Genomic DNA, 52,301 nt, shown 5'->3' with positions numbered 1-52,301 from the left:
TAGAGAATGACGGGTTCTATACTCATACGAAATTTCAATTTCATTGCATCAAAATTAAGGAAGTAGTTTGAACGTGACCGGAACTGCTAAAAAAAAACAGCGTGAACACACCTTCTGTATTAACTCCTTTGACCACTAAAAGCACTTCTGATAGAGCTGTGAAAATATAAGCGGGCTATTAACCAGTAAGTCAGGTTCAACCCCTAAATTACATTACCTTTTTGCGTTTCCAATGAACAATCTAAAATGTTCCTTGAAGTCGATGCGCAGCTCGTTATGGTTATCTGCGCCTGACGTATAACTGATGGGTGTCCCTTGAATGTCACTTGAATTCATCCACAAACACACTGTGAACGCCGTCAAATTACGCATTCCCGATATCCTGACAAAGTCGTTGATTCCCTTGTTTGGAAAATGTAAAGTTTTGTCTAAAGGACAAAATGAGAAATGCATCAGTTAAATTGAGTCAGTTTAAAATTTTTTAACTTAACGTGAATATGGATCATAAATAGACAACGTTTATAAAGAACAATATAACACCTGGACACATATCTGCTTGAATAATGGACGCACTGTGATGGGTATCAATCGTATTATCTGACAGGTGAAATGCATCACCACTGTACAATCCAATGCAGTCCTTTCGTATCACCTCGAAATCTAGATCTGTTTTCTTTTCACTCCATATGTTCACATGAGATATTTCTCCCACGAAAGCCTTTGCCTCGATAAATTGTTTTTGGGATTGCTGTCGTTGTCCAAGTACAAGGTATCCGCCGCCCTCCAGTGACGTTTGAGTGTAAGTTAGAGGACCGATAGTAGTTGTCCCTTCACGGATGAACAAATGGCCAGTAGACGACTCCCACGTAACCCAGAGGAAATGCCAGTTTCCGTCGTTTAAATTCAAGTCTCTTTCATCACCCGGTGAAGATCCCTTGAGGATCACCCTCAAGCTGGGATGAGTCTTAATAACCAGCTCGTCTGGCTCACTTGGAGTAGCATAGGAAAGAACTGTTCCTTCACTGTCCTGTTGAGTCTTCATCCAGAAGGAGATTGACATCTCTGTCAGCTCAGGAATAGTAGTCTTTATGGATACATGGGACTTTCTTCTGAGAAACAGCTTGTAGTTGTGGATTTCTAATTACAAGATTCGACACAACAAAAGCTTATTATTTAAGCTTATTGATGCAGTGATAAAACTCGAGCTAACGTCCATTTAATATGGCAGAATCAGCGTACTTGCTTTTGATAATTCTACGCTAAGCAACCTCTTTCATTTTGTAAGAAGACATGTTTCGATCGTTTAACGAACATAATCAGTTGCGTGTGAGTTTGTTTGCAATTGCGATTTGAATTTATAACAGCACAGCAAATTAAAGGTGATACATTTTAAAGGAAACAGAAAACAACAACATGCATACCCTTGTCGAACTGATCATAAACATACAAAGAAGATCAGTATAAATAACAAAATTAATTTCAATATTATAATTAAAATGATTATAGAAAACTATTTGACGTCGGTTTTGCCCGTTTTCGCCGTCAACCAGCTGGTCGTCCACACTGCCCCACCCAGCCGGCGTTTTAAAATTTACCCACTTTGGAGAGCATTTTTGAAACGTACCGTTTTCGGTGACCAAAAACGCCATTTCAGTGTGGACAGGTGGCCTGTCTGGGTAAAAAAAGATGCATTATCAAATCTACCCGGGTCAGTATGGACAGGGCCTTACTGGAACAATTTATGATGTCATCATTTTCCTAATTTGCATACCCGAAAACTTGAATATCTCTTAAGGGGGTCCTGCTTAACTACTTATTTGTTGCTTATAAAGATTTATGACCGTCATCTTTTGGAAACCAAACCTCTTACGGATACGAGTATTAACACTACTTTGTGCTTACTTCAAGAGTTTCAAATCAAGGCCATGTTCGACAAGTCACGTGACCGGGTATAAAAGCCCTAACTGATATGGCGTATAGATCTTAAAATTAAAATCCGCGCCAACAGATAAAGAACATCCACGTGCTTAATGCTTCGTATGTTTTTTTTATGAAACTTGCATTATTATTGAAGTTATGGCGTAATAAACACCCATATTTTCAGGCTTTCTTCAGTAGCGTTCCATTCTTACATGTAAATGGTAATTCCATACGAAGGATTACATAGAAGGCTTTGTTATTTCTTATTCTTTAAAAAAAATTGAAGCACTACCTTCCCCCCAAATCTTAGGGATTTAAAGGTTCTAGCGCGCGGTTTGGGACTGACACTAGTAACGCGCGCGCAATATCTCTTTTTCAATGCAGTTGCACTCCCCACCAAAAATTCCCATTAAGCATCACCAAACACTCCAAAATTGCTTGACACCAAGATCTTTAGCAATTCCTTAGCAACTGCTCTACATCGGTTTAGAAGGACCCCCCTTAAACGAAAGATCTTTCAGAAATGAAAACGCCTTTCTATTTTATTTCTAAAAGCCTTTCAAATAAGCCGCAATTAATTCGTCATCATAGGCACTTAAAGATGGTTTTTCTTTCTTTAAAGCGGGGTTTGAAAGTCTACATTGAGTGTGAAGGGTCCTGTACCACTTGGTCTCCGTTCGCATTTTGCCTGAAAATTTTTTGTGCAAGACGCAATGCTTGTTACTGGCATCTTTCAATGCGGTCGCCTTCGTGAGCCCCTTAACGGGACAGGAAGTCACATATTTTCCGGAAACAGCCAACAACCTGAGATTTGTCGTAGACTTTGTGAAAAGAAGAACCTTTCTGTTGCAAATTTCTGCAACAAATACACTACAGCTAGTTTTAAGCCAAGTCTTTCACCTCCGCTAGGGAAATCCCGCTGCTGTTCTTTACTGTATATTTAGTTTCCACACAAGGTTTGTTGATCGTCTCGCGCATTTACAGTTGAACGTTAACGTTTTTTCATGTATCATGCTTGAAACGGTACGCCATTGCTGAAACCATGAATAATAATAAACAAACTGATGCCGATCATTGTAGGATCGAAACATGTCTTGTTATGGACTGAAAGCGGTTGTTCGTTTTTTTTTTTATTTTTTTTATCAAAAACTTTATTATAACTAATCAATCACTAATTTTTCTAATTAGAATTCCCTTACCGATACTTTCGGAAAGACATTCATTACATTTGCTTACCGCTATTGAGGCATTTAAAAATTGGACAACATTCGTCATTTGCAGGATAAAAAGTGCATCCGGCAGGAAGTTTACTTGGACAGGACTGAATCGTTTCACAAACCGCGTTTCCATCGTCACAAATGCATGAACGACATTTGACAGTAAAACGCTGACCAGAAATGTAGGTTTTGTTCTGGAACAGGCACTTGCCTTAGAAAAAAAGAAATAGTGTTAGTTGTCAGTGGCAATCTTTATTTCAAATTCGCCAACTATTCATAATGGGCTTTTATGTACCTTCTGGGACCGGGGGTGGGCGCGTGGGCGGGGAGGGGCTTCAGAAGACCCCCTTTGTAACTTAAAAATCGTTCATCCAGTATGGTCACCAAACAAGCTACAGAACGATGCAGACAGTTATTTTGGCTACTGTATATGTTTTGGTGTCATAATGACGTAATATAACGTTATTATGACGTCAGATGTAGGATTTCGATGACTTAAATAGTATTTTATTAATATTTCCATTACAGTTAAATGGCACAAACTCTTAACAGGAACATGTCTAATAAGCAATAACAATGACGTCATTATAACGTTTTCAGATTGAAATGGCCGCCATCTTGGATCCACCATTTTGAATTTCTTTAAAATCGATTTATGTCATAAAATATCCTAAAATTCAAAGTCTGCGGACTGTAAAACTTAAAAGAAGGCTTCAAGATGGGGAAAAATATAAGCAATAGTAAAGGGATACGCTTAATTTTATAACTACCCTTTTATCTTTTTTCAAAGTTGATTTATGGCGTCATTTCATTTCACTCAAATCTTCATAATAAAAAAGATAATTATAGTAATAATAATAATAATAATAATAATAATAATAATAATAATAATAATAATAATAATAATTTCTATCACTATCCATTTGCACTTTATAAGTTCTTTACAATCTTTAAACTACATATCTGTATAAAAACGTTACAATATGTATATAATTAACAATTATTCACCAAAGAGAAGGTGAATAGCTGGTGGATCCACCACATTCACCGACACTGAGGTGAGTAATCGTTTTAGTATATACCACACAAGTTGAATAACTAGCGGACCAAAACATCACTTTCGGAAAACAAAGCGACACGCGAAGGCAGTTTTTTTCTTTAGCTGCATGGAGGTGAATAGTACTTTGATCACCTCCAAAAAGCACTATTCTTGTAAGGTATATACTAATAAAAGATAAAGATCAATAAAAGAGTAAAAAGATTATGGACTAAAATGTATAAGAAGACATCGCAATTTTATAACTTATTATTAAACATATATCAAACTTACATTGTCTTTCTTTTTCCACTCCATACTCACAACACCTGGATTCGTCATTTTTGTATATTTCCTTGTCGTTACAGCAACTCCATGATTGTTTCTGACTGAGTGGCAAAACATGTTTCTTTTTACCGCAAGTGTAGCAAAATTCTGTCCTCCAATTGCAGGCTTGATTGTCACAACACTCCAAAGCGTCTTTAAGGTCTAGCTCTGGTGAATAGAATGGCGTAATAGCATCATTACAACAGATTCCATGTGTTGTCAAGTAAGGTTCACTTCCACAACACTGCACTGTAGTATCGTCAGCATCGGTGTCCTGTCCAGGAAGGTCGTGAACCTCTCCTAATAAAGGGAATAAGAAAAGATTAAAAATCATAGCGTAAACAGTATATGTAATGCGCCCAAGATTTCATATATATTCAATTTTTGTTGATTGATCGATTGATTGATTGATTTAATGATTGATTGATTGATTGATTGATTGATTGATGCATTCATTTATTCATTCATTCATTCACTCATTCGTTCGTTCGTTCATTTATTCATTTAGTCACTCATATATCCATTCATTCAGTCATTCATTCATTTGATGTTTGAAAAAAGGAAGAGAGATTCTCAACTCACAAACGTAACGAGCATTTTTTCCAGTCATGTTCATTTATTCAGGCAACTGCGCTATTTATTCTTTATCACGATGAAATGACGATGAAATAAAAAAGCAGAACGACATATATGAAATTACCTTGACAGCAAACCTGCCTGTCAGGAAAAAAAGCCGCTTTACTGCAACATCTGGCTTCCTTGGCACTTCTGTGGGTATTTTTCAAAACGCTGACACTTCCTTCGCAGCATAGAGATGTTTCCACATTATAGGGCTTCTCTTCAGCACAACATTTCCATGTTTCGTATTTAGGGCGAACATAAGGCTCCGAACCACATTTGTCGCATACTTTATAACGGACATCATAATGCTTATTTCCACACTTGGAAGTCATATCTGTAAATTTTAAAAAATTAAGCGTGAGATCTTATAACGTCATACCCATAGATATAACGAAGAAAACTCAAGAAATTCCGGAACAAGTAACTCACCTCATATACATTTTGCAACACAGCGCACGTAATACAAAACAGTCGTTGTGAAAATATGGACCTATAAGAATTGTTGTTTGTTATTGAATTTTACGTACCTTTGTTGATCACCCAGTTTCCAAAATTTTGAAGAAAGGGTGTGTCAATCAGCATGGATGAACCTTCGTCCGTACATCTATTTCCGTCTATAAACGAAGGAGAATCTATTTTCCTAATCAATTTTATCTGGTGTTCGATTCTTACGGGCTGTCCCGACAAGGTAACATTCTGGAGACCTGCATTTCCAGTGACAACAAACTTGTTTACGTTGCACGCATGTTTACCGTGCCACATCCAGTGGTTTAAATGTGGTAGTCCCGGGCAGGTTCCCAGTCCACAGCGCTTCCTTCCGGGTGCACAACCCAACCACAAGCCATCACCTTCGTCATTCACCCTGTAAAACAGGGCCACCTCGTCTCCGTAGCGAATAGGGTCATTTGTAGTCAGCCTTCCCTTGGCGTAGACTTGGAACACTTTTCTTGCGTGGTTGAAAGTGTTCTCTGCTTCCTCGCCTTCCGAGAAATTGCAGTCATTTTGCTTGCAGGCCAACCAAGATGTTGATGTGTTTGTTGCTTCGTGAATGGTGAAAAAGACAGCATCACCGCTAAAAATAAGATCTGGATCTTCCTCTTGTTCTTCAAAATATTAAAGAAAATATACATTATTTAGGAAGTCAGGAACAGGCACTGAATCATTCTGGAGTTCTCTCCAGTAAATGTAGCAACGACAGTAGAGAAAGATATAGCTTACTTTTCTTTTAAGTGCCTGTCAATTAAAAAATCATCTTTATTATTTACTACAAACTTGATGAATTCGACATTGCTGATCCTAGCAGTATGCAGGACGCGCGTCACTTATCAACCTAGTAAAATGGCCCAGCTCACAACGAGTCTCTCGTAGCTCAGTTGGTTAGAGCGCCCAACCGGTATCTGGGAGCCACGGGTTCGATTCCCGTCGGGGACTCAGAATTTTTCTTTGTCCCATGCTCGTGTCATGTTGAATACTAGTACTTCATCTTCAAAATTTATTACCGAGCTTAAAATTTACCATCTTTATTATTTACTACAAACTTGATGAATTCGACATTGCTGATCCTAGCAGTATGCAGGACGCGTGTCACTTATCAACCTAGTAAAATGGCCCAGCTCACAACGAGTCTCTCGTAGCTCAGTTGGTTAGAGCGCCCAACCGGTATCTGAGAGGCCATGGGTTCGATTCCCGTCGGAGACTCAGAAGTTTTCTTTGTCCCATGCTCGTGTCATGTTGAATACTAGTACTTTATCTTCATTATTTATTACCGAGCTTAAAATTTACCATCTTTATTATTTACTACAAACTTGATGAATTCGACATTGCTGATCCTAGCAGTATGCAGGACGCGTGTCACTTATCAACCTAGTAAAATGGCCCAGCTCACAACGAGTCTCTCGTAGCTCAGTTGGTTAGAGCGCCCAACCGATATCTGGGAGGCCATGGGTTCGATTCCCGTCGGGGACTCAGAAGTTTTCTTTGTCCCATGCTCGTGTCATGTTGAATACTAGTACTTCATCTTCATTATTTATTACCGAGCTTAAAATTTACCATCTTTATTATTTACTACAAACTTGATGAATTCGACATTGCTGATCCTAGCAGTATGCAGGACGCGTGTCACTTATCAACCTAGTAAAATGGCCCAGCTCACAACGAGTCTCTCGTAGCTCAGTTGGTTAGAGCGCCCAACCGGTATCTGGGAGGCCATGGGTTCGATTCCCGTCGGGGACTCAGAATTTTTCTTTGTCCCATGCTCGTGTCATGTTGAATACTTCATCTTCATTATTTATTAACGAGCTTAAAATTTACCACCTTTATTATTTACCAAAATAATTGCTGCTTATCTGAAATGTTTCTCAAAACGAATAAGAATGGCGTTCTCCGTTTTGAAAAGTTCTCTTTTGTTTAAGAGATATTAAAAATTTTGCAAATAGGGAATGTGATTACGGCAGAAATTGTTCCATAAAGAGATTAATCAGAAAATCGAGGATAACTATGAAAATATAAGATTGATATTCTTGAAACGCAGAATAAGTAGTGAGCTCCCTCAAACATCCAAGATGGCTCATATTATGGTAAACCATGGCAACCCTCGTGCCTCCAGTCTTTTTCTGTCATAAACCTTATATCTCCATATGTTACCCTTGAATGTGCAACAGTGGGTCCAGATCTGCTTTGAACACATATGAAGCCCAAATTACTTTTTAAGCAAAAAACTGGGAATGCCATACTTACTTATAAAAATAAATCTTTCGGCAAAACAGTTATCATGGAAACAGCACAGCGGGTACCATCTTGTGTCTAAAGTGATCTAGATTTCTTTTGACAAGCTTGCTTTTTCTTTGGGGGGGAGAATAATGACGTCATCACTTTCCTCATTTGCATTATACAAAAGCTAAAATATCTTAAAAACGAAAGAACATAACTTAAAAAGAAAAACGCTACTCTTCTTTATTTTGAAGCAGTTTTTTTTACTTCAAAGGCACTTAAATTTATCGAATTGAAGACGAAACATGATTTCTTTAATTCTGAGGGTAAAGTCAAACGACAATTTATATAATTGTTACCCATGGATTCCACATTTTTACAAAAAAAATAGTAGAATTTCCAAATTATGATATTAAACGCGAAAATTTCTTTTTACTTTTAACCCTGGGACGTACAAGCAAACTCACACCCCCACCATCGTACAAGGGGGGGGGGGGGGTGAATGGAACCCCTCCCCGGAGTTTTTGATATATTAAGGCGTAGCGAAATTATTTTGCACTGAGGAGGAAGCCCTTTGCTTTCTCTACAAGATGACATATTTTTAATTGGCTGTGACGTCGTATGACGTCACATGACGTCATTAGATCCGCCATCTTGGATTTCAACATTTTCATAGAAAGTCAAAAAATAACAGCAATTGATGCAAAATCAAGCCAGAATGCCTATAGAATGTAAAAATAAACAAATCTTGCACTTCTGTTTAAAAAAAAAACTGGAAAAAATCAAGAAAAATGTTAAAAATGATGATTTTTGGCAAGACCGGCTTGTCTTTATGACGTTGCCATGGCAACGTCAAATACCATAGACACATGGTTGACATATCAAAATTTCCGCAAAGGATGAATGAACAGCTACCGAAAGTTTCAGCATTGTAGAGTAAATTCTTTTTTCAAAATTTGGAAAAAACCTTATGGGGGGGGGGGGGTGGCATCCACCCCACCCACCTTGTACGTCCCAGGGTTAATGTAGACTTTCTTGTCTGTTTGTGTTTCCATAAGATTTGAACACGCAGCTTTGACCCGTAATCTCTTAAGAGCGGCCGTCTCAATTTGTCAGGAGCAAAGTAAAGCAGCGGCTACACAACCCCTGCTTTGATAACAAATTATCCCTTTTAAAATACTGTTAAATCTTTAGTTCTTCATTTGCCTAACTATCGTTGAAGTCTTGAACAAGAATATATACTTATCATATTACCTGCATTTGAGCAACACAAGGAATCCATCAAAAGAAGAAGGAGTGCCAGACATCCAAGGGATGTCAAATTCATCTTTGTTGTCGTATCTTCGTTCTGAAACATCAATACATACATACATACATAAACTTTATTTAAGTGTCAATGGTATTTAGCTAAATAGCTAATTGGGGACACTAAAATAAATATACAAATATAAAATATAAAAATACTAATATTATATAAATAGATATAAAATATAAAAACACTAATCTTATATAAATAGATAAATAGATATAAAATATAAAAATACTAATATTATAAAAATAGATATATAGATATATATTTAAATTATATTTAAATTTAAATTTAAATTGTATTTAAACTAACATAACCTTTTTGAGACTCCTCGGGGGTGGAGGCTTTGAGGGAGCTTACAATGGTTTCCTTCAGTTTCCAGCTCTTTTACTTTAAAGGGTCAGTACTACAAATCTTTATCAAATGCTGCTACAATAACATATGTCCGATGATTGCTCAGTTGTCACCATAGCAACAGTAAAAGCTTTAAAAAAACTCACTTAGTTTCGCGTTAAAGTGCCTATGAAGCGAAAAATGTTTTTGTCCAGTTATAATATTTACCCTTTGAAATACACTGGCCATTCCAAAGTTTGAACGGTGAAGTGGTAAAATTAACGATTTTATAAGCTCTCAAAGTTGTGCCCGTTTTTGCCCTAAAAAATGGTCAGGGGAATGGGTCGAGTTTATGCCTGAAATACTAGCCCGTGACGTCAATTTGGTGCCGGACGTTAAATTGCGCAGTCAATCACGCAGTCAGATTCAGTCTTGTAACCAAAGGAGTGTTTTCAAGACAAAAAGATGCCGAGTATTTTAGAAACGACCCCGAGAATGAGGAAACCAAAATATTGAACAGTGTGATATTTTCGCGTAGATCTTAATTTCGCTTACTTGCCTACAACTATTTTCAAAAATCCGTCCTAGAAAGACCATCTGATACACGATATATTTGTATTTGTAGCGAACTTGATCGAACTCGGTTTTTTAGAATTCCCTGTTACTTCAAGCTAAAACCTACATGTATAACCCTTGGATTTGTCCTTCATTTATTTCATGACACTTAGATAACGTACCTTGTATATCAAATGAAAAAGAAATATATCGCTTATTGGAAACATTCCCTTTGTAATTCGCAAAAACTAGAATTTTATAAAACTTTTAAAGACAGTTATACACCTTCACCCTATTTAGATTTGACTAGAAAAAATCCTAATCGAAAAACGCTTGTGAAACTCAGAATAAGTAATCACAAACTCCTGATTGAAACAGGAAGATATAACAATATCCCCAGAGGTGACAGACATTGCACTATTTGTGGGCATAATGTTGAACCCATTTTCTATTTCATTGTCCAAGATATTCATCAATTAGAGACATCTTTTTCAGTAAAATAAATCATATAATTTCAAATCCGAAGCAGTTATCAATTTCAACCTTGATTGTGCAATTAATGAACTCCACTGACTATTATACTAATCTGCAATTAGTGCAGTTTATATCGTCCTGTATTGAAATGAGAGACAAATTATTATCAATGTCTTGATCACTGATTATTTGATTAGTTTTGTTTAAAGACTTTTTATTGCAATTATTACTATTATATATTATCATATGCTTTTGCAATACTGTAATGTTTTATGGTCATGCAAATAAAGCTCAAATGTTGTTGTTATCACTAGGGGTAGTTGACACTAAAAGTGCCCCCGGTCTTTTGATCTTATCTGATTTGTATAAAATGGAAACTTGTTTGTGTTTTTTGAGGGTTGTAGATGTGCGCGAAACTGTAGCGTGCGGTTTAGTGTTAGTGGCTATCGCATCTGGGCACTGGGTGAGGCATAACAAGTAGGGAGGGAGGGCATGATCTCAGGTTAGGTGAGGCATTGATGGGCAGTGAGAAGTTGAAGATAGCTCAATTTTATTGTAAAATATCTATTTCGCTTTCAATTTTAAAATACTAAACTGACGTGGCAGTCACGTAATAGATCACAAAGCTTGCTACTGCGGTGCAAGTTGGTTACGATTGCTGGATTGAAAGACACAAATCACACACAAGAGCGACTGAAAGACTCAGTCGAAAAACCAAGTTTACATAAAGAAAACAAAACACTCGTACTGCGCAGTAGCTCACGGTTTCTGACTTTCTGCTTAGTTTTACTATTCTCAACTTGCTCTACAATAGCAAGCTTTGTAATCTATTTCGATAGCAACAAAATCCAAACAAATATCCTTACCTTGCAAAAGCTCAAAAAAGACTGTAGCCTGTGTACAGCCGTCCCGCTCCCCTCAAAAAAATCGGGGAGCGGGACGGCTGTACACAGGCTAAAAAGACTGCCACGTTACAGCACTGAAAAAACTCGACTGCCTTCGACTGCCTTCAGGGGTGTCTCACTTCAAAACACTGTAGCGCGTCCGGGTTGAATTGTAGATACATAAAACCCTATATCAAATTAAAGCTCATAGAACTGGCTATCTAAATATTTCTCCATTTTGTGATAAAATAAATTGTTGAATTTTTTACGAGGTCTAAAGACGAAAGTCGGAATCGGCTATTGAAAGCTTTAAAATTAGCTAATTTGATTTGTTCGAGGGTTTCCGCTCCCAAAGTGCTAAAAACGTGTCGGCGTTTTGTCGTATTCGATTACAGTAAAAAGTAACAGAGCATTTTCGAAGAAGGGCTAAAAAAAAACATGGATTGATTGTACAAAAAAGCCTCTCAACGCAAAAGTTTTTATAAATAAAACAATCGCCGACATGTTTTTGTTGCTGACATATTGAATTTCAAACTCAATTCAATTTTTTTAACCATGCAAAAAATATAATTCGAGAAAATAGCGTTTAGAAAAATCTATCGCTTCGCAAACAAACACCGCCCACAAACTGCCCGCAAACACGTTCTCAGATGACCGGGCCAAGCAGTGCTTGGTTTGTTTTTTTCCGGTCACCTCCTGGGGGCGTGGATGAATGTTCACGCAATTCAATCTTCGCACAAAGCCTCAAATTTCTACTAGAAGTGTAGCGACCGAATACAAAGCCCTGACTAAAAGATCAAACGTTTTCATCAAGTATCGCTTTGGGTGTTTATTCCCGACCGACAAAAGGTTAACGTTAGATTGTTGTGTGATAATTACATGCGAATCTACCGATGTCACGTAGGCTCTTCGGTGACACATTCTAATTAGCTTCAGAACACTTAAGCATGGTTTTCACCAGCGACGCAAGCACAAGCTCAAACGCAAACACGCGAACAGGAAAAAAATGACCCTTGTACTTGTGCTTGACACAAGTTTAAGCAGAAGCATCAAAATTCAATTGTGTCAAGCAGCTTCCCGGATTACGCGTCTTCAAGTTTTTTAAATAATCTTTTTGGTATATCGGATATTAACTTAAGATCTTTCATCCGGCTTAAAAATTTTGGAAAAAATCACTCCTTAAAGGCATACGGTATACATCTCGCCAAAATATGATCCACCATATGTGCGAGGTGAGAGTTGTGGAGTTGTGAAGACGCGTAATCCGGGAAGCTGCTTGAACGTCACCATTACCCAAAACCCATAGCGGGCAAGTACTATTGTTAGGTCATTATTACCCGAGAACACCTTGCGGGCAAGCGCTATTGCACGTCATCATTTCCCGATACTATTTGCAGGCAAACCCTATTGTTACGTCATCATTACCCGAGACTAGCTTGCGCGCTCACTTCAACCAAGTCGAGATTTTTTCTGGCTTCTGACTGTATGCACTGTATTTCCCCGTGTATTTCCTCTGTATTTTCCTTCTGTAACTACTTATACGTGGGGGCCACTATAATGCCTCCTCGGGCTTTGGCCTCTGGGCCAAAGCCCTGCGGGAGCAATAATCACGCGTCCTTTTTCGACTTTTTTGCTTGTTTACAAGCAAAAGGAAGGAGAATAGTTGGGCAATCTCGAACCACATTCTTGTTAACTCTCAAGGGACTGTTTTAATTTCTCAAGGGATTACTTTCCGCTGTGGGTGATCACTTGCGATCTCGTAGAAAAAACGTGACTTGTCAAATTTACAAACGTTATAAAGTGACATGTCAGCTTTCTTATCTCAACGCACGTGTGTCTGAAAGGCGATCTATAAAAAGCGTCGCACTAACAATGGATTGCATAACTAACGCTAAAACACGAATAAATAATCACTAGCACTTACATCGTTTAAAAATTAAAAACGTCAAAAATAAACCATACCAAAAAACTCGCTCTTTTCAAAGATATTATTGAAGTTAAAACAAATGCAAGAGATGGGGGCTTCTTTTAGCTTAGGAGCGGTTAAAAATTAGGCCAAATTTGGTTGCTACAAGCGCCATTTTGCAATGTTAATGATTAGCGCTTTGCAATCCGAGTCGATGTGACCTCGCGTTGACAGCAATGTTGCATGAATCGGCTTTACAACATGCGATCGTATCTACGCAGTTCGAGTGGAATTTCAGTCAAAGACAGCAAAATTCTTTCGTATTTCATCTTCAAATATAATTCGAAAGCATTCACTGTATATATGGCTTTTGTTTAATCCTTCTTAAGCCCACGAAGAAGCTGTCTTGATATCCGACCCTCGCATAGCCCAGACAAAACGCAGCATGAGTGTATCGATTTGTTTACGCCGCATAGTCGGAAATATCCGTATTTTCTCGTGCTTTTTCGTGGAGCAATCGTAACGATACGGCCTTGAACACATTGAACAGCGGTCTACCTATAACAATTCAAATATGGCGTCGCAAAAACAAAGCGTCGAACGCATATTTTGCTGTTTCATTTGCTAATTTCGCTGCCGTAATCGACTGCCTCGAAAGTTCCTTGCAATTTTAAAGTATAGAATTGTCAGATCTCGGTGAAATTTGCACTGTTTATTTGTGTAATGATGAGGAATATGTGTATAAATTAAAATTAAATACCCGGCCGGACGAGCCATTTTTGACAAAATTATATGGCTGCATTTCCTCCGCGAAGATAGGAAATTGTTAAACGAAACTACAAAGCAACTGTAATGATAAGTTCGAAGAACAATGCACAGGATAAACCCTTGACTCATACTTCATGCAAAAAAGTCGGTATCTCGAAGAGACTTTGATTATGCCATGGGACGCATATTTACTCTCGGCTATTTCGAACTCCATGCAAATGGTGCCGAAAAGAGCGACGCGTACATGTTCTTCGCGGAGATTTCTTTGAAAGCCTTTAAATCGTGGTTCTGTCTACGGACAAACTGGTCCTATTTGCCCTTTTATATAGTCGGATAAAACGGGAACTAATACATTCCTTTACCCGAGCGCGAACGAAGGTTTTTCACAACTTTGCTGGTTTGGGGCAACGCAATATCGCCCTAGCGGTTTTCTCTTGGCCTTCTTCATGTTCGTCATGGCGAGATCGAGTTGCGGCACCAAAGTGACGTCAAAAGTATCGCGTGATATTTTGGAGGAAAAAAAGCACAACTTAAAGCGCTTGTAAAATCGTTAGTTTTGCCACTTCATATTTCAATCTTTGGAATCGTGTATTTCAAAAGGTAAATTTTATAACTGAACAAAAAAAAAATGCACTTCATAGGCACTTTCAGTGCTTATTACCCCAAAACAAGCTTTTTTATAATTATTGAATAATGATCAGTATGTAAAATTAATATGCAACTTTTTGCAACGTTAAAATAATTTCTCCGGAAGGGTTTTAGAGCCACCTTAAATTTTTGAAATTTAAAGGATAACATGATAACTGCTGACTTGTTTTTCTCGTTCCAAACGATTTCTTTAATAAAAAAGAACCATACTGTATTCGTTTGCAAATGCTTTACATAGTCTTCTCTTCACAGTTGACTTCATGTTTTACTTCATATATTATTCAACGGAATGCTTGTGGTTCTGAATGAGTAAACTAAAATCGAGCAAGAAGGAAAAACTAAAAAACTTAAGCTTACTTTTTTTTCTTTTCCTTAAACACAAGAAAGTCTCAACAGTTTATTCATTTCAAAATATTTTTATAGGTGTTCTTCAGAAAAACTCTTTATTTATAGCGTTTCTCACTGCAGTTCCCAAGTGTCTTTTCATCAGGAAAAATGTTACTCAGTGGAAAAAAAAAAACTATTATCATAAAACATGTTTTAGTACTTGTCGAAACTTTTTATTACCTTTTATGTGCATGCCGCTGATACTGGAAGCACTTCCCAACCTTTCTTACACGGAATTTATGGTCCTAAAGAATTCTCAGCAAAGGTCTTTGACCCCGATGGGGATTTTAATAATTCTCTCGTTCTCGTTAAGAGTTCTATTACTCACTACGAAACCAAGATGTTGCATTTTGGATTAAAAGCCATAACCTGAAAAGAGCAACTATTTAGAACTAAATGTGCCACGTTTAACCAATGTACAAAGGTGTTACCTCTTTGTTGCAGTGCGTTTTTTTTCATGTTACATAAACCTAAGGGTGTGGCCATGGGGGGCATGTTGTACGGCCGAGTTTTTCTTCTTGCCTTGTAAGAGTTTATAAAATTCTTTAAACAGAAAAGCCTACTCTTAATCCAAAGGTCACAGCACGAATACAATCGAAGTAAAGTACTCAGGTGAATAGCTACTAGATTATATCAGTAATTGCCACGCCTAAGCTGTAGCGAAATAACCAACTGTAAAAGCAGGTGCTCGTTGACAAGCTATTAACTCAGGGCGATTTTATACGCTCTCGTGATCTTAGGACAGGTATCTGGCTAACCTCTCTTATGAGCGCTCAGATCAGATTTTTACCACAGCGTGCATTGACGTTGAAAATTTTATCGAGCAAAAACGTTTTTGAAAATGTTGTGTATTTTTAAGTAAAAAAAGTCGACCGCGTTGTATCCGTCGGTAGTAGCTTTTGAAGTCCTCATTAATCTACGGTTTACAAGTTCAACGCTTTGATATTTTTAAAAGGCATCTATTATTCAACAGAATGTATGTGGCTCTAGATTAGCAAACTAAAGCAAGAATAGAAAACTGAAAATTTTAAAACTTCTTTTCTTGTTCCTAGAAAGTCTATAACACCATTTCATTTAAATATATTTATGGGTGTTCTTCAAAAACACTTGCAATTTATAAAAAAAAAAACACGCGTTATCGCTTTTCCTTTAAGATTTTGCCTTTCGAATTCTTTGTTGAGCGATTCACGGTTGCAAACAAGCTACAATGGCCAATTTTCTTTATGAGACACGCCTGCAGGGGATCATGGTAGTTGTATTCAGCGTTGCCAAGTCTCGCGCATGTTTTGCTGAATACAACTACCATGATTCCCTGCAGGCGCGTCTTAAAAAAAGAATTGGCCATTAACCGCTGTTGCAACAAATGTCTCTTCAAAGATGTTCGCATAGGTTTTCAGGGAAGAGGATAGTCAGTGCCAGGAAATAGTGACAAATTTCTGTTTTTTGTTGAAGCGTTTCCCGAGTGTCTGCTCACCGAAAAAATAAATTGTTACTCTTCTTAAAAACCTGTCGTCATAAAACTTGTTTTAGTATTTTCGAAAATTTTAATTTTATTACTCGGCCTTGGTTGTGCAAGCCGCTGATAATGGAAGCATAAACTATCTTAACAATTTCTTTTTCCGATATCAGTTCCACACACGAACTTCATGGTCTTAAAGAATCCTCGAAAAAGGTTTTTGACCCGATGGTGATTTTGATAATTCTCTTATTCTCGTTAAAAATATTTTAATATCAGAGTTAAATTGCTCGAAATGTTGCATTACAGATCAAAAGCTGGCCGCAATCTGATGAGAGATATTTAGAACTAATAAAATTAGCCACGTTTAATCAATGTACAAAGCTGTTACCTCTTTGATGCGGTACGTTCCTATTGACGTTACATGAATCTATGGGGAAATGTTGTACGGCCGGTTTTTTTCTTCTTACCTTGTCAGAGTTTATAAAATTCCTTTAACAGAAAAGCCTCCTCTCAGTCCAATGGTCACAAGCAAGAGTGCGATCGAAGTAAAGGATTCAGCTAGATAGCTACTAGATTATATCAGTAATCGCCACGCCCAAGCTGTATAGTGAAATCACCAAGTGTAAAAACGCTCTCTTGATGTCAGGACAGGTAGTACCTGGCTAAGCTCACATTTGAACACCGAAATCTCTCTTTACCAGATCGTGTAAATCCCTTATCCAGCAAAAGCGATTTTTGAAACTGTTTTCTACGTCTTAACGATTTTGTTTAATTTTACAGAAACCGCTTTATATTCATTTTTAGTTGCTATCAGATCCCCGTTTACAGAGTCACCATACCATGGCGGTTGACAAACGGTTTGACATTTATGTCATACTGGTCATATATATTATTAAACAGAGTGCAAGTGGTTCTTGATGAGCAAACTAAAGCAGAGAAAACTTCTATTCTTTTTCCTCGAGCACAAGAAAGCCTACAATATTTTCCATTGAAAATAAAAGTGAATGGGTAAATACCTAAAAACGATATGGTGGAAGAGAAGATTTGTTTTATTGTTACCTCAGTTATAAATAAAGGATGGGTGACACGTTACATCACTAAACAGGTAAATATCAACTGAACCCCTCTTTCAATCCCAGTTCTCCCTCGGATCATCTGACAACTAACAAAAACCCCACTTCCACTTTGACTACACAACGTGACTAAAGTGTACACATTACTGATTCAATTATAATACTGCTTTTGTATTGAAAAGTAAAATCTCTCGTTCTTTATAGCAATCATTTTTCTGGCCACTGTTAAAAAGAAGTAAGTAAACATAACGCTTTGCCTTTACGCTTTCTGAATAACTAAATACATATCGCGAGATTGTGATTTGCAATGAAAAAAAAAGACTTCAAACAGTGGATAAAAGAATTCCCGAGGATTAAAAACCGAGTTGGCGCCATTTCGCGTAAAAACACTGAACAAAGACCTATAATCATGACAATTACGAGACAAATGAAAATAACACTACTCGAGGCTGACAACGAGGATCGAAAAAGGGGTGAAATATCACAATCAAAACAACAAGTCCAACAATGTTGAAAGTGATAACTTGCCGGCCTAATAATATTAAATCTTGCCTACAAAACCAAGGAGGAATCGTTTATTTAAACACTTGGCAGTCTATGCGACTGAATTACGTGCGCCAGAAATTACCAAAAGTACAAAATATAATAACAAGGATATTATGAGATTAAGTACATATATGTTAAAAACTATTTACATAAATCCTCAACAAAGGCTAATAATGAAAGAATTCTTAAAACGGTCAGTCTTACAGGCTGAGGTGTCGAAGACTCTCATTGGTAAAACTCATTGGTCAGATTTAATGCAATCTTTGTATCTGGTGCGGATGAACTCAATAGGTTATCACACGAGCATTATGTCGCGAAATAATATGTTCTTATTATTGATTGAGTGAGAGGACGGGGCGGGAAAATGTTTTCCGGTCCGGCCTGACCTAACTCAGTCGATAAGCATTTTATCATATGCGACTGGATTTGTGTGTGTGTGTGTTGTTCTTTATTGAATGCATTTCCTTTAGTTTTTATATCGTCGAGTTTGGAGGTAGTTTCTGGCGAGAAAAAAACGAGTTTACAGCGATTTGCACTTAAAACGGTGAAACTTTCCTTGACCTGGTTTTGTTAAAATTGTCAAAATTACAACCGAATATTAAAAATATAGCATAATTTCAAGGAGATTTCAATCCAAATTCCTCGGACGTGATTGCATTCAGTAGAACTTTACAAATGAAATGTTTATGCAGGACTATGAATATCAAATTAGGTGGTGAAATTGCTGATCTATACTATGACCTGTAATACCAGCCGGGACAATTTATGCAATTTTCATTGAAATTGGTAAAAATTACTGTCTGTGCTCTCCTCAGAAAGCAAAACGTGTTCTACTACAAAACGTCCTTTGGGGGTACCCAATGAAAATACTTCGGAAGCCGAGGACAACATGAAGTAGAAAATTAAATTGCACCACAGCTTCATGTTTTTTATGAAATAAACACTTCTTTACAACCCTATTTGCAGTAGTTCACTCAACAATTCTACATAACAGCTAGTATAAATTAATTTTTGTTTTCCTTACACGAACTTTATACTATTTCAAAAAGTTCTCAGATCCCAATGAGGACTTTGATAATTCTCTTATTTAAGTCGAAATATTAAAGTTCCATAACTCACTGCCAAGCATACTTCACTTCGGATTAAAAGCTACAAACTGTAAAGACTTATTTGAAACTTAATTAACCACGCTAAGCCAATTCAGTTGTGTCTTTGTTGTGGCACATTAATGGTACAGTTTACATGAACACGATTTTTTTTACCTTGTATGTAAGAGTTTAAGCGATTCCTTTACCAGAAAAGCCTCCTCACAGTCCAATGGTCGAAGCACGAATGCTATCTATAAGTAAATGACTCAGCTGGATAGCTTCTAAATTTCCTTGTATATCAGTAATCGCCACGCCCAAGCTGTAGTGAAATCATGAAGTGTAAAAACACTTTGTCGGTAAACAAGCTATTAACTCACTGTGTACGCTCTCTTGAAGTCAGGACAGGTACCTGGCTTAGCTATGTTAGCTCACATTTGAACACAATCCGTTTTTATCAGAGCGTACATGAATGTTTGAAGTTTTTTCGAGCATAAACGATTTTTGAAACTGTTATTTAACACAACCCCTTTATATTCATTTGTAGTTGTTTGTAAGATCCCCAATCTCCACACTACGGTTGACAAACGGTTTGACATTTCCGTCATACTGGTTATATCTTATTCAACGCCGTTCATGTGGTACTTGAAGAGGCAACCTAAAGCAGAGCGAACTTATATTCGTTTTCCTCGGGCACAAAACGTAATGGTGAAAGAGAAGATTTGAATGTGCGCAGTTGATCAAAAAGTTGCGATCGGGCGTTCTATTGTCTTACCAGAAACGCACGATTTCTAGCGAACCAGTCAGATATAAAGCAGCAAAACCACCCACATGAACAACAGGTGTTTGTTAACAAGCTGTTAACTCAGGGCATGGTATACGCTCTCTTGATGTCAGAAACGGTACCTGATGTTTGAAACTTTTATCAAGCAAAAACGATATTTAACATTGTTTTCTATTTCTTAACGATTTTATTTAATATAATTGAAATAAAAAAACGAATTGTGTTTGTTTGTAGTAGCTTGTGAGCCCCGGTTACCGTTTACATACTCATCGCACAATTGTTGACAAATTCCATTATTTGGTATTCACGTCATATATTATTCAACGGAATGCAAGTGGTCTGGATGAGCAAACAAAAAGAAAGCTAACTTCTTTTTTCTTTTTCCTCGAGCAAAAGAAAGCCAAAAACCGATGAAGGAAAGTGAAGACTTAAAAAAGTAACGATGTTAAAAGTATATTATGATCTGAAATAGTAATGGTGCAAGCAAAATGCTCCCTAAAAGGTAAATTTAATGTAATCACGCGTCAGTTGTTTTTCGGGGTCAAAAGCCTGGGCGGAGGGTGCGGTCAGATTGAATTTCCGTAGAAATGAGAAGAAGGCAACCAGAAGCAAGCACCATAACGCAGACTGCAGTGCGATGGAGGTGTCCAGCAAGCTATAAATGCGGCGTATCATGATCAAAGTAACAGGATGTTTCTGGTCGGTGTGAGTTCCTAAAATAATAATAATAATAATAATAATAATAATAATAATAATAATAATAATAATAATAATAATAATAATAATGGTCTTTATTGATTCAAAAGATAAAAATACATATCTTACGTTACAAGCAATAAAAATTAACACGATTTACAAGATTAAAAAAGTTCTAACTGCATACAAATTTACTACTTAATAAGTAGTAAAAGGTGTTTCAAACCCATGGTCGTCAAACGTACAGAAAAACTGGATAACACGTCACAGGGCAAGTCGTAATATAAATGAAGAACGCGAATAGAGTTCATGTGGTTAAGGATATAACGATACGATAACGTGCGCTGCGAGAAGTAGACCAGAAAACACGAAATTGTAGAAGAAGAGGCGGGCAAAGGAACCAATTGGAATTCATTACAGAAACGTAGAAAAGCTTTCCACTGTGAGCGAAGATTGCGCATGGTACCCTGTACATAGGCTTGGCTTGCATGTTACCGGCTAACTAGAGCTTAAAGTTGAGGTAAGGAAACTGAAAAACCCCTTGCGAAGTTTGTAGTGGCAGAACCTGAAGAAAAAGGCGAAGACAGGACGGTGAGCTGAACTCATAGTCAAAAGGACACTTAGAAATAAAACAACTCGGGAGGGCATGGGATGAAAGTGGTTGAGATGCCAAATGTCAGAGTCTCGAAGTGAACCTTGTGACTGGGGGAAAGATGTCAGCGGCTTAAGTGGTCAGCAATTGCATTGGAGACACCAGAAACATGATCGGCGCGGATCTCAAAGTCAAAGCCGACGGACAAAAACCATATCTCGCGAAGGCAGAGTTGCATACCCGGAGTGCAAGAGCGACCAGAGTTTAGGGCGAAGACGCTGTTTTCATTGTCGCAAGAAGATGATTACCCGCTGACCGCGAAGGACTTTGCCCCAAAGCATAATGGTGAGTAGCTCTACGATGTTGATATCGTGGCCGTATGACAGTATGATGGGGTGTGAAAAAACTTTCCATTGAAGTAACCACCGGCGCCAGAACCACAGGCGTCAGTAGAAAACGAGAGGGTTTCGTGTATCCACAGGCTGGTCTTGATTAGTGAAACACCATTGTAGGTTGGAACAAAATGGCACCACCACCGCAAATCTGACTTGTTGTCAGGGGTGAGTGAACAGAAACAAGAAGATACGAGCAGGACGAACGCATGCTGTGACAAACGTCATGACTTCTAGCAAAGACTGCAGGTCCCGACGAGAAACGACACTTAAGTCAATCAGCGTTTGACAGCAGGAGAGGAGCACGTTTAGCCGGTCAGTAGTTACGGACATTGTCATGTCGACGAAATTAAACAAGATGCCGAGGAAAATCATGCTTTGAGATGGCTGACAATCTTTTTCGGGCGACGACTCGAGACCTAGGGTGAAGAAAAGGTCTCCTTAAGCCTGGAAGGCTAACTGGGTAATGTCCGCAGAGTCGGCGCCACCGAAATCGTCGATGCAGTTAGTGCAGTGGTAACCCAAAGACTGGAACATGTACGTGACTGCTGAAGTCGTCCGCTGACACATCATGGCTGCTGACTGCAGACCAAAGGGAGGGGCGATGTCAAAATAGAGGTTGCTATGGTGCTACAGACCGATAAGGTGGTAGTCTCTAGGGTCAACGCGTAGTTGGCGGTACACCGGCGCCGAGTTCACGAATGATGTTAACAAAGGCGTATATGCCGGGTAAGCGCAAAAACATCACTCGAATAGCGAGAAAAATATTGATTCGGTGTCGTTTTCTTAGTAGTAGATAAAACCTCCCGTCCAATTGAGAATTGGATCGTGCTTGAAAGAGACTGCCAGATTTTCTTCCAAAGTAAAAGAAAAAAATAAGTACAATGATACAGGTTGTGTTGGTCGTGTACACGCGGCCAAACTGAAAACCGCCCTCTTGAAAACACGCGCTTTGCGGGCCGCAAATGACTCCTAGCAGGCCGTAAATGCACTAACGCCCCTGCAGCTGATTGGTTCTCGGTTCATCATCCGATTATATCATGACGCGGGAAAACCATTAAGGTGCATACGCGTACAGCTTAAAGTACAGTAAGCTTTGAAGTTAACACAGCCTCGAACAGTTTCACTGGGCGAATTGTGTTCGGAAAGAAAAATGAAAGTCTATTTATTGTGAATGGGACAAAATACAGCCACAAAATTGGATTGAGAAGCAAATGCACAAGGCGCAGAGACAAAGAGAGCAACTACTTGTTGTCTTGCAAGAGACGAAACATCGTTCAATTGTGTATCTGCGGTCGAGCTAATTTAGCTGAAGTACAGTAAAACCCCGTTTATACGGACACCAAGGGGACAGGTCAAATTGTCCGTGTTAACGGGGTGTCCGTATTAAGCGGGGTCTCAGAAAATATGTCACCGATACACGTTTTATCAAGAATAACAGTGTCCGTAAAGCGGGGTTGACGATGTATAAGAGTTTGTCACTCGGGACACGGAAAAGTGTCCTTTGTCCGTATTAACGTGTTTCCGTAATAAGTGGGTTAATCTAAGAGAAAATTTATGAGCTTTTTGTCGGGATCCCAAAGTCATTTTATTGTCCTATTTTTTTCGTGATCCGCCAATGCGTTTATTAAATTTATTAAATTGGAATATTAGAAGTGTGTCTGGATACGTTCTTGTGGTTGAAATGTTTCTTTCTTTTATTTTTTTAACCAGTTTGATTTTTATTTTCATTGTCCTAATTTATTTATCATTTTCTGAAACAAAGAAGAATAAAAATCAAACCAGTTTGAAAAGTCTAGATTTCAGCTAGATTTCCAATCTAGGCTTTTTCCACTGATGAAGGGCTGAGCCCGAAACGTCTGAAACTTCATACGTATTTATGACCTTACTACTTCAATAAGTGAGAACTATGTTTAACTTTGTATCGTTCTGAGGATCGGAATCATAATCGCTAGCGTCACGCAATGGAGGAAAGATTGCGTGACGAGGCAAAAGCGGGAGTGGTTACATAGGAACATACTTTCAAAAGCGCGCCAAATTCGCTTGCCGAGGTCGATGACAAACACACGGCATGGCATGTTTGCAGAGAAAATACGGTTTTATTTTGTCCTCAACGTGGTTGTCCTCGACTCTTGTCTGATTCAACATTAATCTGTTGAAAGTGTGAGTGCTTTATTTACCTTCATCTGATTGTTTCAGTGAACCTGGAGACGAAGTGTCGGTAAGTTGTTTATGAACACTCCAAAGTCGGCTGTCGACATTTTAGCACTCGTTTACTCGTGAAACAATACCTACTTTAAAATGCATTTTAATTTACCTTGGCTCTTGTCTCCATCGCTTGTTCCATTTGCTATCGTTCGCTGATTGTTTTGAAATTTAAATTGAGAGGATTTTCTTCATCACGTATACATCGCAGTGGGAGCCTGACGCCTGTTCGTATTATAAATGCGATCGCCCCTTGGCAATTCTGTCATTGTTCAAAATTCACTTTTTAATAGTTTAGTGCTTTGTTCTTCTTTCTCGAATACAAGCAAGTTTATTCACTGTTTCTGTCACTGGATGAAACAAAGGGATTCTCGCTAAAGGTGGGAATATACTTGTTACCGTATTTTCTCGATTAAACGCCCCCGGCTTTTATTACAAACTCAGCCTGGTGTACCCGGCGTTTATTTGTGCCCGATTTTTATTAAGCACGGGTTTTTATCTATTGTTTTTGACAAACATGTATCAGGCTTCCATACTTACAGCTTATTTTACCTTAAATAAATACTTGAGGGGCCTATTTTCAACTCCATCTTAGAGACCCGGCGTTTATTTGGTACCCGGCGTTTAATCGAGAAAATACGGTAATATCCGAAGCCCGTTTCAATTAATGCTTGCTTTGATTCATAACACTTTGTATCTTTCTGGTATCTTTACATTTCGAATCTTTCGTTATTTTGAAATAATATTTTGACATAATACGAAAAGGGTGAAATAATATGAAAATCCACCGCACTTGTAGCGCCCAAATAATAACAACTTTATTGTCTTCAATAAATTTTGAGGCATCGAAAAGTGTTTGGTTATAAACAAGTTGGTATTTTCTTTTGTTTTATATTCCTTATCATATATAAGAACAAAGGAAAATACCATATTGTACCAGTGGAAAAAATTGAACCACAACATAAACATATAGTTGTAAAGGAGACTGGCACTTATTAAGGGCCTGATTACACTGATGAGCCGGGCTGGCCCAGTTAGCTGGGCTGGCTCGGTTTGCTGAGATGACTTTCAGCCCGGGTATTACATGAGCCTGGTTTGCCAAGATGACTTTCAGCCCGGTTTTAGCATGAATGATCAGAGCACGAATGATCTTAATCACCTTTTTCTGGCAATAAAAAAATTATTTGGTGGTTAATTTTTTGCACTTATGCAGCTGGATGGGTTACGTTACCTCTACATCCTATTTAGAAGGAGTAGCATTGATTTTTTCATTGGATGTTGTGCTCGGAAGAGAAATTTAATGCTGGCCCGCTTAGCCGGGCTGGCCCGGTTAACGCGATTACATGGAAAATTTTCAGCCCGGCTAGCCGAGATCCCGGCTTCGCGATACCGAGATCTCAACAAACCGGGCTGGCCCGGGTGTCCTGCAATCGCGAAGTTGATTTTTGTTGCGTTTAACAGACATGCCGAGATCTCGGCAAACCAAGCCAGCCCGGCTCATGTAATCAGGCCCTAAGACGCATCTAGTAAGAAACTGTGCCACAGGCATAAGTTTTTCCCTGTTTACGGTAACATTCCTTTAACCAGTCTAGATCCAACTTGATAATTGCTTCTTCCATTTATGGACAAACCAATCTTAGATTGCATTGAAAATCCATCTTTCTCCCAGGGGAGGGCAGGTTAGGGGTCCTAATAGTAAATATTGATAAGGGTGATACGATTATCAGCAATTTTAAAAGGAACCCATAATTTGGAATCTTGTTTTGTAGGCATTTCCCTTTCCACCCTACATACGCTCTTTCCATTGACATGTATAAGCTTCCCCCCCTCCCCCCGGCTGGCCCAAACTGGTTATGACTCCATATTTTAGGGCATAACAGTGAGCTCAGCATGGTCAGAAGAGGGGGATCTGCACGAATGTGCTCTGCTTTGCTTGCCAACTTTTTCCTCCACTACATAATGGTCAAGTAGCCTGTTCTCAGGCTGCATGTTGAAAGGTATAAGGGTGATTGTAATCTTTTAACCGACCCTTCGTGGAACTTCACCTCACCTACTTTTAAGCGATGAGGATCACCCATGCCAACTTTTTTATGTGAGTCCCCTTGCCCTGCTGATAATGGTTCCTCTATAATATGCACCAATTTCCTATACAGTTTTTTTATGTACGTAACTTTTTTTTCTGCAGAGTATCACAATAAAATGCCGGACTTACTGATGAGTACAGATTGTTTTGATATTATGGAGGAGCCAGCACATACAGCAGAAAAAAACTGGTTTCTCAAACACATGGAAAACAATCATTTTCACGATAGAAATGCTTGTTCTAGGAGTATTGTGTTTTGCAGGCTGTGGGGCTACAATCATGAACAGTCAGGTAATTAGTTTTTTATATATATACCTTTGTAACCTTCAAGAACAGCTTTTATAACAATACTTACAGCAAGTAACATTGTTTGTAACACACTGAGCAGATGTCAAGGATACATTTACACTCACTCACTCACTCACTGCCCATTGTGCCCACTGGCACGTAGGGCAGCAACAAAGGTCCTCCACTGCTGTCTGTCTTTGGCCAGCTGTTGGATGGTGTTCCAGCTTTGGTTTAAGCCCCTCAATTCTGTCTCTACTGTACGTCGCCATGTATTCTTGGGCCTGCCACGCTTGCGCTTTCCTTCGGGTGTCCAGTATAGTGCTGTCTTTGTGATGGATTCGTTTTCCTTTCGGATGACATGGCCAATCCACCTCCAGCGCCGTTGCATAATAATAGTACCCATGTCCTCCTGTTTGCACCGCAAAAGTAGATCCTTGTTGGAAATTGTTTGAGGCCAGAAGATGCGAAGTACTTTTCGCAGACTTTTGGTATGGAAGGTTGACAGCTTCTCTAGATCACTTTCTAACATTCGCCAACATTCTGACCCATACAAAAGGGTAGACAGGACACAGCTTTGATAGATCTTGAGCTTGGTATGTGTACCGAACTGTGACGACCGCCACACATTGCTAAGCATCCTGAAGGTGTTTCTGGCTTTGTTCAGCCGGCTCTGGATATCTATGCCTGCACCACCATCTTGCCTGACAATGCTGCCCAGATATTTAAACTGCTCGGTCATTGGGAGGTCTTTTCCATTCACCTTGACGGGCTGAGGGTTAGAGTTGTTTAGGGTCATGACCTCCGTTTTGGTTAGGCTGATGTTCAGTCCCACCTGGTGAGCGTATTTGCTTAAAAGGCTGGTCTTCTCTTGCATGTGGCTATGGGTATGAGAAAGCAGAGCTAAATCATCCGCAAAATCTAGATCCTCTAAGGTGGAGAAGAGGGTCCACCTGATGCCCCTGGGATGGTCTTCCGTAGTACGACGCATTACCCAATCGATAACTAAGTTGAATAGCAATGCAGACATCACGCAACCCTGTCTTACGCCTGTCTTCACCTCAAAACTGATATCACTGTTCTCTACGCTACAAGTGAAGGCTGCATAGAAGCTCTGGATAAGTTGGACAATCTTCTGGGGAACACCATAGGCTCGAAGTATGCGCCACAAGCTGTCTCTGTGTATACTGTCGAAAGCCTTTTGGAAATCTACAAAGTTTATGTACAGCTGTCTCTGCCACTCGGTGCACTGCTCGATGATGTTGCGTAGTGCGAATAGTTGATCTGTACAACCCCTACCCCTGCGGAATCCAGCCTGTTCTTGCCTGAGCTGCTGGTCTACTGCACTCGAGATTCGTTGGATGATAATCTTTGCCAGGATTTTACTTGGAGTGGACAGGAGGGTGACGCCACGCCAGTTATTGCAGTCACTAAGTGGACCTTTCTTGTGGATCTTTATGATGGTACCTTTGGTCCAGTCATCTGGCACCTTCTCCTGCTCCCACACTGCAGTAAACAGGGGCTGTAGAATCCTTGCTGAAAGTTCAGGGTCAGCTTTGAAAAGCTCTGCATTCAGTTTGTCTCGGCCAGGAGCTTTGTTGTTTTTTAAGGTTTTTATGGCTGCAATGATTTCCTGCGTGTTTGGAGGGTCTATGTTCACATCCAGGTCGGTCTCAGCCTCTTGAATGTCAGCTTCAACTGTGGGTGGGGGTCTGTTGAGGACATCCTTAAAGTGCTCTGCCCAACGAACTTCCTGATCTCTTTCGGTGGTAAGCAGCCTACCCTGTACGTCCTTGACAGGGGCCAGCTTTCTGCCCCCATACTTGCCGCATACCAGTTTTGTGATTTTGTAAACCTTTCCCTGCTGTCCTCTGTTGGCTGCATTTTCTGCCTGGCTAGCAAGCTCATCAATATATGCGCGTTTATCAGCTCTGGCCATTCTCTTAACACATCGGTCAGCCTCTCTGTACTGGGTCTTATAGCGCTCTTGCAACCTTTCTGATTTGGTGTCAAATAGTTTCTTCTTCAGTTTTCGTCTGTCCTCGATGGCTCTTAAGGTTGCTGGCTTTATCCACTTCTTTTTCTTTACAGCCTTCTTAAAACCTAAACATGCATTGCTGCTCTCTGTGAAAGTGAATGACACTTGCTTCCATATATTGTTGACCTCATCAGGTTCAGGTTCAGGTTCGGGCTCATCAGACAGATCCGCTAAGGATCTGGCACACACGATGGGACTAGTACCTGCGACAAGTCCATGGCACCAAGTCCCTTTGTGTCAACATCCTATTTTTGTCAAGAAATCTATAGTTGCAGGGACTAGTCGCATACTTATTAAGACATCATTAGTTTCTTCGTGTGTACTGTGCATGTGTGTGTGACTAGTCACAGGGACTAGTCCCTGCGACTAGTCCCCAGGGGGGGGGTACTCGGGATTTCAATTGACGGGGATGATAGAAGGATATCTTTTGGGGGGTGAAAGTTTCGATTCCAGGGGTTTTTTGGGTAGGAAAATTTGGCAAGTATTTTTTTGATTAAAGTAGGGATTTTTGGGGGGTATTTAAATGATCTTAAGATTTTTTGTAGTGCTTTGGCTGCGTAGTTCTACAAATAAAGTACAAACAAACATGTTTTGCTGTTGATTTCTTGGGGGTTAATAATTGGTTAAAAAGGATTTTTTTGGGTTTTGGTGGAAGCCCTAGGGATTTTTTTGGGTCTTGATTTTTGCCCCCATTCGATCATCCCCGTCACTTCAAATCCCAAGTACCCCCCCCCCCCTGGGGACTAGTCCCCTTGTGTGCTGACCTTAATTTAAATGATCAGAGTTATAAAAAACACAGAAGAACAAATTGCAAATATTAAAAAATTAAACACATTTAACTGCATGTATATGGCTCTAAATAACCATTTTTTGTTGAAGCTCTTGCCATAGCAGGGTGTGGGTTAGTGAGGAGCTTAAAGGGACTATGTAACGGATTTTAACAAATTTTTAAACAGCCAAAATCTATATTTGTGTCGTAGGAAACTTAAAAAACAACAACAACAACGCAGTGCTGTGTGGTGCGGTGCATTTTTTCCGGTACCCTATCTAACTAGAAACTCAGAGATTTTGAAAATGCAAATTTCCATCTGAAAATCCCCCCCCCCCCCCCCCCCTCCCACACCACCCTGTTAATAAGCCCTCCTCAATAATAAGCTGACCTAAAAGGGACATTGAAAATAATTTAAGCCCAGGTTCTCCATTCAGGAGTATACCTGGGGACCTGCAAACTGTCATGTGAAATACTAAAAAGAACTAAAATTGCACTGCTTTTGTTTTAGAATCTTCAAACGGTCGTTCATGATTCTCAAGTCGCTAATGACTAACAAGACAACAGTCCTTGGAGGTGAAGCAAGCTTTATTGTCACGTGACCAGCAACTCTGTAACATTAAGTCAGATGGTACTTCAAAAGATATGCTGTTCAAGTGAATGCTTCTGACAATTCAACCCAAGTGGAGGCCCAGGGGGGGTACTCCGGCTTGTTAATGACGGGGATGATCAAAGGATTTTTTTGGGTTTGAAATTTTCGATTCCGGGATGTTTTTGGGTTGGAAAATTTGGCAAGTATTTTTTTGGGTGATTTGATTTAGATAGGGGATTTTTTTGGGTATTAAAAACGAACTAAAGTGCCTTGGCACGGCCTTGGCGTATTAATGGTATCATGAATAAACAAAAAGAGCGTTCTTTGTGTTATGTTATTGCCCCTCCTGGCAATTTAGGGGTCATTTGGCAAGGGATTTTTTGGGGGGTTATTTTTGGTCCAGGGATTTTTTTGGGTAATGTCGGAAGACTTAAGGATTTTTTGGGGTCCTGAGTTTTGCCTCCATTCGATCATCCCCGTCATTTACAAGCCGGAGTACCCCCCCTGGGAGTGGAGGTTACAGAGATTAGGAGCATTGTGCCGGTCAAGGTTGTAAGTTTTGTGAATGGGAATGGTTCAAATGGTCACCTTTTTAAAGGGGAAGCAGTGTTTCTTGTAAAAAATGTTTCGCTTCATGATGAAGGCGAGTACATTTGTGAAGCATTTAACGCGCATGGCAAAGTGAGGTGTGGTGCGTTCTTGGTGGTTGTCGAAGGTAACTTTTCAGCTCACCATTGTTTAATGCATATGTTATGGACTGTTGACGTGACGTCATATCGTTTCCCATCCTCGGAGACCCAGGGGCAGTCAGTGGGGCGATGGAAACGCGAAAATGCGGGTAGAAAATAGCGCAAAACTGCAAGGAAAAAAATCAGCATATAAAAGTTGTATTGACTGAAAGTGCCCCTGGGGAAAGAGTCTTACCAGACCAGTTCAAAAAGCTCTCTGAATACTGCCTCCTGATTGGGCAGAAAAATCTTTTGTATTCCCTTTGTATTATTCTGCCCAATCGGCGACCAGCCTGACTACAGTCCTTTTAGTGTGTTCTCACACGAAATATGTACACAAAGCCAGTTCGCTCGCCATGTCTGTCTTGCTTGTTCGCCAAGAATTTGCTCGGGAAGGGAAAGTTTCGGCTAGTGCCCCCTCAACTTGGATGTGAAGTGTCGGGAAAATTTTGTCTTCGGGAAATATGACCGTCATTTGAGTGCTACAATTGGTGCTGCACGCATTACACGCGCGCGTAGCTAATCGGTCGATCGACGGAAAAATTTACAAAATGTAAGGTCTTGAAAGTTTGTTTGGAAATAGTTTTTGACTTCCTAAAATCTTTAGCTTAATGTAACTTAAAACACATTGTTATTTTAATACATCGATTCGCGAAAAAACCGGAAGTCGCGCGGAAGCGAGGCTAAGTGGCCCCAGCCGCGGGAAAGATAAAATATGGCGGACGAAAACATTGAGGAAGTTTAATTAACTCCTGAAGATATACCCGGGGCAGCCGTTGAAAACGAGGAAATTGGAAAACTTACTGTAAATCAGTTAAAGTTTTGGCTAAGATGTCGTAGGATTAACCAAAGTGGAAACAAACAGGCTTTATACGAAAGGTTATCGTCTTGTTTTTGTCTTAATAATTTAATACCTTAATCGCATTCGTCTTTCTCGTGTTGATAATCGTTCGGTTTCTTTTTATACAGGGTCAAAAATCTCAATTCCATGCCTGAAATTAGGCAAAAAGTCTACGACCCAGACAAGAACAAGTCATATACGAAGGCCAAAGCTGCTAAATGCAGAAAAAATGCGGAAAACACGGGATTTTTTAACGCAGATCGTTCTTCTGGTTTCATAAATTTCCCTACTGACGACTCTGCATTTAACAAGGATTTTTCGGTCCTTCCAGTGTTTGTTGTGCCCACCGATACGCTAGAATACTTGAAAGAATGTGGCAAAGCAACAAAAAAATCCACACCTGGTGAGGCTGTTGCCGAGATATCGAGCACGAAGGGGTTAAGATTATTGTCATTCGTACATGACATGCAAGTTTCGAAACCAGTTGACAATAGTGTTATTTATGTACGAGCTCTGTGTTGGGCATCGTATCGAAAAAATGTAAAATATAAAGTAAGACTTGTGGTAAACCCGAATGGAAAACCAAAAATCATAGCAGCCTTGTGTGATTCGACATGTCCAGCTGGGAAAAGTGGCTGCTGTTGCCATGTTATGGCAGTAATATGGAAGTTGGACGAAATTTCTAGGAACAAATTGCTTACAAATCAGTGTGAAGATGATCGTCCCTGCACATCAAAACCAAGAAAATGGGGTATTCCTGGAAAAAGAACCGTGATGCACGAACCTATCATGGCATCACAGATGTTCAAGCCACGACATCAAACCGACTTACCTGGTCGAAAAAGAAGGGGAGTGTTATTTACCTTTTATGACCCACGTCCAGCTAAGAGTAAAAAGCTGGATCCTGAGGCAGTTGAAAATTTTAGAGATGCTATTTTCGAAGCAAATCCGTCCGTTCCATTTGGGAAAATGACTCCAAATTCTTCGGATATTGTTCTTGTCGATTCTTTGGTTGGAAAGGTTGCAAAAGGCTCTGTTCTTCATTTGCAGATGAAGGATTTTACCACGCCCAGTCCCCAGACTACAAGTTATTTTAACACACCTAATCCCACTATTACAAGTGAGCGAAGATCGTGTCTCCAACCACTGCCAGTAATAACAAACGACAAAACACCCAGTTTCGATTCAACAGCTGATGTCAGCATCAGTGAGGGTGAGGGTGAAGCCCCTTCAGTTCTTTTAATTAATCAACCCTTGAGCTTAGATGAAATAAGGAAAAGGTGCCAAGAAATTAAACGCAACCTTTTTGTAAACGAAGAAGACATATCCAAAATCGAAAGAGAAACTAAAGGTCAATCAACCAATGACAAGTGGTTTGATTACTGATTTGGAAGAGTTACTGCATCTAAGTGTCACAGAGTAGCTTGTCCACATAAAGCAGGGACATCTCCTTCAAAGATCATAAAGGAGGTTTTAAATTACAATGAGCATGTTCAAACAAAAGCGATGAGAGAGGGAATTGAAAATGAAGATCTCATAATTAACAACTATTCAGATAAAATGCACAATGAAGGTCATGCAGGGCTTGAGGTCAACTCGTGTGGGTTTTTTGTATCTAAGACTCATGGATTCTTAGGAGCTTTACCAGATGGCCTTGTCACTGACCCAAGCAGCGAGAATCCCTCAGGACTAGCAGAGGCTAAGAACATTCAAGTTAAGGAAAATGAGAGTCTCATGGCTGCTTTAGTACGAAAGGGAATATGTACAAAGGATGGAAACATTAAAAAGAGTCATCAGTATTACTATCGAATGCAGCAACAAGAATTTGTTGTTAACAGACAATGGTGTGATTTTGTTGTAAGGGGCAGCAATGAAGAAATGTTCTGCAAACGGGTTCCATTTGATCCACCATGGTGGCATGAAAAGTTGCTTCACCTTGAGAAATTTTATGACAGATACATTTTACCAGAATTAGCCTACCCAAGATTAAAATATGGTCTTGACAGATATGACTTCAATTTTCTAGAGCAGTAAACAGGGCTATCTATCATTATAAAAGAAATGACCAAATTTGGTTTATTGGTTAAATACTTAGCTAAAACATGATGTTGTAAGCAAAATTATCTGAGAACAATGTTTTTATTGTTCATACAGTTCTTGGCATAATTAAAATATGCCTCTACAAAAATTAAATAAAGACAAGTATCTATGAGTTTAATACTTTCAAATGTTTTTTTAACTCACACAAACACCTTAAAAAGCTATTTCAGTGTAATCGCCAAATTTATACACACAACTTGTAAATACATTTCTATTTTTTTTTTCTTCCTGCTTTTTCTATAAGCAATTTACCTCATTTAAGTTAAGTAACCAATCACTGACAGCCTTGTCTAGCAAGTGAGAGCAGGTTTCTGCCAGTTTGTCAATAGGCAGCAAACAGTCCAAACTTGATTGACCACACCAGCCATGCTTAGGGGTAGGACTTGGTCAAATATATGCCATCCTTTGACTCGTTTAATGGCACGCTCAACATGTATGCGGAGGTTTGCTATTCTCATTGTTTCAAAGCATTCTTCTTTAGAAAACTGGTCTTCAACTGATTGCCTCTTGGGTGGTATGAACAACTGTGCTTGTTTTGCAGCAAGCATGTCCTGTATTTCGAACCCACGATCAGCCATAATAAGGTCATTATGTTCCAGTAAGTCTATAAAATGACTTCTCTCTACAATTTCTCTGTCTGAAATGCTGCCCCCGTAGAGGCCACTAACAAATGTCATCCACACATTTGGTGATATTCCAACCAGTCCTTTGAAAGTATTCGGTGAGACTTATATTCTGAATATAATTCACTTTGCTTCTGAAGATCCTCGGGCTTCTCACATTTAATCTCAGTACAATCAATTATACACCTAACATTTTCAAACCTTCCTTCGAAGACCTTGGGAAGGTGTTGCTTTATAACTTCTTTAGAGGGCCAAATTGGTAAACTGCCAAGCATCACAAACAAGTAATTGCTCCATGTATTTAGAATATCAGATACTGTGGATATAGCAATTTTGAACCTAAATGCCAGGTCTTGTTCAAAAAGGCCAAGCCTAACTCTAGTCAGGAAAAGCCAAAACTCATTTACAGGCTGCAATGATCGATGCCCACCAACTCCTTTACCTGGGAATGTTTTTCCAGGTGTATTGAAAAATGGAAATGAGACATTTGGGACACTTCCAGAAGCCTCCCTTGTACTTTTGTAATATGTTAAGTTTGCTGCGTTAGGTTCAATGTACTGCCAAAATGCCATAAGTGTGTTGTAGTCAGGGAACCCAGTGTAGAAATTGATATCTTCTGAACTACTGCTAAACCTCTCTAGCCCAAACTTAAAAATATATTCCTTCTCTTTTGCCTTAGAAAGTTCTTCTTTCAAATGCCCAATCTCAGTTTTCAAGCTCTCCACAAACTCGTCACGGTTTGGAGGACCAAAGCACTTCGCTAGTTTGCAATCTACAAGTGACTCCTCTAAAAGCATCGGCGAATCACGCTTTTGTACAGTTTTTTGCATTGAATGTTTTGCTTCTTCGGTCTGTGCACGATGGGTAGTTTCAGTCCGTTTTCTTAAACGTTCTTCTCTCAGGCTTACCTTTACTGGTGCCCAGTCAAATATAGAGGGAACGGATCCTTGTTTTAGGTTTCTTCTTTGGCCTGTAAGGCCAACTTTAAAGTCGGTAGGAAGAAAATGTTCGGAGCAACAAAATTTCTGATCAACATTCTTAAAGGAAGCGTCTTCTCTTCGCATGCGAAGTTCCCACTCTTTTCTAGTCTTCAGGTCTTTCGGAAAGGCATGAAAAGATAACTCAGGCCGATTATCACTCCTATTGTTGCATTTGGCCGCAGCACAGCATCTATGTCCGTATTTTTTCCTCTTCTTTTCCGAATTTTCTGAACCTACGCTCGCCGACACGGACGCCATGTTGTTTTGAGGGCCACTTAGCCTCGTTTCCGCGCAACTTCCGGTTTTTTCGCGAATCGATGTATTTATTACTATGATATTCGAAGTTATCTTTCTTATTACTATCTTTTCTTTAATGTAGATAAGGTATTACCTTTTTGTCACTTTATTTATTTATTTTTTCTTCTTCATTTTTTTCTTCACCTCCCGCCTCGAATAACTAAGCTAATTGCGGGAGGTGAAAAATATTGTAAATAATATGATTGTTTAAATAAACTTTTTCTTGTTGTTGTAGTTTCGCTTCCAGCTGCGATCGATCTTCTATTATCTCACCTATAAAAAACTTAGAAATCGCTGCTGCACGCTTTGCACGCGTAGCTAGACGGCCGCTTGACACATCTGCCAGGCTTGTTCGTAAAAAAAAACCTCTTGTTTGGAAAAGTTTCGCGTTAAGCTGCCCTTGATCTTCGCAGAAAAAAGTCTGAAAACATCCATTACAGCAGTGCAACTACCATATCGCACACAAACTTTTAAAACTCGCAAACGGCATGCAAGTGTTACGATACCTGCGATCGACCACAATCTGAAGAATCCGCCGTTTCTCTGCGTGCATGGCCGTCAAACTTTGGACGTTTTCAACCAGGGCAGGCACTAGCCGAAACTTTTCCTTCCCGAGCAAATTCTTGGCAAACAAGCAAGACAGGTATGACGAGCGAACTGGCTTTGTGTACATGTTTCGTGTGAGAACACACCAAAAGGACTGTAGTCAGGCTGGTCGCCGATTGGGCAGAATAATACAAAGGGAATACAAAAGATTTTTCTGCCCAATCAGGAGGCAGTATTCAGAGAGCTTTTTGAACTGGTCTGGTAAGACTCTTTCCCCAGGGGCACTTTCAGTCAATACAACTTTTATATGCTGATTTTTTTCCTTGCAGTTTTGCGCTATTTTCTACCCGCATTTTCGCGTTTCCATCGCCCCACTGACTGCCCCTGGGTCTCCGAGGATGTATCGTTTCCATGCTTTCATCCACTTTTCATTTTACTCGAAACAAAAAGGACAGGACATCGATATACAAAACGGAAACCTCTCGTTGTGTACATGTTTCTTCCACCGTGAGCTAAACGTTAATTATCCATGCCGAAACTTGAATTCTATGGTCATTTGCATACAGCGTAGTCTTAAAAAAGTTGTCTGTGATTAACTTTTGGCATCTCTTTTGGTTTACTGACTGCTTGGCCTTGATCAATCAAAAACTAAGTGCGTCTATGGCAGAAAACTCAAATAAATAAGTTTGGAACCACAGAAGGGTCCAATACAAATAGTTCTCAAAGATGAATTGAAACTCTGAAATGTCTCAACTGTATGGCACGCTTCCCTTTAAAAATAGTAATATAAAAAGATTATACTTACTAAAAGATGGAACCAAATCGTTTCGGGCTTGAGCCGCTTAACACTTCTTTAGTGTCCATTCTGTTCTTACCAATACTTGCTGCCATCAAACATCGCATTTTTGTTGCTTTTCCAAAGGTCCCACCCCGTCAGCTCACGAAATAGAATCTAGGTATGCCGCTCTGTTTGGAAAGGCGCAAGAGTTACCCCTGGCTGTTCTTGTAGCTATACCTGTGGCCTTTCTGATCGTTTTGACGGCCGTGTTTATCAGGGCACTAGAGAAGGCCAAACAAAAACATGGGCTAGTCAAGAAAACAGACATGAATGGAGATGCTGTTTTGATGAGCAAGACCTGCAGTGCCAAGGAATCATCCACCAATCAGGTAACTAAACTTGTAATTTAATATGTTGAATAACACATTTCATGGAAAGAAAACGTTTGTGACCCACTGGTCAAACTTCTATTATCCGGATTCATTCGCGAAAATAGAAGAGTCGACAGAGTATGTTAAAGTGAACATGAAACGGGGTATGAGCAGAAGCCCGATAATCGAAAGATCCGAAAAACAGAGGTTCGGATTACTGAGTTAGAGCGATGTTCCAGTAACCCTAATCAGTAATTCAGTTGGTGTTCGATGAGTTTATAATTGGCTCAAATCAAAACGACTTAAAAAAACGTTGTCCACACTTCTAATCAGTTAAAAAAAAACAAGAAACGAAAAAAAAATTCCTGAACGGCCAAAGTTAAGTTTCTCGCACTGGTTATCAATTGCCTATTTGTACTTCTGATTTGCTTTATAATATTACACGTGTTGACGCTAACAGTGATCTCCTTTGTCAGTAATGTTAATAAAAAAAGCCAGGCCTTCTCCTCGGCCTCAGCCGGAATAGGCGACTTATACAGCTTATCCTCGAAAGCAGCGCGCGCCGTCATAAAAAGACATGGTTATCTGCTTCGACTGCTTAGTAACGGTTGCTTACGTGGTACTTAAGTAAAAGTCGAAGTGTTTTATTCGTCTTTAAACCATGATTATTCTGGATGACGAAAACTTCATTCAATATTTGCTGATTATAGTACAGTTCGAACTGAAGGATAAATCTATAACACTAACCACACTGGACTGAATCAAAATTGAAGGTAACTAGGGACATGAAAATAAGTTTGATGACAATTCTTTTTACGTATTTCCAGAAAGTGGAAAAAGAAATTGTCAGTACCGAGCCACGGCGAGTTTCAAATTACACAAAACGTAACGGAGTACAAACTGGTCAGCAGATTACCCAATTATCCAAACAAGTCACGTGCGCGGAGGCGAGATGTTCTTCCGAGCGACTCCCGTCCTCTCAAGCAAGTGACGTAAGCAGTAAACGATGCAGTGCGGCGCTTGAACTCGAGTGGGAAGGGATAGAACTTGTCATGGAGGATGGATTTGAAATGATCAAATTGTGTAAAGAAGAAGAAGTGTAGAAACGAGAGAAGAGACTGGCGAGAGAAAATGAGTAGAAGTCGATGGAGCACTGGAAAGTTTTGTATTTGCGGCTACGATCTCATCTTAATGAGCGCTCGGCAGTATGCGGTCGAGATATATGTTGTTTGGTTAATTCGGAACGAAACTCTCTGAGACAGTCCCTTTTGAGACAGTCACCCAAACACAATTCCATCAAGAAATTAAAGTGCAAATTTAATTCAAACTTCTTCTTTTAAGTACAGCTGTCAATGATTTTAAAAACTTTTTTATACCTTGATCAGTTTTATACTAAAATGAATTAAGCAGGCTAAGCTATGGCATCAAAGTTTAACCACACCTTCAAACCTGTAACAGTAAAACGCTGTATCTTTTTTTCAGTTTGTCAAAGCCTTTGACAAAAACGGGACAACAGGAAGCATACATCAAAGGCCAATGTTAAAGCTTTGCGCATGTGTAAGTCAATAACTTGAGTCCAAAGGTTGAATCCTTAAATCAGTATCATAACAAACATGTGCCAGACTAGTTGTTTCCTTTTAAGACTTCCTGCCTAAGATAAATCGTGACAGTTCTACGCAACTTGTGATCAGAGAAATTGATCTCTAGGACTCAGTCTCCCTGACTTTGACATTGCTTCTTTCTCCCACCACCCTGATCCGGTTATTAAGTGCCTTGGACATGATTGTATTGATGCAGGCGGCTACGTTACTTAAAACCCAAATAAGACGATCGCAATTTTTCCATGTAACTGAGCTATTTCAGTGACATATTAGTAGTTATAGTTTGACTCGACACTCTACACTATGACTGACAAGTAATATGAATTAAGTCTAAGCATACAAGTATCGTTTAGAGTATTCAAATAAATTCTGATTTCTGAGTGGGACAAGGTGAGGGTATTTGTGTTTCAGGCAGTTTTCATGTTTTGTCATCTTCCGAGCACGGCTACTGACTTACTTAACTAGAAAGCTGAAGTGTATTGGAGTCGGCGACCCGTTTGTAGAATTAACGGTCTTTCCGTCAAAAATTAAGTACGTCAAAGATATTTCAAAGTTACCTTGGGAGGAAACTGCGGGTTTTAAGGGGAACATTTTCTTGCTCGCCGACTACCGAGGCGACTTCTAACTTAACATTTTGACTGTCTTTTCCGCCCAACACTTCTCTCTCGTTCATGTAAAACAAAGTAAGAAATCGTTTGAGCTGAATACAGTTACTGCGTACTTCAGTAATGAGTTGTGGAGTGACATCATTTTGTCAAGTTTCTTTTTTCAAGAAAAGCAATAATTATTCGTCATTCTCACTGGTGACTGAGTTACAAAACATTCGAAAATTTTGGTAACTAAGCAAACTAAATATTTGAGTTGTTAAAATCACGTGATTCGGAAGTGAAACATGACGAAATTAATTGAGCTCAGCCTCTAACTTCACAACTTTTTAGCTCTGTCAAATTTCGTCACCCAATATTTAACTACCCTGCCATTTCCTAATCAGAGTCATGTTCGAATTTTGTCGCTTTAGATTGGTTGGTTGCCTTTCGCTAATGAAGGCACGTATATTTTCTTAACAAAATTTAGGCTCTCTGGACAAAGACTGTTAAACGATACTTGTACAATAGATTATCTACTCTATAATATTATTGCACCTTCTTTAGTAAAATAGCTTTTCATTTGAACCAAATGGAGGTTTGGCCTATTTTATCGTTGCCGTTAGCAAGATACCATCCGTAATGTGTGTAGTGAGGGTTCCCTCCCATCACATCAGGCTTGTAATTAGTAGGGGTGCATCCCGAGCATGCCGATGGGCTACTTCCCGAACCCGAATGGACACTGGGAAAAAACGGACCATTAGTAAAGTCCGCGTTTGGCGCGTTCTTGTCGTTAAACCCATAACCTGTGGGATACGAGTCGGTCCAGGTCACCCCCAGGGCCTCCCCCAGGGTATATCTTTTATACTTTCCACTTTCTCCTTTTAACGCTTCAACAACAAAACCAACGACGTGCATACGGCCCGGCTGTCCGCCATTATAGCGGTTATGATTTGCAAAGGTTATGTTATAAGGATTATTCTTTAGGTAAATACGGTACACATATGCATACTTGTTAATACCACCCGTGGCTGGGTTGTTACCGGCCGCCATGATCATATAACGAGCATTATTAGCCATTTTTACAGCCACGTGTGGTAGATTAATCATCCCATTTTAAGAGCTGCGCTGCGTGGGAAGCCAGGCGTAACCAAAGGGGTTGTTCATATTAGGTATGGCCTTGTTGTTGGCATTTGTTACTGTCGTGTGAACGTAGCCATAACTAGCTAGCATCCATGCTCCACCAGCATAGTTCATATCACAGTAAGTCTGTGCCGGGGCTGTTTCACCAGGGGGCTGGATCCAGTACATGCCGCTACCTTTACTATCGCCGGCGTCAAGAATGGCCTGTGCGTTTGGTGCCGGGTTTTCTTTGGTTCCCAGCGGTTTTTTCAAAATAGAACATCTGTTGCCAGAATAACGAGGAGGGCATTTGCAAATATTTCCTCCAATGCACGTTCCACCGTTCAAGCATGGCTTTTTTGTACAGTTAGCTAAAAAAGAAATTAAAAAGATAATGTGGGACAAAAATATTCTGAGGCGGAGAAGTTGTTGCAATTTCCGCTTCAAGTACATCTTTGAGACTTTTTTGGAGGACCTCTTTTCGTCAAATACGAGTGAGTAGTTGAACATCTTATATCATAATTTTAAAAGAGTTACTGTTTCCGTAAAAACAAAATGTGAAATTTACCTCATACATGTATAGGCAAACTTACAACAAACAAAACCCCTCATGAATGAATACTTCTTGTAAGCGACTAGGACCGCCTACGGGAGTGCGCTTGTATGTAATAAAACCGCTACTTACCGGTACTCAGCGACTGTTGACAGAAGGCTCCAGTGTATCCTGGCGGGCATGCGCACCAAGTGGCGTTGGGTCCAGCGCACTTGCCTCCGTTTCGGCAGTACGAATCTTTGCAGGCTAAAAATTCGATAGTACATGTCATTATAATTATCTCCCCTCTCTTAGTACTTGGATGTCTCTGCATCTGTACCCTGCGAGCAGTTGGGAGCGTTGAAGAAACGAACTACTCACAGCGCACTACATCGGAAGGTTTCTGCGCATACACCACACATTACGTAGACCGTCAGTTTAAAACCCTTCAGCTTTATATCTGCTCTCAATGACTGTTAGCTAGCGTCTAGTAGACCTTATTACGGCTTCTGATGCCTTCTTAGAGTTGGGAGAGGAGGGGGGGGGGGGGGGGGGGGGGGCAAACACCGTAAAAGTTGGGCTAATGTATGCGAAAATGAAAAATTCGATTTCCGAAATGTTATTAATTTACACCCAGGATAGCAGGTAAAAGAACTTACTGATCAAATCCGAGGGATATAGCCGCACTAGGAAAGCCGCAAGGTTTTCACTTTTTGTTTGTCTGTAAAACTGAGCTTCAGTCAAATTTGATCGAGAATTCGAGAGTCTTCTGTTGGGTATTTCTATCTTAAAATCTAACAATTTCAGAGGGTTTATCTTTCTCAAATTATCGGGTTTCCAACTCCCAACTTTTTCCATATATGTTTTTTGAATTTTTGCTGTGTTTGCCCCCACAACCAAGATGGCGCTAAGAACCGTAAAAAGGTATATGCCTAGACAAGCTAGCCTCCAAGCTTCAAAACCTCGTGTCCTTGTATAATCTCTCTTGGCTCAGAGCTTTCAACACAGAACTTTTGCTCAAAACGCCGGCCGTCGGGGGGGGGGGGGGATGATAATATGAACGAAAAAAGGGGCAAAATATATCATCTGACTTCTTAGCAATACCAGAAGAACCTGCGTAAACCATTTCTATCGTTTGGCGTAGTAAACCCTAAAAAAAATGGTCATTTGGTTTTGAAATTGTGATACTGATGGGCAGTGTACGAATATGAACTACCCCATTTTCTAACCTTTGAAGATGTTCCCTTTTTTAAATAGAAAATATCCTCAAAAGTACTGGAACGAATTAAATAGGTAAACCTAAACGGTAGCCCCCCCCCCCCCCCCAAAGCAACCAGTAGGTGTTAAAGTTTATCCTAATAGAGAGAAATTTCGAATAAAATACCAAATACCTTTGCATTCCTTGTTGCTGCAGGACTTGATTACAAAAGTCTTCGTCCCTTCACATACTTTTGCCGTGTCATTGAGTTCACAGTTAATTTTCTTTGAAAATTCCTCACAGCTTTTTACGATATTTACCATTTTATCGAAACACTCCAGGCAAGACGCTAAGAAGCACAAAAGTAGCGTTAAGACTTATAAAGTCTAATTATTATTAGAAAAACGTACTAGGGACATTCCTTTTTTTCACACTGTGCACTTCTAGCTGTAATAAACTAAAAAGGAGAACTTAATGTTGTTTTTTTTTTCTTTGTCATAGTTTTGCCTTGGTCGCCAGGCTTCTAGTTATGATTTGCACATCGATCAAGCCAACCCCTGACTTCCCTCGTGTCTGCGCACTTATGTCTGTTATCCCTTTGTTATTAATGTGTTAATAAATATTTAATATATTTCAGAAAGGTGAGTAAGTCCACATTTGACTCTCCAATTTGCGCTCCATCGCCGCGTAGAAAAAGAAACAAACAAGATGGCTGCCTTTTGAAGCATCAGTGAAGTATGGGGAAAAGTATCTTTACGATCTCTACTAACGCCGAAAAAAAAGCGGACTTAAAAAAAATCTATTAATTTTAGTGAACACTAACCTTTTCCACAGTGAGCGTCACAAAGCTTTTTCAACTCCTGTTCGAACTCATCACAAGTTTTGTCAATGTTAAGTTGTGAACTGTTTGACGCGCGGCACTTTCCGGCCGCCACAGACGCTTCTTTGACACAATCTTCATAAGTTACGTACTAACATAGAAACAATAAATAAATATGAAAAAAAAAATCACCAAGTCTGAATCGTACGCTGGAGCGGTCTGGGCCCAAACGCTGGCCGTGGTCATTGTGTTGTGTTGTGTTCTTGGTCAAGGCATGTTACTTTCACAGTGCCTTTAATTTCTCACCCAGGAGTGTAAATTCCCCCACCCCTCCCCCACAAAATGGTGAGGGGTGGAGAGGTGGGGTGGTAACTGTTGTTGGACTTGGACCCGCCGAGGAGTCAGAGGTAGTAATACTTCACTGCTTCATTCTACGGAGTCGAAACTATAGGATAACTTTCGACGGAATGGGGGACTTTGACCCGAGCAGGATTTTCCCTTTCACTGTCTGATATCGACAGAGCTTCAGCTGGGGCGAATTCACGGCTTTAGGCAAAACGATTCAACCAAAACAAGGCACGCATTTGGGTTGTCGGTAATCTTTACGTGTAACGTTCATCGCTCAGTAGTGTATGTGCATACACTCAGAACTCGTCCCAGAAATCGTCCCTTGCAAGAATTTCAAAACGGTGTAATCGATTTAAATTATCGGCTAATTCTGGTTTTAATCGCCTTTTTAAGACGAACTCGTCCCAGAAATCGTCCAATCCAAGAAATCCAAACACATCATAATTGATTTTTTATATCGGTTAACTCAAACCTGGAATCAAAGAAGTACGAGCGAGTCCTTGTTTTTCGATGATACGCTCATCCCAGAAATCCTCTCATGCAATAACTCCAAAACATCATAATCGATTTTCAATATCGGTGTTAACTCAAACTCAGAAACAAAGAAGTAGCGAGTTCTTGGTTTTTTTTTTCATCTTTTGGTGATAAGCTCGTCCCAGAAATCGTTTTGACGGCCGTGTTTATCAGGGCACTAGAGAAGGCCAAACAAAAACATGGGCTAGTGAAGAAAACAGACATGAATGGAGATGCTGTTGTGATGAGCAAGACCTGCAGTGCCAAGGAATCATCCACCAATCAGGTAACTAAACTTGTAATTTAATATGTTAAATAAGACATTTCACGGAAAGAAAACGTTTGTGACCCACTGGTCAAACTTCTATTATCCGGATTCATTCGCGAAAATAGAAGAGTCGACAGGGTATGTTAAAGTGAACATAAAACGGGGTATGAGCAGAAGCCCGATAATCGAAAGATCCGAAAAACAGAGGTTCGGATTACTGAGTTAGAGCGATGTTCCAGTAACCCTAATCAGTAATTCAGTTGGTGTTCGATGAGTTTATAATTGGCTCAAATCAAAACGACTTAAAAAACGTTGTCCACACTTCTAATCAGTAAAAAAAAAAACAAGAAACGAAAAAAAAATTCCTGAACGGCCAAAGTTAAGTTTCTCGCACTGGTTATCAATTGCCTATTTGTACTTCTGATTTGCTTTATAATATTACACGTGTTGACGCTAACAGTGACCTCCTTTGTCAGTAATGTTAATAAAGAAAGCCAGGCCTTCTCCTCGGCCTCAGCCGGAATAGGCGACTTATACAGCTTATCCTCGAAAGCAGCGCGCGCCGTCATAAAAAGACATGGTTATCTGCTTCGACTGCTTAGTAACGGTTGCTTACGTGGTACTTAAGTAAAAGTCGAAGTGTTTTATTCGTCTTTAAACCATGATTATTCTGGATGACGAAAACTTCATTCAATATTTGCTGATTATAGTACAGTTCGAACTGAAGGATAAATCTATAACACTAACCACACTGGACTGAATCAAAATTGAAGGTAACTAGGGACATGAAAATAAGTTTGATGACAATTCTTTTTACGTATTTCCAGAAAGTGGAAAAAGAAATTGTCAGTACCGAGCCACGGCGAGTTTCAAATTACACAAAACGTAACGGAGTACAAACTGGTCAGCAGATTACCCAATTATCCAAACAAGTCACGTGCGCGGAGGCGAGATGTTCTTCCGAGCGACTCCCGTCCTCTCAAGCAAGTGACGTAAGCAGTAAACGATGCAGTGCGGCGCTTGAACTCGAGTGGGAAGGGATAGAACTTGTCATGGAGGATGGATTTGAAATGATCAAATTGTGTAAAGAAGAAGAAGTGTAGAAACGAGAGAAGAGACTGGCGAGAGAAAATGAGTAGAAGTCGATGGAGCACTGGAAAGTTTTGTATTTGCGGCTACGATCTCATCTTAATGAGCGCTCGGCAGTATGCGGTCGAGATATATGTTGTTTGGTTAATTCGGAACGAAACTCTCTGAGACAGTCCTTTTGAGACAGTCACCCAAACACAATTCCATCAAGAAATTAAAGTGCAAATTTAATTCAAACTTCTTCTTTTAAGTACAGCTGTCAATGATTTTAAAAACTTTTTTATACCTTGATCAGTTTTATACTAAAATGAATTAAGCAGGCTAAGCTATGGCATCAAAGTTTAACCACACCTTCAAACCTGTAACAGTAAAACGCTGTATCTTTTTTTCAGTTTGTCAAAGCCTTTGACAAAAACGGGACAACAGGAAGCATACATCAAAGGCCAATGTTAAAGCTTTGCGCATGTGTAAGTCAATAACTTGAGTCCAAAGGTTGAATCCTTAAATCAGTATCATAACAAACATGTGCCAGACTAGTTGTTTCCTTTTAAGACTTCCTGCCTAAGATAAATCGTGACAGTTCTACGCAACTTGTGATCAGAGAAATTGATCTCTAGGACTCAGTCTCCCTGACTTTGACATTGCTTCTTTCTCCCACCACCCTGATCCGGTTATTAAGTGCCTTGGACATGATTGTATTGATGCAGGCGGCTACGTTACTTAAAACCCAAATAAGACGATCGCAATTTTTCCATGTAACTGAGCTATTTCAGTGACATATTAGTAGTTATAGTTTGACTCGACACTCTACACTATGACTGACAAGTAATATGAATTAAGTCTAAGCATACAAGTATCGTTTAGAGTATTCAAATAAATTCTGATTTCTGAGTGGGACAAGGTGAGGGTATTTGTGTTTCAGGCAGTTTTCATGTTTTGTCATCTTCCGAGCACGGCTACTGACTTACTTAACTAGAAAGCTGAAGTGTATTGGAGTCGGCGACCCGTTTGTAGAATTAACGGTCTTTCCGTCAAAAATTAAGTACGTCAAAGATATTTCAAAGTTACCCTGGGAGGAAACTGCGGGTTTTAAGGGGAACATTTTCTTGCTCGCCGACTACCGAGGCGACTTCTAACTTAACATTTTGACTGTCTTTTCCGCCCAACACTTCTCTCTCGTTCATGTAAAACAAAGTAAGAAATCGTTTGAGCTGAATACAGTTACTGCGTACTTCAGTAATGAGTTGTGGAGTGACATCATTTTGTCAAGTTTCTTTTTTCAAGAAAAGCAATAATTATTCGTCATTCTCACTGGTGACTGAGTTACAAAACATTCGAAAATTTTGGTAACTAAGCAAACTAAATATTTGAGTTGTTAAAATCACGTGATTCGGAAGTGAAACATGACGAAATTTATTGAGCTCAGCCTCTAACTTCACAACTTTTTAGCTCTGTTAAATTTCGTCACCCAACATTTCGTTGCCTTTGGCTAATGAAGGCACGTATATTTTCTTAACAAAATTTAGGCTCTCTGGATCGACAAAGACTGTTAAACGATACTTGTACAATAAATTATCTACTCTATAATATTATTGCACCTTCTTTAGTAAAATAGCTTTTCATTTGAACCAAATGGAGGTTTGGCCTATTTTACCGTTGCCGTTAGCAAGATACCATCCGTAATGTGTGTAGTGAGGGCTCCCTCCCATCACATCAGGCTTGTAATTAGTAGGGGTGCATACCGAGCATGCCGATGGGCTACTTCCCGAACCCGAATGGACACTGGGAAAAAAAGGACCATTAGTAAAGTCCGCGTTTGGCGCGTTCTTGTCGTTAAACCCATAACCTGTGGGATACGAGTCGGTCCAGGTCACCCCCAGGGCCTCCCCCAGGGTATATCTTTTATACTTTCCACTTTCTCCTTTTAACGCTTCAACAACAAAACCAACGACGTGCATACGGCCCGGCTGTCCGCCATTATAGCGGTTATGATTTGCAAAGGTTATGTTATAAGGATTATTCTTTAGGTAAATACGGTACACGTATGCATACTTGTTAATACCACCCGTGGCTGGATTGTTACCGGCCGCCATGATCATATAACGAGCATTATTAGCCATTTTTACAGCCCCGTGTGGTAGATTAATCATCCCATTTGAAGAGCTGCGCTGCGTGGGAAGCCAGGCGTAACCAAAGGGGTTGTTCATATTAGGTATGGCCTTGTTGTTGGCATTTGTTCTTGTCGTGTGAACGTAGCCATAACTAGCTAGCATCCATGCTCCACCAGCATAGCTCATATCACAGTAAGTCTGTGCCGGGGCTGTTTCACCAGGGGGCTGGATCCAGTACATGCCGCTACCTTTACTATCGCCGGCGTCAAGAATGGCCTGTGCGTTTGGTGCCGGGTTTTCTTTGGTTCCCAGCGGTTTTTTCAAAATAGAACATCTGTTGCCAGAATAACGAGGAGGGCATTTGCAAATATTTCCTCCAATGCACGTTCCACCGTTCAAGCATGGCTTTTTTGTACAGTTAGCTAAAAAAGAAATTAAAAAGATAATGTGGGACAAAAATATTCTGAGGCGGAGAAGTTGTTGCAATTTCCGCTTCAAGTACATCTTTGAGACTTTTTTGGAGGACCTCTTTTCGTCAAATACGAGTGAATAGTTGAACATCATATATCATAATTTTAAAAGACTTACTTTTTCTTTAATTAACAGCCGTAATAACAAATTAAAATGTGAAATTTACCTTATACATGTATAGGCACACTTACAACAAATAAAAACTCTCATAAATGAATACTTCTTGTAAGCCACTAGGACCGCCTACGGGAAGTGCGCTTGTATGCAATAAAACCGCTACTTACCGGTACTCAGCGGCTGTTGACAGAAGGCTCCAGTGTATCCTGGCGGGCATGCGCACCAAGTGGCGTTGGGTCCAGTGCACTTGCCTCCGTTACGGCAGTACGAATCTTTGCAGGCTAAAAATTCGATAGTACATGTCATTATAATTATCTCCCCTCTCTTAGTACACGGATGTCTCTGCTTCTGTACCCGGCGAGCAGTTGGGAGCGTTGAAGAAACGAACTACTCGCAGTGCACTACATCGGAAGGTTAACTTACGTCTTACAATTCATGGAAATTTCGAATTCCGAAATATTTATTAATTTACACCCAAGATAACAGGTAAAAGAATTGAATTTACTGATCAAATCTGAGGGATATAGCCGCACTAGGAAAGCCGCAAGGTTTTTACTTTTTGTTTGTCTGTAAAACCGAGCTTCAGTCAAATTTGATCGAGAAATCGAAAGTCTTCTGTTGGGTATTTTTATCTTGAAATCTAACAATTTCAGAGGGTTTATCTTCCTCAAATTATCGGGTATCCAACTCCCAACTTTTTCCATATATGTTTTTTGAATTTTTGCTGTGTTTGCCCCACAACCAAGATGGCGCCAAGAACCGTAAAAAGGTATATGCCTAGACAAGCTAGCCTCCAAGCTTCAAAACCTCGTGTCCTTGCATAATCTCTCTTGGCTCAAAGCTTTCAACACAGAACTTTTGTTCAAAACGCCGGCCGTGGGGGGGGGGGGGGGGATGATAATATGAACGGAAAAGGGGCAAAATATATCATCTGACTTCTTAGCAATACCAGAAGAATCTGCGTAAACCATTTCTATCGTTTGGCGGTAGTAAACCCTAAAAAAAACTGGTCATTCGGTTTTGAAATTGTGATACTGATGGGCAGTGTACGAATATGAACTACCCCATTTTCTAACCTTTGAAGATGTTCCCTTTTTTAAATAGAAAATATCCTCAAAAGTACTGGAACGAATTAAATAGGTAAACCTAAACGGTAGCCCCCCCCCCCCCCCAAAGCAACCAGTAGGTGTTAAAGTTTATCCTAATAGAGAGAAATTTCGAATAAAATACCAAATACCTTTGCATTCCTTGTTGCTGCAGGACTTGATTACAAAAGTCTTCGTCCCTTCACATACTTTTGCCGTGTCATTGAGTTCACAGTTAATTTTCTTTGAAAATTCCTCACAGCTTTTTACGATATTTACCATTTTATCGAAACACTCCAGGCAAGACGCTAAGAAGCACAAAAGTAGCGTTAAGACTTATAAAGTCTAATTATTATTAGAAAAACGTACTAGGGACATTCCTTTTTTTCACACTGTGCACTTCTAGCTGTAATAAACTAAAGAGGAGAACTTAATGTTGTTTTTTTTTCTTTGTCATAGTTTTGCCTTGGTCGCCAGGCTTCTAGTTATGATTTGCACATCGATCATTACGCCGTTTCAAGCCAACCCCTGACTTCCCTCGTGTCTGCGCACTTATGTCTGTTATCCCTTTGTTATTAATGTGTTAATAAATATTTAATATATTTCAGAATGGTGAATAAGTCCACATTTGACTCTTCAATTTGCGCTCCATCGCCGCGTAGAAAAAGAAACAAACAAGATGGCTGCCTTTTGAAGCATCGGTGAAGTATGGGGAATAGTATCTTTACGATCACTACTAACACCGAAAAAAAAGCGGACTTAAAAAAAGTCTATTTAGTGAACACTAACCTTTTCCACAGTGAGCGTCACAAAGCTTTTTCAACTCCTGTTCGAACTCATCACAAGTTTTGTCAATGTTTAGTTGTGAACTGTTTGACGCGCGGCACTTTCCGGCCGCAACAGACGCTTCTTTGACACAATCTTCATAAGTTACGTACTAACATAGAAACAATAACTAAATATGAAAAAAAATCACCAAGTCTCAATCGTGCGCTAGAGCGGTCCGGGCCCAAACGCTGGCCGTGGTCATTGTGTTGTGTTGTGTTCTTGGTCAAGGCATGTTACTTTCACAGTGCCTTTAATTTCTCACCCAGGAGTGTAAATTTCCCTACCCCTCCCCCACAAAATGGTGAGGGGTGGAGAGGTGGGGTGGTAACTGTTGTTGGACTTGGACCCGCCGAGGAGTCAGAGGTAGTAATACTTCACTGCTTCATTCTACGGAGTCGAAACTATAGGATAACTTTCGACGGAATGGGGGACTTTGGCCCGAGCAGGATTTTCCCTTTCACTGTCTGATATCGACAGAGCTTCAGCTGGGGCGAATTCACGGCTTTAGGCAAAACGATTCAACCAAAACAAGGCACGCATTTGGGTTGTCGGTAATCTTTACGTGTAACGTTCATCGCTCAGTAGTGTATGTGCATGCACTCAGAAGTCGTCCCAGAAATCGTCCCTTGCAAGAATTTCAAAACGGTGTAATCGATTTAAATTATCGGCTAGTTCTGGTTTTAATCGCCTTTTAAAGACGAAGTCGTCCCAGAAATCGTCCAATCCAAGAAATAGTACGAGTCTTTGATTTTTTTAAAACCTTTTGATGATAATGAGCTAAATTGGTACATGTACTGAATGCGTTCTTACATTCTCACTTACCTCTTGGCACTTCTCCATTCTTTTCACGATGTCTGGTTGATCGTTTGCTGAAGGAACAGAGCAAAGGCTTAGAACGATGCCGCAACTGAAAACGAGGACCGCAAAACGTTCCATTTTGAGTTTCTTGTAGTAGCAGGTACCTTCCTCAGTAAGGTATCACAATAGCTGCAAGTAGAAAGTGTTCCGTGTCTTAAAGGCCCACAAAACAATGGAATAATGTATGTCATGTTTGTTGGACAGTTAATGCATTAGTTTTATACTCATATTGCTAACTCGAATCCTGAGTAAATGTTGCTAGATAGTATCGCCAAATTTAAGTAAATAATGTTGTGTTTTAGTCGCGTAAAAGGTATTCACCTGTCTTTTGTGTTCCAGTGATTCAATGCCGAAGCGTTTTTTTTTTAATTTCTGATTAAAAAACTAGTTTTCTCTTTCTATACTGAATATTCTATAAAATTACTAGCTAACAAAAGGTACACCTGCTGTATCTTCACTTGTATTTGTTCAGACTTCCTTTGGAGTTTTAAAGTTGATTTTAGTTATTGTAAGAATAAGAAACAATACCGAACTTTCAAGAAAGATCCAGTAACTCTGCTATTCGGATTCTGATTAACAATCGAAACAACTAGAGTTATGGTACATCAAAACCAACAAGGAAGGATGCGATACAGACGCTTCTCTTTTTTTCTTTTTTGCCGTTTACTACTCCACAGTAACAACAGAAGTCGCAAAACCATCCAAATTTGTTTAGTGCATTTTGCGAAGACATTCAGTCAATGCATGTTGTTCATTGAACATTTGTTATCTCCTTGCTTCTATTTTAACCATGTGTCGTTTCTGTGCCCACGACTTAAGCTAGCTTATCGCACTTAGGATCAACCTAAGTCCTGAAATAGCAGATGGCATCCTAATATTTTTGGAGAGGCGTGGTCGAGGATGTATGTGTGTGTGTGTGTGTTTTTTTTTGGGGGGGGGGGGGATTCACATATCAGAGCTCAGCTTACTTTGGGGTTAGTTGGTTAGTTGCATTAATCTTTTAGTCTAGGATAGGGTAACTTGGAAAAAACCCTTTCAGCATTGGTTATGTACAAATTACTGCAAACAGTACTAGTTTTGTTAAAACCTGTGGAATATATCCCATAAGTATCATAATTATCTCACTGGTCTAGTCTTCTGTTTTATATACTTCTTAAGTGTCATGTATGTTTGGGTTTCAGACTTTTTAGCGATTTGAGCGGTTTCAGCTTATAGTACTGGAATCCCAAGCAATAAATATGCAATACAATTCTGTCAGGATCTATGAGTATAAGTAAACGGACATCTGGCATGAATAGACAGCGAAGGTTTCTTGGACTTTATAAACAATAATTTTGAAAAATTTCAAACGAGATGCTTCTATCGTTAAGGTCATTGCCCTATATTGCATTGCGCATCCTTTCTGCGCAGAATTTTACGCGTAATTAGCGCGCACACATAAACATTCATAATGGCGGCTTTTTTCTATGCGGCTTAGTCCGCGAGAAAAATAAATCGTCTCTTTCTCGTAAACGAGTATGGTGACCTAACAATTTTTTCTCATATTTTGGGTGTAGCGATCAAGTTCTTTCTGTAAAACTAAAACAGTTCAATTCATATATTTGAAAAATAAATTATCACTGAAAACGTGTACTTTTCCAGTACTCGCAAGGAATTTAATAAGGAATTATGTGGTATATACAAGATCCTCGTGCTCCCAAACAAATATGGGGATCTCACTTTTTTATTTCAAAATTTAAGTCCCTTGAGGTAACCAACAAGTAGGCAATGTTTGGTTGTTTGGTTGAAAATCTATGTTC

At 39.6% G+C, this 52,301-nt stretch overlaps 4 protein-coding genes, 1 long non-coding RNA gene, 1 other non-coding gene and 1 pseudogene across 6 annotated transcripts; 5 read left to right on the top strand and 2 right to left on the bottom strand.

The window, feature by feature from the left end:
• Positions 1–7,011: 7,011 nt before the first annotated feature.
• On the top strand, positions 7,012–7,086 carry Trnai-gau (transfer RNA isoleucine (anticodon GAU)). The gene has a single exon. It is a non-coding gene; the product is annotated as a tRNA-Ile (tRNA).
• A 16,698-nt stretch (positions 7,087–23,784) lies between these two features.
• Positions 23,785–30,015, top strand: LOC144643367 (uncharacterized). Its single transcript, XR_013568899.1, has 3 exons — positions 23,785–23,942; positions 26,112–26,300; positions 29,613–30,015. It is a non-coding gene; the product is annotated as an uncharacterized LOC144643367 (long non-coding RNA).
• A 96-nt stretch (positions 30,016–30,111) lies between these two features.
• Positions 30,112–38,209, top strand: LOC144642184 (uncharacterized). Its single transcript, XM_078501168.1, has 4 exons — positions 30,112–30,139; positions 30,184–30,408; positions 36,731–36,975; positions 37,785–38,209. The coding sequence occupies exons 1-4, from the start codon at positions 30,112–30,114 to the stop codon at positions 38,058–38,060; spliced, it is 774 nt and encodes a 257-aa protein (XP_078357294.1). The 3' UTR covers positions 38,061–38,209.
• Positions 30,484–32,866, top strand: LOC144643327 (uncharacterized). Its single transcript, XM_078502538.1, has 2 exons — positions 30,484–31,300; positions 31,391–32,866. Exon 2 carries the CDS (start codon positions 31,410–31,412, stop codon positions 32,646–32,648), a length of 1,239 nt encoding a protein of 412 aa, XP_078358664.1. The 5' UTR covers positions 30,484–31,300; positions 31,391–31,409; the 3' UTR covers positions 32,649–32,866.
• A 919-nt stretch (positions 38,210–39,128) lies between the features above and the next one.
• LOC144643335 (uncharacterized) lies at positions 39,129–40,885 on the bottom strand (annotated as a pseudogene).
• A 2,100-nt stretch (positions 40,886–42,985) lies between these two features.
• On the top strand, positions 42,986–45,845 carry LOC144643357 (uncharacterized). The gene is made up of 3 exons (XM_078502569.1): positions 42,986–43,961; positions 44,771–45,557; positions 45,599–45,845. The coding sequence occupies exons 1-2, from the start codon at positions 43,899–43,901 to the stop codon at positions 45,044–45,046; spliced, it is 339 nt and encodes a 112-aa protein (XP_078358695.1). The 5' UTR covers positions 42,986–43,898; the 3' UTR covers positions 45,047–45,557; positions 45,599–45,845.
• An 806-nt stretch (positions 45,846–46,651) lies between these two features.
• On the bottom strand, positions 46,652–50,632 carry LOC144643318 (uncharacterized). Its single transcript, XM_078502523.1, has 5 exons — positions 50,467–50,632; positions 49,606–49,753; positions 48,969–49,124; positions 47,899–48,012; positions 46,652–47,565 (listed from the first exon to the last, which is right to left on the bottom strand). Exons 1-5 carry the CDS (start codon positions 50,578–50,580, stop codon positions 46,652–46,654), a joined length of 1,446 nt encoding a protein of 481 aa, XP_078358649.1. The 5' UTR covers positions 50,581–50,632.
• Between the last annotated feature and the right edge of the window lie 1,669 nt (positions 50,633–52,301).

This window comes from Oculina patagonica, chromosome 2 (assembly GCF_052425735.1).
Source record: "Oculina patagonica isolate OP01 chromosome 2, crgOcupat, whole genome shotgun sequence".
Taxonomy (NCBI): domain Eukaryota; kingdom Metazoa; phylum Cnidaria; class Anthozoa; order Scleractinia; family Oculinidae; genus Oculina; species Oculina patagonica.
Note: the sequence above shows the minus strand (reverse complement) of the source record. Positions and strands in the feature narration are given on the sequence as shown.

What these genes read in the sequence shown, in the direction of transcription:
- LOC144643318 (XM_078502523.1), bottom strand. Translation starts at nt 50,580, where the DNA reads ATGGAACGTTTTGCGGTCCTCGTTTTCAGTTGCGGCATCGTTCTAAGC. An exon ending in GAATGGAGAAGTGCCAAGAG is followed by an intron (nt 49,754 to 50,466) that starts GTAAGTGAGAAT and finishes TTTCTATGTTAG; the next exon opens with TACGTAACTTATGAAGATTG. An exon ending in TGACGCTCACTGTGGAAAAG is followed by an intron (nt 49,125 to 49,605) that starts GTTAGTGTTCAC and finishes TGTGCTTCTTAG; the next exon opens with CGTCTTGCCTGGAGTGTTTC.
- LOC144643357 (XM_078502569.1), top strand. Translation starts at nt 43,899, where the DNA reads ATGAATGGAGATGCTGTTGTGATGAGCAAGACCTGCAGTGCCAAGGAA. An exon ending in AGGAATCATCCACCAATCAG is followed by an intron (nt 43,962 to 44,770) that starts GTAACTAAACTT and finishes ACGTATTTCCAG; the next exon opens with AAAGTGGAAAAAGAAATTGT.
- LOC144643327 (XM_078502538.1), top strand. Translation starts at nt 31,410, where the DNA reads ATGCCTGAAATTAGGCAAAAAGTCTACGACCCAGACAAGAACAAGTCA.
- LOC144642184 (XM_078501168.1), top strand. Translation starts at nt 30,112, where the DNA reads ATGTCGGAAGACTTAAGGATTTTTTGGG. An exon ending in AGACTTAAGGATTTTTTGGG is followed by an intron (nt 30,140 to 30,183) that starts GTCCTGAGTTTT and finishes GTCATTTACAAG; the next exon opens with CCGGAGTACCCCCCCTGGGA. An exon ending in GTTCTTGGTGGTTGTCGAAG is followed by an intron (nt 30,409 to 36,730) that starts GTAACTTTTCAG and finishes GCTTTTCCAAAG; the next exon opens with GTCCCACCCCGTCAGCTCAC.